The 71415-nt window shown below is 48.3% G+C and overlaps 1 protein-coding gene, 1 long non-coding RNA gene and 1 pseudogene across 2 annotated transcripts; 1 reads left to right on the top strand and 2 right to left on the bottom strand.

Annotated features, from left to right (window-relative positions):
- Positions 1-15332: 15332 nt before the first annotated feature.
- On the bottom strand, positions 15333-47403 carry LOC118615981. The gene is made up of 3 exons (XR_004956513.1): positions 47129-47403; positions 16173-16422; positions 15333-15492 (listed from the first exon to the last, which is right to left on the bottom strand). It is a non-coding gene; the product is annotated as an uncharacterized LOC118615981 (long non-coding RNA).
- Positions 26408-28361, top strand: CSF2 (colony stimulating factor 2). Its single transcript, XM_036241297.1, has 4 exons — positions 26408-26566; positions 26676-26717; positions 27373-27498; positions 28254-28361. Exons 1-4 carry the CDS (start codon positions 26408-26410, stop codon positions 28359-28361), a joined length of 435 nt encoding a protein of 144 aa, XP_036097190.1.
- A 9589-nt stretch (positions 47404-56992) lies between the features above and the next one.
- Positions 56993-59047, bottom strand: LOC118643749 (annotated as a pseudogene).
- Positions 59048-71415: the final 12368 nt, after the last annotated feature.

Below are 71415 nucleotides of genomic sequence, written 5' to 3'. Positions count from 1 at the left end.
ATAACCATTTTCTTCTTTTTCTTTTCCTCCTCCTCCTTCTTCAAAAAGACTGTTGAACATTTCTTATAATATTGGTTTGGTGGTAATGAAGTTCTTTAACTTTATCTTTTCTGGGAAGCTCTTTGTTTCTCCTTCAATTTTAAATGATAGCCTTGATGGGTAAAGTAGTCTTGGTTGTAGGTCCTTGCTTTTCATCACTTTGAATATTTTGAGACAATCCCTTCGGATCTGAAATGTTTCTGTTGAGAAATCAACTGACAGTCCTGGTGCTCCCTTGTAGGTAACTAACTGCTTTTCTCTTGCTGATTTTATGTTCTCTCTTTGTCTTTAACCTTTGTCATTTTAATTATTAGGTGTGAACCTGTTTTGGTTCCTCTTGTTTGAGACTCTCTGGATTTCCTGAACTTATGTGCCTTTTTTCTTCACCAAATGAGGAATGTTTTTAGCCATTATTTGTTCAAATAGGTTCTCAATCCCTTGCTGTCTCTATTCTCCTTCTGGTACCCCAATGATGCAGATGTTGTTATGCTTCATGTTATCCAAAAGGTCCAATGTCCTCATCTTTTAATTCCTTTTTTTTCTGTTCTGATTTGATGTTTCCTGCTACCTTGTCTTCTAAATTAGTGATTTGACCCTCTACTTTTTATAACCTACTGTTTATTTCTTCTAGTATATTCTTCATTTTTTATATTCTTCACTCCTGACTGGTTCCTTTTTATGGTTTATATGTTCTTTTTTATGCTGTTGAAGTTCTCACTAACTCCCTTGAGCATCCTTATAGTCATTGCTTTGAACTATATATCTGGTAGATTGCTTGCCTCCATTTCATTAATTTCTTTTTCTGGAGATTTTTCTTGTTCTTTCATTTGGGGTGTTTCTTTGTCTCCCCATTTTGACTACCTCTCTGTGTTTGTTCTGTGTATTAGGTAGATCTGTTATGTCTCCCAGTCGTGGTAAGTTGGCCTTATGTAGTAGGTGTTTTGTGGGACCCAGTGGCACATTCTGCCTGATCACCTGAGATGGATGCTCCAGGAATGTTTTTTATGTGGGTTATATGAGCCCTCCTGTTGTAATTGAATCTTGATCATTGTTAGTGTGTGCAGTGTTTGTCCCTCAGGCTGGCTGCTTGTGAGGATTGACCCTGAGGGTATGAGTTGCTGTGTGGGTGCTGACCACATGAAGAGGAATTCACCTCAGCATAGTCTGGTGCCTGCTGAGATCTCCCTTTGGGTGTGCCTCTTGTGGAGCTAATTGGATCCTGTCCTAATGTTGTCTGAAGGCCACCATTGGGTGTGTTGGTTCTGGGACCTCTTGGGAAGGGCTCTGGTGTAGATCAATGTCAGAGCTGCCTGTGACTGGCCCTGGGAAACCTGTTTGGAGCTACAAATGATTCACAGTTTGTAGTTGCCTCTGCTGGGCCTGGGTGTGTGTTGAAAGGGCCAAGCTATGCACCAAAACCAGTTTCCACCAGCACGGAGCCCAGGGAAGGTCAGCAGAAGTCCCAAGGTACCCCAATATCCATCTCCACCTGCAAACTGCCTAGTAGAGTCAGCCCCTGAAAGAGCCTCTGGTGCTATGGGAGTTGTGTGAAGTAGGTTTTCAGTGACTCACCAGGCAGAGGCAAGTGGTATTCACCAGACTGATATAGATTCAAACTCAATGACAGTGCTGGTTTTGATGCTGCTAAAGCAAAGTCCCAGGGTACATCAAGGCCAGCTACCACCCACCAGGTGCCTGCAGAACTTTGTGGTGGGGCAACGTCTCAGGGAGTTGTCAGGGGGAGGCCAGCAGAGTTCATCAGGCCTAAAGAGACCAATATTTGGCCATGTGAAGGGAAGGCTCTGCACCAGTTGGGTATGTGAGGGAAAAATGTTTCCCATTCTAGAGCCACACAACTCAGTCTGTCCAGGACTGTCTGGACCTTTTGGAGAGCCTGAACTTGGCAGGACTGGCCACCTGGAGTCAGGAGGTGGGGCTGGTAGATTTCCCATGGAAGGGTGGCACCAGTTAGGCTCATGGGAAGGTGGGTGAGGGTAATGACTCCCACCCCAGAGCCACAGAACTCAGTCTCTGTTATCCCTTGAGCACCTGGACCTCTACACCAGAAACCCAAGCAATTGACTACTCTGCCAGTTGTGAGCTCTACAGGGCAAGTAACAGGGAGTCAGGAGGGTAGGGCTATTGCATTCCTTAGGCTGATGCACTATGGAGTGGAGTGCACCACCTAAGAAAGATGGAGTCTGTGGTGTGGAAGATGGACTCAGCACAGGGACCTTGGTGGCTGTCTCTTTTGCTCTCTCCCCAGAGCCACACAACCCAGCCTCTCCTCACATGACTCTAGTGTACTATAAGTTGCCCTCCCTCCAACAGAGCCCAGGGCAAATGGCTGCAAAAGAGGTTCTTTGCTTTGGCCCTTTAGGAGAGCACATGGGTTTCTGGCCTATTCCCATCTCTCCCTGGTAGACAAGGATCCACACAGATTTTCACAGCCAGATGTTATACGGGCTCCTCTTCCAGGCTCTGGTGCTCTGGGCTGGGAGTGCTGCATGAAATTGAGACCCCCACGTTTCTCAGGGGGACTTTTGCAGCTGAGATATCCCTCCATATTCGCAGTTCTGCTTCTTCTGTAAATCCTTGGTTATAAGACTTCTCTTTAGCTAGTCTTCAGTTGATTATTCAGGTTGATTGTTCCATACTTTAGTTAGAGTTTCAGTTTGGTCTTGGAAGGAGGTGAGTATAACTTCCACCTATTCCATCACCATCTTTGATCTCAAGTCTCATTTTAACCATTTTTAAGTATACAGTTTAGTGGCATTAACTACATTCATATCATGTAGCCATCACAACCACCCATCTCCAGAACTTTTTCATTTTCCCAAACTGAAACTCTGTACCCATTAAACACTAATTCCTATTTCTCCCCTCCCATCAGCTTCCATAAACTACCATTCTACTTTCTTTCTCTATGAATTTTGTTACTCAAAGTACCTCATATAAGTGGAGTGCAATATTTGCCCTTTTGTGTCTGGCTTATTTCACTTAGCGCACTATCTTCAGGGTTCATTAATGTTGTAGCATGTGCCTGAATTTCCAACTTTTTTCTTTCTTTCTTTATTATTTTCAGAGAGAAGAAGGGAGAGGGAGAGAGAGACAGAAACATCAGTGAGAGAGAACATTGATTGGCCACCTCCTGCATGCCCCTACTGAGGATTTGGTCCACAACCTGTCCATATGCACTGACCGGGAATCAAACTGGCAACCTCTTGGTGCATGGGCCACGCTCAACCATTGAGTCACACCAGTAAGGCTCCTACCTTTTTAAGGTTGAATAGTAGTTCATTGTATGTATATATCATGTTTTGTTTATGCATTCATCTGTTGATGGATGCTTGGGTTGTTTCTACCTTTTGGCTATTGTGAATAATTCTGCTGCTATAGACTGAATGTTTCTATCTTTTCAAGATTCACTTGTTAAAATCTAATGCCCAATGTGATGGTATTTGAAGGTGAGGCCTTTGGAAGGTGGTTAGGTCATGAAAGTAGAGACTTCACAAATGAGATTAGTGTCTTTATAAAAGAGCCCCAGAGAACTCTTTAACTTCTTCTTTTATGTGAGGTTATAGCAAAAAGATGGCCATCTATGAGCCAGGAAATTGATCCCTCATCAGACAACAAATCTGCCAGCACTTGATCTGCAATTCTCAGCCTCCAGACTGTGAGAAATATTTTTTGTTACTTATTAGCTCCCCAGTCTATGATATTTTTTAAAAGCATTCCAAACTGACGAAGATAGCTGCTATGAACATTGGTGTAGATATACAGACTAGATGTTTCAAGTGAGGAACTAAGGCTATTTAATTTAAGAAAACAACCACAAGAGAGGCCAGTACAATTATAACTACCAAGACCAGAGAGTCCAATAGGCTTCAAATCCACTTTCTACCTGGTGTCTGTGACCTCAAGGCTCTGTTGACATAGACATCTAGGTAGACACAAAGTGTGGCATTCCTGGCCATGGGCCTTCTAAACTTACCGTAGGCTCATGGGATACTGGACAGTAGAATGATAAGAATATGATTCAGTAGCTAAATCTGAAGACATGTGAATTGAAAATGTCTACTGTAAACCTGTGAGACCAGTATACAAGAAAATGTTTGGAAAACATTAGTGCTCAACTGTCAAGCAAATGTCTCAACCTAAATTCCTGTGAATTTAAGATAAGTTACATAAGAAGCCAAATGCAGGGTCCTGTGTGAAGACGGAAGGAGAGAAGGTGTAGGACCCACCAACTGGGCATAGTACAGAGAGGGTAACAATCCAGAAGCTAAAGAGTTAAGTTCCCAAAAGGAGTGACCCAAAGGAAGATCTGTATGAGTCAGAGACAGCAGGAAAATGTACCCAGGCAGACTCTCCTCTCGGAGAACTTCTTCCACTTCTGCAGGAGTGGAATTTTATCCACATCTGACAAATCTGCTACAGAAGAGGCTACTTAAGGCATTTGAATTGAAAGGAAAATGCATGGAAATAATTAGCTTTGAGTGAAGGACATGAAGGGAACTTCAGCAGTGGCCATAGCAGGGCTTACAATGCTCTATAGCTGCAGGTATCTGTGGAATGATAGGACCATGGTGGGGACACACTCAAGAAACACCTCTTTCATTTTTTCCAATCACTGTGTTTAATTGTGTCCCTTCCTACCATTCATTCCTGAATCTGGTCAATTTCTTGGGCAGATTCCCAGCTCTTGAGTCACTTGCAATATAAAAGACGATCTAGCCCTGGCGGGTCTGGCTCAGCGGTTTGAGCATCGGCCCACGAACCAGAGAGTCCCGGGTTCGGTTCCTGATAAGCGCACGTACATTGGTTGCAGTTTATCCCTGGCCCCGGTTGGGGTCTTGTGGGTGGCAACCAGTCTATGTGTCTCTCTCACATCAATGTTTCTCTCTCTCTTCTCCCCTCTCTCCCTCCCACCCTATCTGAAGATAAATGCAAAAATGTCCTCGGGTGAGGATTAAAAAAAAAAAAAAGTAAAAGACGATCTAGTGCAGCTCAGAGCCAATTTGACACCCATAACTTTCCTTCCCCAGGGCTGGCCAGCTTTGGCCACTGAGAGCTGACATGGTGGGGATGGAGGAGGGCATGGCCTTATCTTCCTCTCCTCTCCTCCCTCTTCAGAGTTCTTTCTTTCCTGGAAAGAGATGTCTCTTACACGTCATCCTCTTATCTGTTGTAGATTTTCAGGCTGGGCCTGTCTGGCTGTGAAGATCTCTGTGATAGGTGCATTCCCCTGCAGCATGTGTCCACATCCTTCAGACTCCCTGTCGGAACAAGAAGGAACCTCTGGGCTTCACCGTTCTCCATCAAAGGAAAACTATTGGCTTGACCTCTTCTGAGCCCCCACTTCAGTCCCAGTGGTCATACTATAATTTCTTCCTCAAAGGTACCCTTGCCTGGCAGGTGGCCTTCTTCACTGGGGGTTTAAGCCCTTCTAATTTCCCAGTGTCCACTTAGGCCATAGGTACCACAGGAGGCGGATGTGAGCAGTGGGGAGAGGGATGAGAGGTGGGGCTGATGGTGGTGACTGAGCCAGGGAGAGGGAGCAGGGTCTGAGTGAGCCCACTCAGGGGACATGATAGAGAAATGCCAAGGAAACACTCAAAGACAGAATCCCAAAAGGAATCAAAACCACAGCATTAAAGAGATTAACTTTGGGGTGTGGAAATTGTGACCCAGACCCAAGTCTGATGTGAAAAACCTCTAGAAAAGCAGAAAGTGACTCCTTTTTATTTTATTTTTTTAAACTTTTTTATTTTTAAAAATATGTTTTTGTTGATTTTTTTTTAGAGAGAGAAGAAGGGAGAGAGATAGAAACATCGATGTGAGAGAGACACATTGATCGGCTGCCTCCTGCATGCCTCCTACTGGAGATTGAGCCTGCAACTTGGGCTTGTGCCCTGACTGGGAATCAAACCAGGATCTCTCAGTCCATGGACCACACTCAATCCACTGAGCCACACTGGCTGGGCAGAAAGTGACTCTATATAAAGTGTTTATTTTTTCTCAGAGGAGAAGGAACTCTTTTGAAATCTGATTTACACATAAGATTTCATACTTCCTCAGAGCTCTGCTCAGGGGCTCTGGGAGGGCTCCACAACAGGGTGGGTGATAAATAAACTGGAACCAAAGTTGAGCAGCCCAGTTCAAAAAACAGACATGCCACAGTTGAGATCTGTAACAGTGATGTGTTACCTGGAGAGGGGCTGGTGACCAGGACCTGAGCCCATCCAGCTCGGTGCCCTGGGAGTGGGAATGTCTGGACTAAGGGACTCTACATAAGGTTTTTTGAGAACTTGTGAGCAATTCAGTGTGGACTTCAGGGCATCCCCAGGATTCTCAGGAAGATACTGAACTTCCTGGAGATCTCGAAATCGCTTGCTAGGAGGTGCTCTTTTCCCTTTGAAGAAATCAGAGATTTGGGTCAGTTGGAGGCAAGATGGAAGGGGTATGGCAGGTGCCATGCTCAGTCTGGGCGATGGGTGTCCCAGCCCGATTGCCAGCTCACCTGGGATACAGGCGTGGGTATGGGTAAGGTGTGCAGGAGTTCTTATGGACCAAAGACAAGAGAAGCCAGTCAAACTTTTGGGGAAGCTAGGAAGGCAATGAGGTCTTGCTAGGAGCCACAGGGCCTTCACAGCTAAGTGCTGGGTGGTAGCTTTGCCCCTGCTCTGGGGGGTTGTCGGCAGAGGAGGGGGAGAAACTGGGAAATGGGTGGAAATGCTGCTCCTGTTTGGGAAAGGGCAAGACAGGGTCGTGCACTCTGAACTGGAGTGGGCTCTTCTGGTGACATGGAGACCCCAGTGTGAGAGGGACCCTCCTCGGCCTCACACACCTCAAGCTTCTCCAGATTTTTACTGGTGGTTAAAGGTCTGTTAGAGATGTTGACAAACTTCTCTAAGGTTCCCAAAGGCAGCAGCTCTGCGAGGACGAAGAGTGTGTGAGGTGTGGCTGGGGAGGGCCTTGTCTGCCATCCCTTCTGCCTCCTTTCTGGGGAGGCCCTCATAGCACCACCCACCACCTCCCCCAGTCCTTGGCTTCATCGCTTCTGTCCTGCCCTAGACCCAGGAATAACGGAGTTGCCCCAAGGACACAGCATCTGAAGTGGTCACAGCTCATTTGGGCAAAGCCCAGTCAAGGCAGGGCCTGTCCCAGCTTCTGGCTCCGGGTGGGCTTGGGAAGGGGCCTGGGTGAATGGGGTACTTTTTAAACCAGCTGCCAGAGAAGAACCCAAAGGGAAGGAGGCCAGCATTGACAAAATGAACTTTTAGAACTCGCAAACTTAGGGGAAAAAAACGTTTACCACACAACCCCCACAGGAGGGAAAGAACAGACTGATGGATGTATTTGCAGTTAAGATGTCAGATAAAGGATTAAGACTCAGATGTGGCCGTCCACGTGTGCTGACCCGAATGCACCCAAGCCCAAGGCAGTGACCTGCAGGGCGGCAGCGGGCCCTCAGGGCTGAGCTCTTACCTTCAGCATGTGCTGCAGGCGAAGAGAGAACCCATGAGTGCAGCTGACCTGAGGCTTGTGCCCGGCATGACCACAGGTACTCACAGTGGTGGTGGTAAGATTATTCTGAAAACCAGAGATGAGGTACCAGTAGCCACAGGCCTGAGGCTGGGTTCCAGGGATCCTTAAGTGCAGGGTGTTTAGGAAGCTGAGAGGAAGGAAGATGAGAAGTGGGGGGTTTGGGGGAGCAGAAGGATCTCCACATCTCTGACCTGCAGGAAGATGGTGGTCCTTCCTAAGCCTATGGACATCTGCAGTGGCCTGGCCTGCATCCTCTCTCATAGGCCCAGTGTGCGGGCAGGGTGGGGAATGAGGCGATGGTGAGGAGAATTTTTTAGTTTATTTGACTACAATCCCCAGAAAGTGAGATCTCAGATTCACCAGAGAAGGACAGCTTGTAGTTTCTTTTATGTACTTGAAGTTAAGGAGGGACCATAAGGAAGATGACTTGGAAGTGGGAGAAAGCAAGGTGGGGATTGAATTACAGGAGAGTTAACAAAAGTACTCTCTTGAGGGTGGTTACACTTATTTCAAAGGTGTGTTAACCTAGATGCACACAAAAAAATGGACAGGGCCACTTAAGGCAAAATCAACCTTTTACTAGAGGAGTTATATACCTGAGGCGACTACCCACCATGACCTGTCCAGTTAGGAATTTATGATCAGATCTCCCTGTGACATTACTTTCTGTAGCACCCCTTTTTTGTTCACAGAGCCTGCATGACAAACACACAAACTTACTCATTATTGTCTGGAACTCAAGATCAATAAAACTTGAAGAACATTCTCAAATGGTTGCATCTCACTTACCAAGGAAGATAAAAGCCTCTGCCCACCAGACAGAGTGGACACAGGCGAGAGGACAGCCTGACCCTGAGCTCAGCAGGGCCTGTCTGCCCTTCTGCCCCACGAGGATCTGGTCCTGCCATCCCCTGCACCGCTCTGACCCTCTGCCACCCACTTGCGGTGGCCTTCTCCTCCCTGTCTGAGAGGCAGACAAGATTATACCTGGCAACATCACCTACATGGCTAATAATCTGTGTGAAGTCTCAACCCCTTAGAAGAGTACTTCTTATGAGCCCAGAACACTATGTTACTACCATTTAAGTCCCAGCATTGTCACTTCACATTTTCAGGCAGCTTCTTTGCCTGTCCCTCCCCTGGCTCTTGGTTTTGTCTGGGATAAATACAATGAACACAGTAGGAATGCATGTCCCAAATCTTTGTATTCCAGGTGGGCATCAAGAGATTGACAGGCACCATATGCCCATACATTTGTTAATAACAATAAGAGCAACATGGCTGCTCCCAGTTACCACAGCACTGAAGCTGTGGCCAGCAGGCTGGAGAGCAAGAGAGAAAATTTGCATCCCAAAACCCAACTCTGCTGGGGAGCCCCTCCTCTGTGACATTCCTGGCTCCAGACCATCCTTCAAGTCTGAGCTGCCTTTCCTTCCAGGCTTCCTGGATAGGCCAGGCTGGGTGAGGCTGCTCCATTTCTGGGTTCCTCCGCTCCCTGGGGTTATGGTTCTAAACTGTTAGTCTCCTTCTGTCTTCTCTATTAGACTGGACTTGGGGAGGAGCTCCACTCTTCACAGATGGGCCCCAAGGATGCCACATTCCTGCAGCATGAGATAGAAAGCTGAGGGTGCAAAGGTCAGGGCTGTACAGGCCGTAGGAAGGACAGACTTGGATGGAACAGGAGGCCAGGCCTCTTCATATGGGCCACTAAGGTGGCTGTTTCCTGAGCCCTCTGCCTAGGTGCACCTGTGAAACCTGATGGCACTGTTTGGCTGGCTAGGAGCCCTAAGCTGCCTCTGTACTGACAAAACCAGGCAGTGTGGTCAGGGCCACCAGCGGAAGCGTGACTGAGATCATGGGCAGACTACATCTGACACATGATGCCCATGGAAAGGATGGCAGAGGAGCTCGTCATGATGACTGAGGCCTAGGTCCCTGCCAGTGGTAGGCAACCCAGAAAATTTTGCTAGGCCTGTGGGGAGAGCCTGCATAGACCCCTGATTGGATGGGCCCCAAGGGCCAGGACCTTGGATACTGTGTCCCACTCTGAGGGAATCTGGGCCACAGGTGGGACAGACCCAGGCCCACAAGGATCCATTGGGTGGGGTCCAGAGACTCACCCTAAAACCCACAGAGTCTCTTTCCTGCAGACCCCAGGCTGGCTTTCCTGCCTCAGCCCTAACTGGGCCTCTCTTGTGCCCCCCCCGCCGCCCCCGAGCCGAGCACCCTCAGTTCATTTCCCTTCTGATTGCAATCAGCCCAGCCTGCCGAGGAGGCTCCCTGGGCTGGGTTGACACAAACACCAAGGTGGTAAATCACTTTCATACAGAGGGCGAGGACTCTCCCAAGGGTTGGGAAAGTCTGTGGCCTGTGAGGGAGGGTTGAGAGAGGCTTCCTGTGATTTCACCTGAACCAGCTTCTTTAGAGTCAAGGCCAACCTCCAAGGATACTCCAGGGGGAGGCTCAGGCTCCGTTGGTCCCCTGAGAGGGCACGAAGGGGCTGTGGAAGGTACCTAGTTTTTTCCTCTAGAGGCAGCCACAGCTCCCTCTGAATCACATGTGCTTGATGGGATGTGACGGCTCCTCACACAGGAACAGGTGCTGGGTTGCATGCAGCGGACCTCTCCAGGGTGGCCGGGCTCCACCACCTCCTGCCTCCCTTGCCCTGGCCCTCCTTGCTCTCTTCCCTGCCCGTTGGGGCTCCTCCCACGGCCTCATCACCCTGCCTCAGGGGCTTTCCGTTCTACACTCCGGCCCACCTAGAGAAGCCCTGGATTCTCCCAACCTCCTCGCACTCTGACCCCAGGCTGCCAGCCCCTCAAGGCCATCCCCAGGCAGTCAGCTCACAGACTCCCAGTCATGCCATTCAACATGCCTCTAAACTCTCCTCCAAAGTCCTCAGAGGTGATTTTGCCTATTTCACTGGAAACAAAGAAGCCATTGTCCCTCCTGCCACCAAACCTGTGGACCCAACCCACTGTACCTTCCCTGCCAGGTGGCCTGGGCCCATTCAGGCAGCCTTTCCCTGAGCTCTTTGCTCAGGTGTGCAGGTGACACCTAACGGTGGGTGGGCCACCCTCCCTTGTGCATGTGCCCCTCAGGCACCTGCTGTGCTGACCTACCTTCCAGCTGTCTCACCCATTCCAGCTCATCTCCATCAGAGAGATAATCAAGCTCCCTGTCTGGAAAAACCCTTTCTGGCCCTTTGACTCCTCTAGTTGCCCCCATCTCTCTCTTTCCCTTCAGAATGAATCTTCTTTAGAGAGTCTTCTACCTTCTCTGTCTCACCCTCGCTTACTGCTCAGCCACTGCCAGCGGCTTCTGCCCCCACCACACACTAAACCTGCTCCCTCAGAGGCTCCAGGGGCCTTCCTGTCAATAATCCCAGGGACCATCTTATCCTTACCCTGCTGTCCCCCTCTCGCCACCCTGCATCACTCCCAATTCTGTCACTTCCCAGTGCTGTTGAGGTGGGGAGGGCTCAGACAGATCTGCTTGCAGTCAGTCCTGATGGCATCACTTCCTGGATGCATAAACTCAGCCTCCCTGAGACTCAGTTTTCTCCATCTGTAAAATGGGGATAATAATAGTACTTGCCTCATAGGCTCATTATGAGAATTAAACTAATTAACCCATGAAAAGAACTTAGTGCCTGGCATTTACTAAGTGCCACTCAGTAAAAGTGAACTATTAGTCTTTACCTTAATCCAGATTCTCCATCCCCACCAGAATCAACCTAGTTCAGCCTTTTCACCATCTATGGTCCAGAGAACTCCCCCATCCCTCCCCGGCCACTCTGCGTCCTGCCTCTTTCTGGCCTTTCCCCGCGCAGTAGCGAGGCTGGGCTTCCTGGACCCAAACCTTCAGTTTGGCTGTGTAGTCCTCCTCCTAGCCTGAAGCCTAAACTTCCTTCTCCTACAAACGTCAAGATCTACAGTAGCACTATACTGGATTTTCTCTGCTACAGTACAACACAAAGTCAGGACTTCTGGAGAAACACTTACAGGAATGTTCAGCCTTCATCACTTTAAAATTCACTGTGCTTTAAAATTCCCTCAAAAAGCCCATTTACTTGGAAAAAATAGAGGTCTGTCTCTTAAAGAAATCATACTTTTGGGGTGTACAGGTCCCCAAAACTTTTATACAGAATGTAACACCGAGCCACAGTTGAGTAGTCAAGAAGCCCTGGGTCTCTGAGTCCCAGAACCGCAACTGCCCAACAGGAGTTTTTTGATCAGAATGTCTTAAATGTCATGTGAATCACCTGAGGATCTTGTCAAAATGCAAGTTTTGATTCAGAAAGCCTGGGCTGAGACCTCAGGGTCTGCACGCAACCCATCCCCAGGTGACGTTGAAACTGCTGCCCCGAGGTCCCAGCTGAGAGTACCGAGGTTTTGGTCTGTCTCTCCCCACAAGACTGTTTCCTAAGCACAAGGCCATGTCCGTTTCTCTCTGTCTGCACACGGCAAGTACTTACATATGTTTGTTGAATGGATTGTGCCTTAGAGGGTACCTGGTCCTAAGTGGCCTCATTTCACTCGTGCCTTTGAGACACTCGCATTTTGCGGATGCTCTTGGTCCAGATCCTGGAGCCTGGGCCTGGCCCATGGCCGAACAGGAAGCCGTGTGTTTGGCTACAGGCATTATTTTCACAGCACTGCCCCATGTCACAGCCTCTTCACTTGCCTCCTCTGCAGCCACATCCTGATCCTTGTCTTACCAGATCAGCACCTGCTCAGAAGCCTGAAACACCCAAATTCCCCTGCCTCAGCACAGCCTGCCCCACACCGATGGCGTCACAACGCATCCTGACCCTGGCTTTTCCATCCTTTCTCTCTTCTTGTCCCCATCAGGTTTAGTCATCTCACAGAATTCTTCCCCACATCTCTGTCACCCTCACCCCTTTACCAAAACCCCTGCCCTGAACCTGTGTCAGGGCCTGACAGCCCCAAGGGGCAGGGGCCCCCACCCACCTGGTTTTCCTGCTTCCTCTCTGGCTGCTGTTTCTCTGGTCTTTGTAGCCTTCCCCAGGTCAGTTCTTGCCCTCTTCCCTGCTCTGCACTGGGCCTGCACTTGCCAAACCCAGGTTCCAGCACAGAGTGGGATCCAGACCCCGAAATGCCACTCTGTCCTCTGGTCTCTGGCTCCAAACACCGGTCTGAAACTAGGGAGTTGCCCTCTTCTCTTCCCTCCCCTCACCGCTCAGACCTTGCCAATTCCATCATCTAAACATCCTCAGGCCAGCCCTCTCCTCCTCTGACAGTTTCTTCAAGGATCCCTACCCCCAAGCCCTTGAACCCAGCTCCTCTGTGCTACCTGAGGGTCTGGCCAGCACCAGCAGCCAGCCCTCTACCAGGGCTAAGATCTCACAATACAGGGCAGAGTAGGGCTATGCTGGTATTGGACCAATGAAAGAATGGGCATCTGGTGCTTGAGTTCCATCTACCACCCACTGGGAATAGAAAGTGTCAAGGAGAAGCTGCCCAAAGCCAATGAGGCAAACCACTGGGGGCTTAACTCTAGTAACTCAGTGTTTGGAGGGGTATCAAGAGGTGTGCTTCTCAGGGGACAAGCTCACACGTGGATGGTTAGCTGTGTGACAGGCTGCTGGACAAACTCTTATCTGTTCCAGTGGGCCTTTACCTGGCCACCCATGCTGGACCAGGCCATGCCAGGTGGGTGGGCAGCAGAGGGTCAGGGCTGTCCACTGGATGGCAAGACCAGGTCTTACTGAGCAGGTCTGAGGGAGTTCAGAGTCGGATGGCCCCTCATCTGTCAGGGAGGTCTCCTCTCCCACCCCGACTCTTCCCAGTGGCCAGCCAATCTCATAGCCCCCTTGGCCAGATGAGGAGATTCATTCTCAGTAATTTATTTTCCAAGTTTCACTGCCCTCAAGTACTAGAAAGTGATGAATAAGTCTGCGGTTTGCTATGGAGGTTCCATGTAAGATAAAGAATCTTCCTATGACCGCCCCCTTCATCGTGGTTGTTGGCCTGTTGCTGCTGCACATAAAAGGCAGGAGGCTGCCTTGAACACTTCAGAGCACCACGAAGGACCAGGACAAGCAGAATGCACCTTGCTCGTCCAAGAATTAGCAGCCTCCCCGTCCTGCACCTTGTCCTGCTCCTGCTGGCACACCATATCACTCAGGCACAGGGGATGAACTTGCCTTACTTAAACTACATCAAGGAAATTGAGAAAATCCTGGAAGAGCCTGTGCCTTTACAAGTGAGTAGCTGGGATAAGGTTGGCATGGGGCCGGGAAGAGGTGGCAGGTGCTCAGGCCAACGGGACTCACGAGATCTCTCTCTCTCTCTCTCTGCTTCCACAGAATGACTTGAACTCACATGAGAAATTCGTCCTGAGGGTAAGAGCTCAGCCCTGCACTTGGGTGCACCTGGGTCCCAATCCACCTCCTGCCTGGGTGACCTCAGACATGTCACACCACTTTGCCTACCCTCAGTTTTTCACCTGTGAATAGGGTGAATCGCAGCTCCCTCAGTGGGGTTTCCGTGAGAGTTAAATGGCACAATGTGCTTATCCAGCAGGTTTCCCAGCCAGACCTATCACATGAAAATGTTTTGTTTTAATTATAAATGAAAAGGCAGCTCTAGATGAACAATTCCGAAGGCCTTAAGTTCAGTTTTGGGGGGCCAATCTCTGGACTGGCAGACTGAAATTTCCCCACGAACATGCCTGCTTCCTTCCTTCCCCTTAAAAAACTGAGTTATGTTTTTCACCTTGACTAACCCTGGGCATTATCATGGGGAATTATCTCATCTTGTGTGCACGGCATTTCTTGGGTCAAACAAGAGGTTGAATCTTGAGTTCAGCGGCTGTCTGTATTCTCCCTCTTAGGCACTCACAGTTCACCTGCCTCACCCAACTCCATGCTGGGATCCCTGGGATTTTCTTCTCCACTCCTAGGAGCCCTTAATTCAGACAAGGCATTAGCCCTTTAGCTGCAAGAATGTCCCTTGGCTAGCCCTTGTCTTTGGTAGAGTTTCTTTTGAAAACTGTTTTTCCCCTAAGTGCAGAAGGACCCACCTAGGCCCTTCAGGCAGCGCGTGGAGCCAGGGGCCACAGTGGGAGAGAGTAGGCCTTGCCTGGGTTGCGTCTATTCCTTTAGGCCTGTGCCCTTTGGAGCCATAACTTGGGCAAGAAGGGGATGAGAAGGGGCTTGTCCAAGGATGTCCCTGAAAGAATTCTTGGAAAACTGGGGGGATGACTTCAACCTGGCCACGGGAAGGACATGCCCCAACTTTCCCCTCTTACATGTATTCTTTGTCCCCTTAGAACGAAATCTTTCTGAAGGTAAACCTGGATACATTCTTGGAGGCTGCCAAAAATTTGACTGACAGGAGAAAGAAAATTGGGGAAAATCTTGAGGTGTGTGAAGCTGTCAGGGACTTTGGGATCTCTGCCTTGGCCCGTCCTTCCCCTGGGGAAGAGGACAGCGGGCCTGCTCCTTTTCGAGGTGAGGCTGACTGTCTGCTTTGGTCTCTTCCCACAGAAATTCAAGGCAGTGCTACCTAACGCCACGTCCACGGTAAGCTGCCCCCTGAGCTGCCCCTGTGGGTGGTGCTGTCAGCCATGACCTGATGACCCCCAGCCTGTCTTCTGCCTTCCCATCCAGCCTCATCTAACATCACCTTTCTGGTTTCTTCACAGAAACATCAAATCTATATCATGGAGGGTAACTGGGATGATTTCCGGAGGAAATTGAAAGCATATATGCAGGCCTTAAAGCGTTTTATTGGTTTCTAGAATGTTCGGTTCCACATTCAGATCCCTCTCTGCACCTTCTCACCGCGGAGCCTTGGGCCATTAGAAGCAGTAAAACTTCTGAAGACTGTGAGACGTCTCTTACACAGCCTAGGACTGGGACGATTTCATTTTCTCCTGTGAAGTCAGATGAATTGTTAATTATCTAATTTCTGAAATGTGCACCCCCTGTTTGTTCTCATATTTATCCTATTGAGGTTATTTATTTATGTATGTATTTATTAATTACCTTGTGCAATGTGAAATATATTTATTTTAGCAGAAGAGCCAAGAGGGGGACTGGGGACATAATATGTTCATTTGTACCTCAGGTTTTGAACTAGTTTCTATGCATTTGTGAAAATAAACCACACTGCGAACAACTGCTTTGCTGCCAGGTCTCAGTCTGACTCAGGTCTTAGTAACTCTCTGGCCTGATGCTTTAGCCACCTTCCCCACCCTCGCCCTGCCCCACCCCTCAGAATCACTGCCACCAGATGAGGCCCAGAACCCACACCCTGGTAAATTGTGTCTTCTTGGGAAGCCAGATTTAGAAAACGTAAATCTGACCAGGTTGGTCTGATTCTTAATTTTCCCATCCTCAGGGTCTGTGGACCTTGTCCTGATCCTCAGGAAAACACGGAAGGCCTGCTTCCGTACGAGCTTTCCTTCCCTTACTCCACAGCTACCCGTTCCCTCCACGCTCCAGCCCACAGAAGCACTGTGGCTTCCTAAATGAACCACACACCTGTTTCCTACCCACACTGTCACCTCTGCCTTGCACGCCCTGATCCCGACTCGGCATGGCCGGTTCCTACCTCAGAGACCAACTCGAACACTGCCTGCCTCTGGGCTGTCCACTACTCAGGTTGGATAGCACTACATTTCTTCCGTGACGTGAAATTCATGCATTCAGCAGACATTGGCTGAGCACCTGTATGTCAGGCCCTGTGCTGGACCCTGGGGATACGGCAGTAAAACTAAACAGATGGAAGGGGTCCAGAGAGGTTGCTTTCGATTGAGTGGTCTGGAAAGGCCTTTCTGAGGAGGTGACATAAATGTTGAAACCTGAAAGACAAGAAAGTGCCAGCCATGTGGCAATAAGGGAGAGTAGAGCTCTGGACAGAGGGAACAACAGCTGGTGCAAAGATCCAGAGACTGAGATAGGCTGAGAGCATTCATGGAGCAAAGGAAGACCCGTGGCAGGAGGGAACTCTGGGAGGGAGCCCACAACTCTCCCTCAGCCTCTCTCCCTTCCCCTCTCAGCTCCCAGCCCTGTCAGTGATGCTGACTGCAGGAGGTGGGCAGGTCTGACACAGACCTGGAGTGGGACTGTCAGAGGGTGAGGGAGAGATCAGCATAGGCAGGATCCGTGGCAGGAATGGGGGTGATGGTGGAGGTAACATGGGAGGCGCATGGGCCTTCTCAGATGTTCTGGGGCTCCCATTTCAGTAGTCCAGTCTGCTCCAGGTTGGACTGGGATGAACATGGACCTGGCCCACTAAGGCCCACCCCAAACCTCAGACCCCACCTCGGGCCAGCACAACCTGGCCCAAGCATAGCCCTGAACTGGGGCCTGGAACCAAGTGGTGTTCCATCCCCAGGCAGGTTGGGGCATCTCTACATCATGCTCAGCCACTTGTTGGGAGAGGGCTGATGACTCCCTGACTCATTGGGTGCTCACATCTCCCGCTTCAGGCCGGTTTATGTCTCTTCTCAGAGCCTGCACAGACAGTCCTTGAAGCCAGGTTTATAAGCCCAGTAGCCACAAGGGGGCGGCAAAGCCACATGGTCCGAAGGATGGCCACCTGAAGGCAGTGAACCACAGGGGGGCATAGGAGAGTCAAGTTCCCTCCTCTCACTTGCAAGGAGTCTCCAGCAGAGAGCTGGATTGCCTCAACCAGGAATTTTATTTTAGTTGTAAAAATATTATAATTTTTCCTTGCGAGGGAAATATGAGAGACCATATATGCTCTTTAACTGCAAAATTTGGAAATACAGAAAAATAGAGCAAAGAGAAATTGCCTGGAAAGCAAATGCCTAAGGAGAGGAGAAAACTGAGAGGCATGGCCAGCCTCATGCCACTGTGTGAATCATCCCGCTCCAGGAAGGGGCTCTGCCCTCTCACCCTGGCCTCAAATCCACACTGGACTCAGTTCAGCAAGTGCCTTGAGGACCTTCTGTGGTTTGCCCAGGCTGGGGCACTCCTGGCCTGTCCAGTTGGCCCAGCACAGTGTGGTGGTGGCTCTTATGGACAAGGCGATGGCTGGAGGTTGTGGATCTTGTCAGAGGTGCTCCCTACAGGAGGTGAGGTGCAGGAGCTTGAGAAAGGAATAGGAATCCATCAGACAGAGAGAGGTGCAGAGAAGGGTGCCAGGCAGATGGCACTGGGGGGAGGGTGTGGACGTCTGAGAGTTCTGGGTTAGCGGGGGGCAGAGGAGAGTCTTAGGCAGTTTATAAGGCCAGAGTGTGGGTCCTAGGTTGTCAGGTGGAGCAGCCCCCCAGAGCTCCCCAGGTCACTGCCTTTGCCCCTGGAACCAGGCCACGCTTTGGATTTCAGCGTGGTTCCTTCCCCCATTCCTCCCTCGCTGATCCTGCCTGGCCACGGTGGAAACAGCAAGACCGGACAGCCATGGCCTGCGGAGTGGTGGGTGCACCGCGGGGTGGAGGTGGGATGGGGCCAGATCGGGGATGGGATGGCTGCGCTGAAAGCTGACAGGAGGAGCCAGGGCAGAGGGAGAGAGATGCTGGAGGAAAGAGGGGCCAGCTGAGTAGAAGGGGAGCCCTGGGCCCACAGTGAGAGTGTGAGAGGGGCGGAGTTAATGTGGCATAGAGTGGAGGGTTGTGCGACTTGTCACCAGGGGCCAGGGCCTCAGTTTCCCCCTTGGAAATCTCAGGTTAGGCTAACGGAGGTGAAGATGAATCAGGCAAAGTTGCTGCTGCTCTGCTGCACTGAGCAGAGACTCAGGGAATCCACTTGATGGCCCGATGAAGTCTATTGTCACCTCCACTTTACATACAGAGAGACAGGCACAAAGAAACAAAGAAAATCCAGAGACTCTGCATCCTTAGCCACAGTGCTTTGGCCAGTGCCCACTGAGGCACAGGAGCCTTTTCATTCTGGCCCAGGACCCACCTGGTGCCTCTAGACTGGACCCAGGCCTCCAGAGGACCTGCTAGCTCCACAGACTCCTGATTCCAGCCCCAGGGACAAGCAGCCCGGCCTCGGTGCCTCGGCTCCGTCCTCCACTCACCAAACCACCGTATGTTCATTGTCAAAGTCCTCTACATGCCAGCTGTCCTTCCTCCCACCCAGCATGGTCCCCATACACACACACTGGGGCTTAGAGCCACAGCTTGGCACCTGCGTTCCTGTCCATGTGTGCCCCATCCCACACGGCATGGGGTTCTGAGAGAGGGATCACGGGCTCGCAGCCATCACCTGACTTGCCTACAGTCAGGGCCTCCTCCCTTCCACCCACCTCCTCAAAGGCCCCAGGCTCGACTTCCACCCCCAGCCTTGGCTCATGCTGTGACGCCTCTATTTCCCTCCCATGAGCACTCCTCCCCCCTCAGGGTCCATGGAATCCTAGTCTGAGGCCTCTCACTCCTGCAGACAGGTGCCCTCTACCCTGGCTGCCCCTGGGATTCTTTTAGCCGACACTGGGGAGTGCTTGGCTCTGCCCTGCCCGGGAGGGCACATGGGCTGTGCCAGAAACCACGCAGGTGCAGCCAAGAACAGCAGACTGTGACAATGAACATGTGCTCTGAGGGGGCTGTGTCCGGGGGCATGGGGAGGGAGGCCCCATGGAGGGAGAGAGAAGGCATGGTCAGGGCAGGTTCGAGGGACAGTCAGAGCTCAGAGTTGTAGGAGCACCTGGCAGTGTGGAGTGGGCTGCTGGGCTATGGACTCAGAACACAGGGAGTGAGAGCCCACACCGGGCGGTGGTGGTGGGTGTTCTTTCCTCCTCGTTCCACAGACTCTGCCTTGATCCCTGTGGGCCAGGCTGAGCCCTCGTGAGCTTGAGTAATGAAACAATGGACAGCCAATGCTGCCCCTCAGAAGGACTGTGAATCTTGGATCAGGGCCCATCCGCATCCGTGGGCAACTCCTTGCTCTCCTCAGGCTCAGGGCTGGACTCAATGGCACTAGTTTATAAGCCTGGGACTACCTCCTTCCAGCCAGGATGGGAGTCCCCTGGCTTGGTATTCTTAGTTGGCTCTTTCCAGGAAAATCCACGTGACTGAGTCATTTCCCAGTCAGTCGACCTTAGCTCATCCAGGCTGCCCAACAGGGTTTGCCTCCTGGGGTTGGGTGTGGGAGGTGTTGAGGCACTGGGGAGGGGTCGTCACAGGCAGCCCCCATCAGGGAAGCCTAAATCCACCCTCACTTCCAGGGCATGAGAAGGTTCTGGAGACTGATCCAGACCCCAGCAATCTCTTTCCTTCCTTCCTTCCTTCCTTCCTTCCTTCCTTCCTTCCTTCCTTCCTTCCTTCCTTCCTTCCTTCCTTCCTTCCTCCTCACCTGAATATATTGTTCCATTAATTTTTAGATAGAGTGGAAGGGATGAAGGGATAGAGAGAGAGAAACATTGATGTGAGAGAGACACATCAATTGGTTGCCTCCTGCACAATCCCAACTGGGGCTGGAGATCTAACCCACAACTGAGGTATGTGCCCTTGACTGGGAATCGAACCCGTGGCTCTTTGGTTTATCAGCTGACACTCGAACTGCTGAGCCAAACCAGCTAGAGCCACTCTCCTTTCTTATGGAAGGGAGACTGAGGCTGGGGTGGGTGGGTACAGTACCCAGTCAGTCAAAACAGAAAAGTCCCCTCCATGTGTCCCAGCACTCCCCAACAACTTACAAGGCCACCTCCGTGTGGAGATGAGAACACTGGAGCTCAAAGGTGGGAGTCACAGCCCCAGGTTCTGCAATGAGGAGTGGCCAAGCTTGAAGGCAGGCCTATCAGCCCCAACCCTGCATTCATCACAAAGGGAGATGCTGTGCCCCCAGGAGGCTACGCAGGGGACTGGGCACACCCCTACTGGGACAAGGCTGAGAGAGTGGGAATGAGTGTGTGTTAGGGAGAGAAAGTTATGAGTTGGTTGTCCTAGGGCTGGAAGGAGAAATTCCCAAGGGCCCCCTCCAGCCATTCAGAGACACGTTGTGGACCACCTCCCCCAGCAAACCCCTTTATCAGTCCTGCTGGGCCCTCAGCCTAAGTGGTAAGGGGTGACTGTCACCTCTGGAGGGGCTGGGGGCCCCTGGGGGAGATGCTGGAAGAAGGTGGGGCTCTGTCCAGAGGCAGAGGTACCTAACAGGGAGCAGAGGCAGCCTCTAGGCTCAAGGCCGCAGCCCTCTGAGACCCGAGGAACCAGAAGCCAGAGATGTGCCTACAGAACAGGGCCCGGGGGAGGCCAAGGGATCCTGGCACTTCAGAAAGTCCTGAAGGAAGCTCGTTCCAGAACCCCCGTCCTGCCCAGAATGTAACCCCCACATCTGCAACCTTAATCCTGGCCCATCCGCTCCAGAGGGAGCCAGGTGTAGGAGCTGAGCATGGGTCCCAGGCTCTCACCCAGCACCTTGGCCTGGACTCCGGTCTGACAGAGCGGGTGGGGGGGCACCCTCAAGATTTTGGGTTGTAAAGGCTTCTGGTCTAATGATTTCTCCCCCTTTAATTTTTTATGCAGCCCTCAATAGCAGACAAAGGTAGTGGCCCTTCTGGGTACCCGATGACAGTTATAGCTGGGGATGAGGGCAAGGTACAGAGACTCACAGGTGGGGGATGCATTTCCAGCCATGGAGGGAGTACTCGGGGAGGCAGGTGGGAGGCACAGGGCCTTGTGGTAGGCAGGCCTGCACCCATCCATGGGGTGTCATTGACTTGAGTGCAGTTGCTGGATTCTGGGAAAACAGCAAGGAAGCCCTAAGAACCAAGGAATAAAGTGAAAAAGGAGTACTTATCACCCTTGGCTCGGCTTTAAAAGTTGGCATCTCGGGGCGCTACCCAAGGCCTGAATCGTGTCCAGCCCTTTGGTGTTGGGAACTTGCTCTTCATCAATGACTTCCAAATGCCTGGGCCCTGACCTCTCCCTGGCCTCTGGGCCCATGTCCCACATCTGACAGAATCTTCCTGGAGGTCCTGGCTTCCCAAACTTGCCACATCCAGTCCAGTTTGGACTGACTTCCCCAACCTTCCTGCCACTTTGGGCCTCCCCCCTCGCAGCAAATGGCCTCACGGCCAGAGACTCCTTACACACGTCCTGCCTCGAGCCCACATCACCACCGCGTTCCCTCATGGCCTTCTCTGAACTTTGTTTACTCCATGACCACCCCATCCTGACTGTTCATTCTAGGTGCACATCTTGTTTGGTGTCCTTAACACCGTGCATATGAGTCGGGGCCTTGTCCTCCCTGTCCCCTATCTAAAGTGACCACCAGATGTGAGCTCTGAATGCAGGGTGCTGCGAGGTGGGACATACGTGGCGGGCCTTCCTGAAGGCTTGGCTATGTGGATGCATGGTTGGGAGTAAACCAGCCTCAGATCCTCCCAGACCAGTCAGGACTCACCAGTCCCAGGATCTGGGGACACTCAGTGGGCAGGACCAGAACTGGGGTTTGGCCTTATAGCCTGGCCTTTTGAAGTTGCACCTCTGGGGACCTGGACAGAGGAGATGCGGGAGGGGTCAGTCTGGAGCTGCTAGTATGAAGGCCAAATATGTTGCTTCATGTGTCTTGAGTGGCCTGGAGTGACCTGAGCCCCTCAGAGAAAGATGAGCCACTCATGGTGCTGTCCCTGCACTGGGATCTCATAAGAGTGATGAGGAACCCATGAGACCCAAATCTGACTGGAGGCGGGCTCTCCACCTCACCATGTCTAGAAAGGTACTATCTGGGGCGGGGGCTGGGGCTGGGCGAGGGGCAGCTGCCCCTGGACATTTCAGCAAGGCTGAGTCCTCTACCCGGTTTTGGCTTCAGACACCTCCCAACGTGGTGGTGAGAGGAGAGGAAAGGTCGAAGCACTGCCTCCGCCTTGGGAGGATTCCCCGCAAAGTTTCCTGGGACAGCCAAAAGTTTCCTCTGTGAGGCAATAATAATTAAACCCATTGTACAGATGAGGAAGTAGAGGATCAGGGAGGAGAAATTTTTTTAGGCTACTCAGGAATCAGTAGTGGAGAACCCAAGCCTGAGACAGAGAGAAGCCTGGGTAGCCCGCTCTGCTCTGGAAATTCTTCCTTTGGCCTCCAGGCTTCCTGGGGACAGTTACAGGCCACCGAGATTCCCTGCCAACACCTGGAGGAGTCTCCCTTTACAGCTGGACTGAGGGGGATTTCCCTCTGCCAGTCTAGCCAGGTCACTGGCACTTCCTGGCTTTCTGATCCCTGAGAGAGTAGAAGACATTGGGGAGGCAGGGATGGATGTGGGCTCAGGTACTCTCTCTTCATCACTGACTGCGTGGACTGGGTGGGCCACCAGTGCAAGAGCCCCCAGCAAAGGGTGGAAGGCTCCGGAAGAGTGAGGTCAGCTAGATGCCTGTGCAGATGTCCTGCGGGATGTGAGGCCCATTTCCTTCCCCCTTGTGATACCACTCTTTGTGATAAGGATCCTGGGGTGGCCACAAGACCCTGTTTTCTCTAGAGCCCGTGGGAGGGAAATTCACGGGAAACCCTTTCCATAGGTTTCCTTTTGGTCCTGTGGAAAGGGGGCCAAAGAGGAGTCATACTGCCCATCACGGTCCTGTCCCCACCCTCCCACAGTCCCCCGGGGCCCCTGAGTCAGCATACCCGCTAGATGATATCACTGCCACTTTCCATGCGGTGCAATCTAGGAATGCCTGCCCCTGTCATGGCCTCAGCCCTGATGTCATGTTTCCAGAAGAAAGATGTGTGGCTGCCCACGAACCTCATCGCCAAACCCATAGATTCTGTCCTTAATGTGCTGACTTCGGCGCCCGTTGAGCACGCTATTGGCACAGATCGCTGCTGTGGCTCCTGTGCCCCTCCTGTCCTGTCTCCCAGGGCCTTGGCCACTGGCAGCCTTTTGACCAGCTATCAGGCCCCTGCTCCTGTCCTACCTTCAGTCAGCCCTTCTTCCGAACAACCCTCTGTGGTCTTGTTGGTCACTTGGACACAGACTGTTCACAGGTCTGTTCTTGCACATGCAGCCTCTGAGTTGCTGGACCTTTTGTGGGCTGTTGGACAGTAGTTCTAGCTCGTCTTACTATATCCAGAGGCACCCTTTTGGTTAATCTTGCTCCTCCATTGATAGAGTCACAAAGTCCATAAAGGCAGGACCCTGTCTGTTTTCTACCATTCTTGGGTTCTTCTCCCCTGCTGGGAACATAGTAAGTGCTCAGTGAATACTAAATGAATGAATCCGTTACATCACCAAGTCCTGTCAAATTCTACCTTCTAAACCTCTCTGAAGCCTGCTTCGTCTTAACCACACATGTTCCCCAACCCTCTGCCTCTCTGTGCCTTGAGTGCCCGCTCCCCCTCCCACAACCCGACTTGCCCACCTACTCTACTTGCCCTTTGAGGATGGGCTGGGAGGCAGCATCTCCCAGGAAGCATTCTTGTGCCTGTAAACCCCCAAACCGGAAGAAGTGGTTTCCTTGGGATCCCTCAGCTCTGAACTCCCCCCATCCCAGCCTGTACCACACAGTGGGAGTGTCCACTGCTGCCTGTTCACCCCACCAGGCAGAGTCTCCAGGGCCAGATGTGAGGGACAGTGGGAAGTCCCCTTTCCCTCCTTCCCAGAACAGGGCCTGGTGCTGATTGGAGAAGTTTGTTGACTAACTATCAACTCATTTCCTGGAGAAAAGCGACCTTCCACCTCAGGGGGCCAGTTCTCTGCCTCCCTGGCCACTAGCTTAGTCGCTGACCGTGACCCCTACACCCACCACCGAGCCTCTAGGGCACTGTCAGACAAAGACCTCCGCTCTGTGTGGCATCGAGTGTCCTTGAGTGTCCTTGTGCCCCCTGACAGCTCCTTGGAAAGGGCCAAGCACAGTCCCATAGGAGGAAGGGCCAAGGCCTGGACATGCCATACGCTCACCCCCAACATGGCCTCTGGGAGTGTTCTGTCAGGCTCAGAAGGCAGGGCTGACCTCATGGTGTGCCCCAGATCCTGGTGGGAACCCCAGTGGGGTCAGCAGGACTAAGGCCTGGCTCTCCTGTGCAAGGGCAGCAGGGAAACTTTCCAGGGCTGGGGGCCTAGGCCACAGTACTCAGACCATGAGTTCTACCTGCTGTCGACGGCTGTTCACTGAGCCCAGCGGAATGCCCTGGCCTGTATCTGACCCCGTCAGGCTTGGCCAAATAAGCCTCTGGGGCCCAGAAACATCACACTCAGTGTGGGGAGCTTCACCCATATCAGAGTGGCACCTGCAGAGGCATGAGGGCTCACCCAGATGACCTCATGTCAAATATGCACCCTCAATGCACTGTACGTACAGGAACGTCCAACCACATGGGCACACAGATACTCAGAAGCGTATCCATGTGGAAGGACCCACACCCTGAGGCCATGAAACTCAGCATGGGTAGCAAATACAAGTGGGTGCTGTCCTGGGCGGTTGGGGGATGGGTGGAAAAGGTGAAGGGGAATAAGAAGTACAAATTTCCAGTTATAAAGTAAGCCATGGGATGTAATATACAGCATAGGGAACATAGTCAATAATATTGTAATCATTTCAGAAGGTGCCAGATAGGTACTAGACTTAGTGTGGTGATCACATCATAGGGCGTATAAATGTCCAATCACTATATATTGCACCTCTGAAACTAATACAATATTATATGCCAACTATACTTTAATTAAAAAAAAACTAACCTCGTGCTCTCCTCTCCAAACTCCATTGTGAAAATCAAACACTCGTCAGCCCCTCAAGAGCCTGTGGCTTTTCCAGAAGCAGTTCCTGTTCCACAGAGAAGCGCCCGGAGCTGGAGGTGGGCTGGGGCAGGGGTCATGTAGGAAATTAAGCCTGGGAAACCTTGTCAGAGAGGACACTCTTCCCTATACCTGGTGTGGATGCAGCCACAACCCGCAACCAGCTCCGGAAGCTCCTGGTGCCTGCCGGGGACAGTAGGTAGGAGGGTCCTGCCCACCTTACAGGGGTAGTCAGCCCTGCAGAGGGAGGTGAGGCTCACAGAGCTCAGAGGGAAGAGTCACTCAGCCAGGTGGTGCTGGAGTCAGGACTTGTACTGTACTCAGGGTCCCACCCCAGCTGAGAGCCCCGACTCACTCTGCAGCTTGGGGGTTGGATATGGCTGTGTAAACCAAGACTAGCTTTGGATGGGTCTCACCATGAAGGAACACTCTGCAATCTCGCTGGGCGGACAGGCACATGGTTGTCATTTCCTCTGCTCACAGGGTCTGTAGGGAAAAGGATCCTGGCTGAGCAGAGCTTGTCAACTGTGCTGGGTCCTTGGCTGGAGCTGAGGTGAGCTATTGCAGGACTATGCCATTTGGTTGGAATCTGCCTAGGTGGACAGTGGGGCAGTGACAGTCCTTCTTACCCTCAAATCTCTCACTGTGGCCAGAGGAGAGGGCTCTAGGGGAGAAGAAAGGGCTGAGGTTGGAATGGACACCAGGGTGGGTGCAGCCAGCCCAAAGGCCTCTTGGGATAACAGGCACAATGGGGAGCCTGGGAGCAGGAGCTCAATCTAGTGTCTCCCAGATACTGCTCTGGCCACTCTGGGCCGAGAAGTCTAAGCTGTGCCTGGAGGCCCCTCAGAGGGAGGGGAGCCTCAGCGGGCTATTAGACTGCCTCGGGTGGGCTAGAGCATTCTCAAGGAGGCAGGCAGGTGGGCTGCCAGTTCTTGGAAGGGCTTATTAATGAAAACCCCTGATGGTGACCATCTGGGGGAAAGGCTCACCTTTCCCATGTGTAGCTGATAAGGGCTAGGAGATTCCACAGTTCAGGTAGTTCCCCCACCTCCCTGGCGTTTTGTGGTCACCATTAATCATTTCCTCTAACTGTGTATATAAGAGCTCTTTTGCCAGTGAGCCCAGTATTCAGAGAGAAAGGCTAAAGTCCTCAGGAGGATGTGGCTGCAGAACCTGCTTCTCCTGAGCACTGTGGTTTACAGCATCCCTGCACCCACCCGCCCAGCCAGCCCTGTCACCCAGCCCTTTCTACGCGTGGAAGCCATTAAGGAAGCCCTGACCCTTCTGCAACAGTGTAATGACACTGCTGCTGCGATGGTGAGTGAGGGAAGGAGCGAGGCTTGTGCCTGGCACTCGCTGGCCCACCCCCTGGCCTGGACGAGCCCTGCCTGTCAGCTTCATAACACTGTGTTTTCCTTTTCTATAGACTGAAACAGTAGAAGTCGTCTCTGAAATGTTTGACCCCAAGGTAAGATGCTTTTCTCTGACACACCTTCCCAGAGACCTCTGCCTTTGGGAGGGGGGCTCCCTTTTAGATGGATTCTCACAAGGTTGTCCACTTCCTCTCCAGTCAGCTGGCTGCCAGAGGAGGTGTGCTCAGAGGCCACTGGCCTTGCCCCTGTGGCAGTCATGCAAGCTTCCTTATTATCTGAGCAGCCATGGACAGACCTAGCATTCAAGGGACCAGGGGTCACCAGGGACAGGTGGGTAAGCAGGGGAGAGTCATGAAGCAGGGGCTGTGGGCTTGGGGCACTCACTGTGATGCTGAAGAAGCAGCACAGACAGGTTCAGGCAATACCCTGTCCCCTTCTCCCTGAATGGTAGGGGGATAGTGATCTCCTTTCTTAGGGGCTGGGACCCTCTTGAGATACCAGGACAAGGGAGTATGGCTGTGCTGGCTGAGGGTAGCCTGAGCTGAGTGGTGAGGTATAGTCAGATTAGTGCCTGCAGTGGACAGGGGACAGGGGACAGGGCAGTATGCGTGACTGGACCTGCCTGAGACTAGTTGGGAATCAGTGTGTGCCCCTCCCAGGCTCTACTCTTGGGAAACAGGGAGGAAAACACGAAGTGGTGGGGAGGACACCTGGCCACTGCTTACCAAGGAATATGAACATTTCCTATAGGAGCCGACATGCCTGCAGACCCGCCTGGAGCTGTACATGAAGGGCCTGCGGGGCAACCTCACCAGGCTCAACGGCTCCTTGACCTTGATTGCCAGCCACTACAGGCAGCACTGCCCCCCCACCCTGGTGAGTGACGTGTCAGGTCCCCAAGCGGGAAGGTCTTGGTCTAGGAGGGTGGAAGAGACCTTTGTGTGTGCCTGGTCAGGACACTAAAGGGATTCTCCGTTAACAGATTTGTGTGATTAGAGCAGCCCAGCCTATTTCAGGCTCAAGGAGTTAAAGCCTGGAGCTCCGGAGCCGACAGCGCCCCCTAGTGGTAGCTGCTCTGTCTTGTTGTTCTTATCAATGAGGTCAGAGGAGGCAAACCCAAGGAAACTCAGAGCTGGCTAAAGACACAGAGGAATTTCTGGAGCCCAAGTGTCACCTCCTGACAGGACCTTCCCCTGGGCCCTTGTGGGGTTCCTGGATTGCATGGGAGCAAGGAGGGAAGCACACCCGGAATGTACAAAGCCCAAACACTCCTTTCCTGTGGGAACGGAATGATGTCTGTGGCCTTGATTCCTGACCTTTCTGGGCTTTGGGAGACAATCTCAGCCAAGCTGCTCTGTCCTGGCCTGGGGCCAAAGAACCAGTGGCCCAAATGCCCAGCAGACCAACCTCAGGCACTTTGTCAGGTTCCTGGCCCTAGCTGCCATTGGCAGAGCTGTATACCCTTTGGGTGACACACGGGTGGCAACATATTACCTGACCCAGGTCAGTGGGCAGGCCCCAGACGGGCCTTCTGACCTCTGAGTTTCAAGAGACACATGAACACGCTGGTGCTCCCCCCACATTACCCCCTTATGCCTGGACTCAAGTTTTCTTTCTTTTTTTTCTTTAAGGAAACTTCCTGTGAAACCCAGAATATCACTTTCAAAAATTTCAAAGAGAACCTGAATGAATTTCTACTTATAATCCCCTCTGAATGCTGGAAGCCAGTCCAGAAGTGAGACGGGCCAGTACGGGGCCAGCCCTGGGAGCTCAACTCCAGATCGCTGCCCTCCCATCCCCAAGGAACCAAGACTCAGGATCTTCCCCTTGGAGGGACCAACGGATGGGCCAGGGACGTGGGGCCACGGACTTGTTCTGAGCCACGTTGACTCTGATTTGGGTGTGGTAGGGGAGTGGAAGGTTTTTACACTGGCAGGGACAATTAATATTTATTTATGTATTTATGTATTTTAATATTTATTTATTTATTTAAGCTCCTACTTCATATTTATTGAAGATATTTTACCATAATAATAAATTATTAAGAGTCTGTTCTTATTTGTGCAGTTTTGCAGTTTGTTTGCACCATGAGCACATGTAATGGTGCTGCCCTCCCCCTCCCTGCAGGGTAGGCAGGGGCGGGGCGGGGGCGGGGCGGCCTGCAGCCCTGTGGGCGGAGCAGAGGCAGAAGCTGGGGCAGAGGCCGCCTGAGTGCAGCACACGCACAGTGGGACGTGCTTACCAGGGTGCGCAGGGGCTGCCCTCCCAGAGAGAGGTTTCCAGGTTCACTTAGAAATCCAAGGAATCCAGTCAGTGGAAAACTTGCCCCGGAGAAGGGGCATCATCCTTCCTGGGCAGACCTGAGGGTTGATCGGGCAATCACCGACTGGACAGGCACCCCTAGTGTCAGGCAGAACACCTGTGCCCCTCAGAGGCCACACCCTGCCCCTCACGCAGGGCTTGAACACTCCTAAGGTGAACCAGCAGACAGTCTAGCTGTTCTGGGAAAAGAACCAAACCACAGGGATCAGAGCTCAGCATATTTACCAAACTTTCCCCCAAATGGGTGATCTTAATCTTTGAGAGTCAGAATGTTAAGTCATAATTTGTTGGTACATGGCTCTAGTGTGGCATTTTTCTGAGCAGGTTTTTGTTTTTACATGAAGTTTTGTATGCAGTCAGGTGCTTTCTCCTAAAATCCATGGCCTTCCGAATTAGAACATAGCAGCTCTCGTCTCTTCCCTTGCTTTGCCAGCAGGGCTGGAGGACTTGCGCCTGCACCTGTCTCCCTGTGTCCCTCCTGGTGGCTGTGAGAAAGTGCGTGTGTACCCTGGTGTCAGGTGGGAGTGGGGCCAGCCTGTTCCCTGACAGGTGGGCTTGGGGAAGCTGGCTTGGTGTAGCTTTAGCCCTTGTTGGCTCTCTCTCCACCCTACCTGCTCTCTCTGCTCTGGTCAACACCTGCAGATAGCCAAAGACCTGTCCCCAACACAGGCAGAAGGGTCATGACTCAAAATGTGAGTATGAATAAAATTTCTTGGGCCAAATCTGAATTTCAATGAAGACAAGAATCCATGCAGTGTGCTGTGGTCATATAAAATGCATGAAAAGCACATCTTGCCCAGCGATAAGGTCCTCTCTATCTTCCACGTAAGTCAGTGATGACTGATAAGAGATTTAGCATTTCCTTAGACCTACATATATAGGTACCCCTCTCCACAGAAATGCTGCCAAGCCAGGGCTCGGATCGGCTTGGAGCCACTCTTAAGTTATACCATGTACCTGTACGTGATCCTGGCCTGTGTGCTCTGGGACTTGCAAAGCCATTGCACCCCAATGAAGATAACCAGTGAGCCTCTCCACGACAATCACACAGAGGTCTGTGCTGAGATTCAGCAGGACCTTTCGGCTGACAATACTACATACAGCGTAAGTCTGGGTCTTCATCAAACATCACTTGGCTCTCAGTAGCCCTTTGTGTTTCTAATCAACTTTTCCTGCTTCCAGGATTATTTCAAAAGTCCCCAGAACACCAGCGAGGTAAGGAGCAGCTACCATATGGAACTTTCTGACCATATTTCAAAGGGATCACTTTAGTCGGCACCTAGACCAGAGATAAAAACAAAAGATGTTGGAGAGAGAAATCTGGGGAGAAGGCTGAGGGTCTGAGGATGGAGCCTCCAGCCCAGCCAACAGATGAAGCAATGGCCATGGGCTTTGCTGGGCTCTTTGATCACCATCCAGATAAGCCCTGGGCCTGGGAGAGACCAGACACCCACTGCACAGCTAGCAGTGTGGGAGACTCAAGGCAGGACCTGAATCTGAGCCCAGGGCTCCTCTGGCCAGGGTGACAAGGGGTGGATGAGGTTAGGGGTCAGCTGGTGCTCTGCTGTGCACCATCTCCATCCCGGTGCCCCAACCCTGTTTCAGGAGTCCTGCTATGGGGAATTTATAAAGGACTTTGCCTCCACCCTGAAGAAACTCATTGTGAAAGATGACAAGAATGATCGCCTACAAAAGGTTTATGACAACATGAAACAACTTATCCGAATCTGCACAAAGCTGCAGGTAAGTTACTGTTTGCTCTTGGGGAAACCTGAGGCATAATTTCTCTTGTTAGCACAGCCAGGGGCCCAGCAGGCAAAGGGCTTCTTGTGGCCCCCACTGGCCGCTTGTGAGGCCGCCGGCACTACTCTCCAATCCAAAAGAAGCCCACTCACTGATGGGCCGGGGCTTGAGGGAGTGGGCACTCGGCTTGTTCTGGAGGTTTGTCATGCTCTCTGCCAAGCCCCAAGTACAGGTCTGAGACCGGTCTGGTCATGGACTCATCCTGGGGCGAGGAAAGGGCCACTCAGTGTCAACCCTGGTTGGGTGGGATTTGGAGTGTGGTTTTGTGGGGAAATGACTGAGGTGCTCTCCTCTCCTTATCCACTGCTTGCATAGTCCCCTACTCGTCCTTGTTCCTGTCCCAGGCAGCCATGGGACCTGCCCACACCCTGCTGACTCTTTCCCCAAGGCCCTGGGCTCCACAATCACAAAATGGGCCCCGATGCCTTCCCTAAGATAGATGGGGAGGGCCTGCTAAGTTATCTGCTAGTGGATGGGGGGCCTACCTTGAGGCTCTTTTAGTTGGGAGAACAGAGTTCGCTTTTACTTTTTTCTGGTTAGTTGAGTTAATATATATATATTTATAATTTTTTTTTAGCCGACAGGATCACCCAAGAACTGTACTTCTGAGTTGACCGATTTCACACAGTTCAAGGAAGCCTTAAAGAGTGTTGTCCTGTATATAGAAGTATGGAAGTCATGTAAGAGGACTGAGGACAGCCTCTGAGACCCCCAGACCCTCTCACAAGAGCCTGGTACATGTGGTTACAGCTGCAGAAAATGGGATTGGAGGAGCGCCGAGAGCCGCCGACAACCGGGATGGGGTAGGGGTTTACTGACCCTGGGCTGGCGGATGAGGCGGAGGGTGGACAATGAGGAACTATGCCTGAAGAAATATTTCTATAACTGATGCATCAGCAACTGCTGCTCTAATAAAGATGGGGTGTGGAAATGCTGGTGAGTGAGAGTCATGATAGAGCACAGTCTCCCCAGGGCCTTGATAGACTGGAAGGGGCATGGGGCTGGGGTTGGTGACACCATAACTAGGCCTCCTGACCTGGGGGCCCAGAGGTCTCCCAGGGGGAGAGGACCCCAAGGGTGCATGGGAGCCCCACCCCATGGCCCCAGTGGTCACATAGTGGGAGCTCCATCAATATCTGTGCAGCTTGTTACTGCCCCCCACTTCTCTCTGTGTCCATCAGAACTCAAATCAGATCTTTGCCCTGACCCCCCTCCCAGACCCTCCTACCCAGCCTTAGTCAACACCCATCATCCACCCTGGATCGAAGGCCAAGACTCAAAATTCAAGGCCCTCCCTCCTTTGGTCTCTACTACAGCTCCTGGAGAGCTTGACATTTAATTCACCCACCGCCCTGAGGGCTCAGTGTGGCCACGTAAGAGTCAGCCCTGGTGAGTGGCTGGAGGGAACTGGGGCTTCCTGGCTACCCACAGAGGACTGAACACAGTGGGGGACCTGGACCCGGTGGGGGGGTCCACAAGGACCAGGACATCTCCAAACCCTCAGCTTCTTCTAGACCAGCAAAGAGCTACTGGGCTTCAAAGGAAAGCCCCTCCCCTGGCCTGCAAGGCCCCTCGCACATGCTCCAGAGTCTCCTTGGCACAACAGCCCCTCCCCGACTGCGAATGCCCTACCACCCCCAGAGCACAGGGCCCTGCCTGTGGTGAACCCACAGGCACTCGGGCCTGATGTGCTTCCACGTTCTGACCCTCTACCCTCAATTCTAACCCTAACCCTAATCATTTGAACGGTTTCTTGGAGGTGAGTGCAATTACCCCACAATCAAATAGCTTCCTAAAATTTACACCTCTCAGACTACGAGGTCTTTTACCAAACTAGGAAAGATAAAGGTTGATTGTTCTGGAATATGGTTAAGTATCAAGCTGTAACCACAACTTGGCCCAGGCCAGACCTGCAGAGAGTCTGCAGCGTCCACCCATTGACAGACCTTGCCACGCTGCACAGCTTCGGACCGTGCCTGCAGCTAGCGCGCAGGCCGCCACAGCCGGGCCCTCCCCTCCCTTGCCCTAGGATTCCTGGGCCACTTCACCTCTAGGGGCCACATGAGGCTGGAGGTCAGCAGGTGTGATGAAACAAAGTTGCCAAATTATCTCAGAACATGGGGGGAGGCCCTGTGACTCAGGTTTGGTGTCAGGGTTGGTATGGAGCTAAGGGTCAAGGGTGGTTTTAGCCCTGAGAAAGCCCACAGTCCAGTCCCCAGGGGCTGCGAGCTCCTGTCCCTTGGGCACATCACGCTGGTGCTCAGGGTTCTACATACCACTCCTCTGTGACAGGCAGCAGAATCTGGGGGTGCATGGCAGGATGGTTGCTGCAACACAATGGCAGGAAGACCCACCACTTCACTGACTCAGCCTCCTCTTAGCCTGAGGCACCTAATGGTAGAAGGCTGGAGGCTTGTGTATACATCCTTGTCATCTCGCTGCTGTGTTTGGGACAGCAGGGTGTTCAAGAGCCTTGCCTGCCACTAGCTTGCTGTGTGACCTTGGTCCTCAGTCTCTCGGCCAAAGTCCACAAAGGTGGGTGGACTCTAGCCCCAGAGGCCAGACCACAGCCTAGGTTCAGGGTCTTTGTCAAGAGGGCCTCAAGGCACCTGGCTCAACTCTGGGGAATCTGAGGTGGACAGAGATCCTCTGGCGCCTCTCCTGGGACACAGGAGAGTTGGGAAGTGACGGGCAGGAAGATGGCTGTACCACACAGGGAAACTGCATTCATCTCCTTGACAACCTTAAGTCCTGGCCAAGGCCCCCAAACAGCCAGCCCTGTAGAGACCGTACAGTGAGGGCCACTCTGTGTTCCTTTGTTTACCCTTCAACCAGGCTCGGATCTGGACAGTGGTAGTGGGGACCCTGCTGGGGCTGGAACCAGGTGGTAGGGCCATGTGGGTACAGCTCTGGAGCCCCGGGCAGGCCTGAGCTCACAGTTTCCGTGGAGCCTACTGGTATTACTGCCTCAGGGTCTGAGAAGAGGCTGGCGCTGTGGAGGCCTGGAACACTGGGCTGCAAACCTGGGCACAGAGGCGAGGCCCTGAGCCCCAGCTGGTAGGGATTGACCCTGGACACCCTGTTTTCCTAGAATGACAGAAAACATGTCCAAAGTATATCCCTCCATGGGAGATAACCATGAGCAGGCCTGGGGGAGGTCCACCTGTCCCTGAGGACACACTCCTAACTTCGCCAAGCCCATCTCTAGACCGAGAGGGGGAGGAGGACAGGGCCACCCAAGGAGACAGGCCGATTGACACATCAAAATCTCCCAGGACAGTAGAACAGTCACCCCCACTCTCTTCACAGAGGCCTCTCCAGGAAGAACCTCAGCTCTCTATCTCCTCTGCCAGCTAGAGGCCCACAGCCCCTCAGAAAGCAGCAGAGTTGAGGGCAGAACCAGGAATCTAAGGCATATGCTCTAAGGCGGCAGGGCAGCCCCCCCCCCCCCCCCCCCGCCCCATACGCTAGACCTTGAGAAGTGGAACAGCCCTCTGTCAGCCACACGACAGTCTCTGCCATGGACCATAATGAGGCCACACCCTTTGACCCAATGTTCACATCCATGGGGATCACACAGAAGGAGAGAAGCTTTATTCACAAAAATAGCCAATCTGTCAGTCCATGGAAATAATAGACATGAAGCTAACAGGGCAACATGAAAGGTCCAGAATGGTCCTGATGCTGGTTTGACCCTGTGTGACCCCAGGGTTGGAAGGGAAAGAGGATGATGAATTGGGTGGTGGGATGGCAGGTGAGTTTTCTTCTGGATTCCCTGCAATGGCTGTAAACGGCCATGGCATGATCTGAGGAGAGAGGCTGAGTGCCCAGGTCAGTGGCACCACATAGTTGGTCCCCTTGCTTATAGAGAATTTGCATCCTCAGTGTCCCCAGCTAAGTGATGGTCCTCCCGGACCAACTGCACCAACCAATTCCTCAAGTTGGTCGTCCAGTCAAGATGCTGGTGATTAGCTAACAATAGGGGCTTCTCACCTTGAAGGCCAGAGCACTGGTACCCTCTTTCTGAGCTAGCATGGACAGCTGAAGAGGCCTGTCTGCTCTTTCTCAGTGACGGTAAGGTTGCAAGGTGCTATCCAGGCATCCTCAACTAACCTCACAACTGTCTTTGTGTGTGGAGTCACAGAAAGGGCTACATATTGGCCTGCATCACACAGCCCCAAGTGGGCAGGCCTGGACCTGAACCTGCATGTGCCATGCTCCTGAGCGCTTACTCTTCTTGCTTTCTGGCTGTCTGCACATGCATGTGCTTGGGAACTTGGGGTCTTTATGACTGGAAGTGGAGGGCAGGGACTGCATGGACCAGGCACTTACCATGCCAGCCTGGGCTTCTGAGCAAGCGCTGTTTGTGTAGAAGGCCCATGGCTGGTCACTCTGGAACCTCCGAGCTCATTACACGGGCTTCACAAATAACAAACCTGGCATGCAGGCCTCTTCTGGGTATCAGTTTTTAAAATCTGTGAAGTGGGGTTGTGGCAGGAACAAAGAGGCCCCAGCCCCAGGCCAGCCTGCCCTGACACAAGGACGCCTAAGGGGAGAGCCAGGACAAAGTGTTTCTGCTGGGAGTGCCCTGATTTCTCTGTCCCTCTGAGGAGAGGGGAGGCTGGATGCTCATGGCATCCAGATCCGCAGGGCAGGTCAGAGCAGAGCAAGCCCCCAAGATGGAGCTGGGATATAAGGGGGTCATCTCACCTTCTCTCAGTGTGGGAAGCTCCCCACCCTCAGGCCCAGAGAGTCCTGGGACATTCACAGGACCACACAGGTGGGAGGCTAGACAGAATGCCCACAGAAGCCCCCCTTTTGGGCCCTCAGATGAGCTGCTGGGTACAGTCCTCACTCTCGGAAAAAGCTGACCAATTTCCCTCCTGTGAGGAGATGCTGAGCTATGGCTGCCAGGAAAGATGCAACTTCACAGGTTATTTTAACTGTGGTTTGAGATCGGAGCAGCAGTTTCATGTTGCCACTGATGTTATCTCTGGCCTAGACCTGCTCTTTCAACCTGAGAGATGATTCATTGAAAAACCTTTCTCCCTTTTTTTTTTCTCAGCTTCAAGGGAAGAGGGGCACAAACTCCCTGGTTCTACCCTCAAACACATCTCCTGGGCCCTCACCCAAGGGGAAGGTCGGCCTGTCCTTCAAGACCCTGCAGTTCTTCTAGAGGCGGGGAAAAATGTTTTTAAAAATTGCTATTTTTAATAAAATTATTATCCAATAAAGTACACAACTCTTAAGTGTACAGTTCAGGGAATTTTTACGTATGTTTGAACTGATTCCGCTAGCACTCGGAGGAGATACAGCGCCTGTCCCGGCGACACCCAGAAGCTTCCTGTGCTTCGCTCTCCCAGGCAGCAGCCACCTTTCCATCCTCTGTCACGGAACTCTTTTTACCCATTTCTGAACTTCATTTAAGTGGAATCACAGGTTGGGCTGTCTTTCTGTTTGACTTCCTTGCTCCACGTCATGTCTGTCCAGCTCTTTCCAATCGTCCCATGAAGCCGCAGTCTGTTCTTTCTGTTTCTGGGCACTGGTCCATCTCCCACGATGCATTTCCTCTCTCCACGGCCAATATTTTGGCTGCTTCTGATTTTTGGCTGAGATAAATAAAGCTACTCTAAACATTCTTGTACTCACATTTTGGTGAATATACACATGCATTTCTGTTGAAAATGCTGAGAATAATGTGGAATTACTGGGTCATAGGATATACATGTTCTAGCTTTAGTAAGTACTAAACATTTTTCCAAGAAAAAGTCTTTTATAAATAATGATGCTGTTGCTTTTCCTGCCTTTTGTAGACATTGCTTATCCATCAGACACTAGGTCTCTGCTCTCCTTTCACGTGATCTGAAGCTGCCTCCCAAATGTCCTCATCATTCTTGGAAATTCTTCTCTACATTGTTCAGTCTTACCTAACTGTCCAAATTCTGACAAGGCAAATGCTCGGAAACAAAACCCAAATCCAACTAAGCCTGGGTGGAGGTCAGACTGCTCACAGGGCTGCAGGCCTGCCCTTGGGGAGCGTGGCTGGGGCTGCAGTGAAGTTTGCTCACCCCTAAGAAGTCAGCTGGTTCATTCCTTGCCAGTTCCCCGTGCTCCCCGGCTGCGGAGGGGCTGCCTCACGTCCAGCGTCCTCTCCTGGGGGAGTTAGCTAGAAGGGCCCAGTCTGACGTGTGGGTGGTGTGTTCCAGCACATTGTGGAGTGCAGTCCCCGTCCACAAGTCTCTGGCCCCAGAGCTTCTTGGAGTCCCTGAGGAAACAGATATGCTGCATCCTAGTGGAGAGACCAGGTCGAGGGGCTCAGCCCTGGGTAGTGACCTGGGTTGCCCCTGGGGTTTCAGTGCCCTAGTCAGTACCCCACTGTATGCTAGTGCTTTCATCTTCCTGGAGTCCTCTCTGTGCTACAGCCCTGCCGCCCCCCCCCCCCCCCCGCAGGTGAGTACCTCCAATGCCAGGCACTCATCTCCAGACAGACCCTTCCTGCTTCTCTCTCCACAGCAGCGGAGGGATTCATGCACCCATTAATTCATTCAACAAATATTTACCGAGTGACTGTGAAGTAGCAGTCTGTGCCAGGGTCAATGGGAAACCCAACCCTTGAAGTGCTTACATTTTAGGCAGTTAGTCTGGCTGTGTCCCATATAGGCTGCCTGTTGGTTTAGTGTGAACTCCAAGCCCTTTGGTTTGGCCTAAGACCCTGTCCTGTCACTGTGGCCCCCATGGCCCCTGCAGACCCCCCAGCTTCATTGCTCACAGCCCTTTGTCTCCCTCACAGCAGCTCTGGGCCCTAGGGACACAAACAAGCCGCAGTTCTCCCAGCATCCACTGCCCCTGGGCCTGGAACGCATCCCAGCCCAGTGGCTGACATCTGGCCCTGCAGTGGGGTAGAACAGTGTCCAGAGGGAAGTGGACATGTCCTCTACAGGGGCATCCTCCTCAACACTCATTCTGGGGCTTGCCTGCCCATGGACCTCTGGGGTGCTGTGAGGTGTCTGCTCTGAACTACTGCTCTGTCCCCTAGGTCTAGGGAGGACCCTTCACTGCATCCATGCCAACAGTGGCTAGGTCCCGAGCTGATGAAATTGAGTCACTTCTCACTTTTTAGGAAAAGAAAAAGATACAGGTTTCATGGGAATCAGGATAGAAAGGCAGCATGAATTTCCCAAAGTTTAGAGAATGTTCTATGGAACAAAAATAAACACCAGACTATAAATTACTCACTACATAGCCAAGGGTGTGATCATTAGCTTTCTCAACAACACCATCGGACAGCTGAGCCAGGATAACCTTGGGCCACCCAAGCCAGGGGAGCTGAGAACCCAACAGTAGCAAAGCCGCCTGCTTCCTTTTCTACTTAACTAATTTTAGGAACTATCTCAAAGGAAGCAGAAGGAAGGAAGCCCAGCTCCTGGGGATGTGTCACACTTCCTCCAGCCCACAGCCTGGGGCAGCCCCAAGCTCTCCTGGTGGAGGCCCTGGCTCCCGCCCAGGCCTCTGCTGCCTGGGGGCTGGATGAGGGCATGGCCATTTCATGTGCTGCGAAACAGCAGCCACTGCTGGAGCCACAGCTTGAGTCAGGAAGTACTCGATAATTCAGCTTCCCCTTGCCCCTATAGTCCCGAAGCTCTCCCTGACTGACCCTCACAGGCCTCGGGCACCTTCTCCCATCAGAATCTCTCTGGGGCAGTTGCTGAGGGCTCCCCCCACCCCCACCCCAGGTCCTCAAGCCAAACAGAAGCTCTAGCCCTTCTCAGGGCTGGGGGATAAGGGGGCAGGGCTACACTCAGCCTAGAGTCACAGAAGGGGTGTGACTCGGACCCTAACCCTTTCTCTCACCAGTCCAGCCTCTGGAACTGCACACAAACCAGTGTCAGAACCCAAGCAGAAATCCGAGGAAGGTGCAAGAGCCTCAGGCCATGCCCCTGGGCCACAGTCACACCAAAGGCTCCTGTGCCTAAGAAACTCACGGATAGACACACACATGGAGACCTTGGGCTTCATGACCAAATAGAAACACCAGGCATGGCCATGGCCTGAGTCCTCGAGTTATCATGAACTCCCACAGTAGGAAGGAGCATCTTTCCTTTGAGTCAGCCACTCCAAAGGTCCACAAGTCACAGGCAGACAGAGTTGGCCCATGACAGTGATAGACAGACACAGCATAACAGACAGACACTGCCAGAGTCCCTGACACTGACATACATTCAGACAGAGGTGGGAAGGGGTAGACGAAGCAACCAGCTGTGGACAGCGGCAGCGACAGATTGAGAGACAGAGAGGCAGATGGACAAACAGACTTGGAGTCCCTGGCAGGGACAAAGACATAGCTGTTGCTGTGGTCAGGGTGAAAAGAGGCAGCTCTGTTCTGGGCTCAGTCCCAGATACTTCTGGAGTTTCTCTCTCTCAGCACTGTGACCAGAGGCTTTAGAGGGGCTCTTTCTAGGGCAACAATCCCCCCTACCTCCTATCCCTAAAGCCAGGCTCAAAACTCAGTTCATTCCTCTCTCCTCGCTTCCCCTTCCCAGCCTTGCAGGGTAGGGAGAAAGGCTGCCCCATATCTCTCCTGGGGCCACCTACTCACAGCATGGACCTGCTTGTCCTGGAAAAGGTCTTCTTAGGGGCCACTGGGAGTCCAGACTCAGTGGGCACAATGTGGACAGTGCCAGGTTGAGGCTGCAGTCCTGTGCTCCTGTGGGTATCAGAGGATGCTTAGCCCCAATTGGCTAGCTTTTCTCTTAACCCCCATGACCACCAGGGCCCAGAGACCTAAGGGTCTAAAAGGTCCTGGCCAAGGGGAGAGACTCCAGGCCAGGAGAGGATGGGTGTTTAGCTCCTTTTGTAGGTAGGGAGACTAAGGCCGACTTGGACACACACACTCAGCTCTGAGTCCAAGAGCCCCTTGGGAAGCGGTGAGATTTTCCTATCTTGGTGCTGAAATCATGACTAGAATGCCTTCCTCAAGTTGGGCTCCTGGGGCAGAGATTTTGAGACAAAGATTAGCATGCAGGATTCCTTGTGGAAAGGGAGGAAAGGAAGCAGGACTGACCAGAGGGAGAAGCTGGATTCAACGCAGTCACAACAAAATCTCAGCTGACCCAAAGGAGAGTGCTGGAGCTGAGATGGTCCTTCAGAGTCTTCCTAAACCGGCAGCCTGTATGCCTTCATGTTGATCAGATGTAGGCTGTCTCTGGAAGGAGCCATGACAAATATTTTCAGCGTGGCAAATATTTTTAGCCAAGAAAATCCCCAAAGAGAGGGATGTCCACTGAGAGCTGTGTTCCAGCAGCACTCCGAAGCTGGAAGAATAATCCTTGACTAGGAAGAAACTTAATAGAAAATGGCTAGAGAGATGCACTGCAGTCCCTGCTGTTGTAGCTGATCTCAGGGCCACAACTGGCACACACCTTCTCCTCTACTATGCAACCCAGAGTCCCCGCTGCCCTTGGTTAACAAATATTCTCATCCTGGTGGCTTTCTTGGGGGCACAATCCAGTCCCTGAGGGGTCTGTTTCCTGGTCTGATTCCACTGTAGCTTGGGTTTGCTGCACTTGTCCCCTTACTGTCAAAGTTGGGGGAGGGAGTACTAACGAGGCAGCCAGGTGGATCTCACTGTGCAGCACTGAGGAATAGTAGCTGTACCTCCTCCTGGTGTCAAGCTCAGGTGCCCCTGCTAAGATGGTGACTACCCTTCTTTCCAGATGGTCCCTGCCAAGGAGGTCAAAGTGCCCTGGAACCAGCCTCGGTTTATAGTTTAATAGAACTCTTGCACAAATTCCTAAAGTGGGTCACTGGGGACCATAGTAAAAGGGGTCATTCTTGCTTCTGTTTCTTGGTTCTCAGACCTTCATATTATACCAACTGGGGCATGGTTCCACATAAGAGTCTTTAACTTACAGTGAGAATTGTGTTCTGGATGATGGCTCATTATCCTTGTAAAGTACCATTCCCAAGATGACACTTCAACTATGCCTTCAACAAGATGTTGAAGATTGGCAGCTCTGAATAGTGCAGTATGTGACATGACCAGTCATGGACCTACTCCTCCATATTCTTTGCTGTAAAGTAGATCCTTGGTTTGACAAAATATTATATAATATCTCATGCTGGTGAATCCAAAATTCTGGAAGCTCTTGATTAGTAGTTTGGCTGAGGCTCTGTAGATACAAAAGGCAACTTCATACCTGAAATGTGTATTTGTTTGTTTATTTATTCATTTTTCTGTATTGATTTTTTAGAGAGAGAAAAAAGGAGAGGGAGAGAGAGATAGAAACATCAATGAGTAAGAACATCAACTGGCTGCCTCCTGCATGCCCCCCATTGGAGATCGGCCCATAACCTGGGCATGTATGTGTCCTGACCAGGATTTGAACTGGTGACCTCTTGTAGCATGGGTCGACACTCAACTACTGAGCCACACCGGCCGGACTGAAATGTGTATTTATTTTTATCAAAATGAATCACTGGCCCTTTCAGAATACAAGAGAGCCAGTGGAGTCAATTGGCAATCAAGTGACCTGGCAATCCCTTGAGGCACAATATTATTTCTGGAGCTCAACACAATATTGGTCTCTGTGGCTGGAAGTCTAGACATTTGGGTGGCAGTAGCTAGATCAACTGTGGTAAGAGTCCATGGTATTGGGTTTACAAAGCCTCCATCATTGTTCTTATAACTACTATATTCATGTACCCATTGAGCCAGCACTTGGGTACAATGACAAGCTAGATAGTATCAACTGGAAGAGTCATTACATCTACCCAATTATCATACCTCTTCCCTTGCAGTATGCTTCCTGGTGGGCATTAGCATGCAATATGACACTTTTCAAACTTCATGCCACTAACATTTTTCCTTCACATGCCTCTATCTTATACTTTTTTCCCCCAGGTCTTTCAGTCATTCTCCTTTCAGGTCCCTAATCAGCTAAGCCATTTGCCACTGCCCATGAGTCCAGATGCATTTTAACTTCAGACTACCTTTCCATATGAAGTCAATGGCCAGGTATACCTCCTGAAGATCTAGCCTGTTGGATTTTTCCTTACCTTCCAGGTCACTCCTCAGTGGGGCTGTAGTATAGCTACTAACCATTTTTGGCTTGACCCACATATTGATCTGACGTACTTGTGAACCAAGTTTGGGTTTTACCTCCTCCATCAGCTGGTCCTTAAGGATCACCCGTGTAACCATTGTGTGTGAGGAGCTCCGGTGCCTTGGAAGTGACATGGGTTCTGGGTTATCTGTTTGTGCAGTTTACCTGTGCCCTCCAATCTTGTTCACGCTTGATTCCAGATGTACCACTACCATCTTTTAGTAGGTTGTTGCTAAGCCACCTGACCTAATGGCTTAGTAGGTCTGACAGAAACCAGCCCATCACAGGTAGTTCTAGCGGCATGGTCACTCAGTCAGGCCCTCCAGTTCCACTAGCATTCAGTAGTATAACAGGAGCTGTTTTTCAAATGGCATGTATAATTCCTGAACGTAAATTCCATGGCCTTGCTTCAGAACGCTAGGGATACAACCTATTTTCCCACTACTGATACCTTGAAAAATGACTTACATGGCTCAAATGGCAGAGTTACTTATACCACAGCCTGATCTATAGAGGACAGCCATGACTTTACTTCTTAGTGATGCTGGTGCCCTTCTTTCCAGCACATTCTTTATTGTTTTGGTATCTTCTGGGTCCTTGAGTGGGTTTTCCAACCTTGCTTAAATATCTACTTCTGTACACCCACTTCCTCCACAGACTGCCACAACAGTTCTGGCACATCTCACTTATTTGTCCATAATTCTAGGAGCCACTCTAATGGTGTATTTGCACCATCTTCTGGGTCCTTGCCATAGTTTAAAACACTATGACCTTGGAGAGTGATCCCATACCCATAAACTCTTTCATCCAAATTTCTGTTCTACCCTCTTGATCCAGAATCCAGTTCCATATATATTTTCCCAACTCCTGCTCATACTTGCTGGCTAACTCCTGCATTCCTGAGGTATAGATCTTTTTCTCCCAAGCAGGTCCAGCACATCTGTAGCCAGGTTAACTTTAGTTGTTGGCCTAGAGGCCAAGAGTGGAGGTGGGAGCAGATCCTGGGAAGAAGAGAGAATATGTTTTGCAGGACAGAGGACTTTGCATCATCTTTAGGTAGGCAGGAGCTAGAGTCCCCAACTCTTAATAGGGATGAATGGGCCACTTAGGTGGGCACAGAGGGTTCAGGGATATCTGAAGATTCAAGATTTCCAGGTGCAACAAAGACTCCATGTATTAGAATCTCATTCTTTCCCAACCAGGTCTCTGACCTTGGCACAGAAGTCTGTCTTGGCTGGGAGTTTAATCTTCTTTGGAGTTTCACTACTTTGACTTTGGTTCTCAACTTTATTCTTCTCCTCCAATGCAAGAGATGAGAGAGCTCTTTATATGAACCAGGGTGGCCTAGGGTTTTCACACTTAGCTTTTAATTGCCGATTAAACACTCTAATCTTTTCATTATCTTTTTCTGAGAGTCAGTCAGGCTTAGCAATAAGTACCCAATTCCATTGTCTTTAGTGCACTTATTCCCCCACATTCCTCAGACATCTGATAAACTGTACCATTTAGTGCATTTTCTTCCAACAGGAGTGAAAGTTCTAACTGCACTACTACCTTGAGCCAGAGGCTGCCTGTGCTTCACCTGTCATCTGGGAAGGCCTGGTTCCTCACTGGGAGCCAGACAGGTAGTCCAGCTTCAGAATTTTATCTTAGCATCACCTTAAAAAAAAAATCACTCCTGGAACCAATCACCATAAATTAGGTGCTGTGAGAAGCAGACTCTGAGTCAAAGATCAATACAGGACCTTTATTAGGGAGAGCTCTTGGGATTGGCACGTGTGGAATAAAGCCTGGAAGCAGGATTAGAGAGGGAGGTTGAGCTGCTGTACAGTTCCAACAAAGGTTCTCATGGAGCCCAAAAAGCTCCCCTGCAATGGTTCTTCAGAGTTTTACCAAGATGGAGAAGGGAGCCATGCCTTTTATGCCCTCACACTTACCAGTGACTAGATGTGAGCTCCCTAGATGGGAGCAGGTGTGACCTTACATAAGGCAATCTTCTTCAGAAGGGGCAAGCCCCAAAGAGGGCTGACAACTGAGGCTGTCTTCTGGTAGCCCTCCCAGCAGCTGGTGGAATAAAATGCCATGCACAAAACCAGCTCCTGGGCACATGGGTCATAAGCCTGATGCATAGCAATCCCCCATTAAGATTTTATTGCTTTAAGCTTAAGCCTCTTTCCTATTGGGATATATAAGCCCAGAAAAGGGCCTCCCTCTGCTGTTCTCAGGTACCCAGCTGCTTGGGATAAACAGCTTCAGGGTGCGTGGAAGAGGCCTGGATAGTTCAGGCACCGTGGCTAGTGTCTTTGGACAGGCTGGCTGTTGAGCAGGATTCAGGTGAGCAGCCCTTGGCCAGCAGATCACTCCAGCTTTCTCCAGAGCCTCACTGGGGCAGGGTGGACTGAAACTATGCTCAGGTCCAGGTGCCAGCTCATGCCTGGGTTTCCCCAGGGGGCGGGTCCAACTGTTCCACCCTCTGTTCTGGCAATTCCAAGCTCTTCTCCAGCAGGGCCACATCCAGCTGTTTTGAGGGCTTTACAGAGACCTATAATGCTTCTGTCCCATAGGACTACAGGGAAACCCCAGCTTTGACCCCCACCCCTTGACTAAGGCCTCCAGAATCTGGGCCAGAGGCCAGGGTGGGGCAAGCCACTGAGTCAGGACAGCGGTTTTCTGGCTTCCTTCGCTTGTGTCCACTGATCTGTACCATCCCCACCCAAAGTGGCCCTGGCGGGAGTAGGGGCTGAAGCCCATAGAGTCATGGAATGACTTAATTTCTTCAATCCTCATGACAGTCATGGAGAGAAAGATCATGAGCCTCTCTTTCACAGATGGTGTAATTGGAGCTACAAGCAGAGAACGTGTCCAGCCTCACAGCCAGAGTGGCAGAGATAGGACTGAAGCCTCATCTCAAGACTCCTTGCCAGGTGCTCTTCCATTACCCTCCTTGCCACTTGGCATGAACAAGTCAGGATACAATACTGAGAGGCATGCCAGGTCTTTGTTACTCAGCATCAGGAGGCTGGCTGGATCTGGGGCCTCTAAGCGTGTGTTTCATGTCTGCCTCAGAGCTGCAGTTTGAGCCTTGCCTGGCTTAGCCTCCACCCCGTGCCTGCCTCTCATACCTCATATCTCAGCCTTCCGGAGCCTCACTCCTCCTCGAGCCTTCGGCCCCCAGTTTCCACTGAGTCCCTCCTCTCAGATGTCTGACTCTTCACAACCACCAGTGTGGTAGAACCATGTTACCAACAGAGAGACTAAGACACAGAGGAGCAGAGGAAGCCCGGGCAGAGAGCACACAGGTCCGAAACCTGCTCTAGGGCAGGGCCCAAGTGTCCATGAATAGCAGATAGGGACAGCAGCCACTCATTGAGGTCAAGAGTGAGGTCCCTGGGGCAGCCCCAGTTCCAGGGCCTTCACCGAGGGGATCTCCTCTCCGTGTTCCCCACAGGAAGCATGTGGTGCTGCCTGGCCAGCCACAGAGGCCTGGGCATCCCCACGGAGCAGCCTTACCTCTCTACCCTCTGGCCTTCTCTCCACCTTTATCACACTGGCAGGCCTGCTTCTTATCTCAGAGCCTAGCTTCCTGCTGCTTTTAAAGAGACATGGCCCACTGGCTTGTTGCACCCTGCCAAGAGGCCATTGCCCCATCTCTCCTGGTCATAGTAGGCTCACACCTTGCTCACCACCAACGAGAGGCTCTCTCCTTCCCACTCAGCACTCAGGTCAGTCTAAGACCACCAAGCAGCCCAGTGAGCTCTTGTGAAGGATGGACAGATGGACGAATAGATGGATTCAAGACATATTCTCTGCCCTCTTGGTGCTTACTTTCTAGTGGGAGGGACAGTAAAACAGTAAACAAAAGGATTCCCCAGACAATATCAGGGATAAAAGCCATGGAGATAACAGATGAGGGCATGAAGACTCGGGAGTGATCAATGGGAACCTTTCTGAGGACATTTGGCTGAGATCTGACTGACCAGAAGGAGCTGGATTTACATTTTTAAAGTATGACTTAGGCTACAGTGCTAGACAAAGCTGTCAGTAGGGGATCAGTGAGAAGGTTATTATAATTGTCTTGCCAAGATGATGGTCTGAACTGGGCAGTGGGGTCCCCGGGAATAGAGGACAGAGGACGGAGCACAGGAGAAAGATAGGCGGAGGCTCTCTGCCTGACTTTCCCATGCTGTGCTCCTCAGGTGATGTGAGGTCTCGGAGGGTTCTGCCAAATGCCCTTGGACAGAGTGGGAAGTGTCCAGGAAAGAAGCAGGGACAGATGGAGAGGGAACCCTGGGGTCTGATCCAGCTGGGCTCTGTCCTCACTCCCAGGGTTCCCTGATTCTAGCCTGAGGAATTAGACACAGAAAGTACCCTTCTCCTGATGTTCCAGAACCTGGAAATGCCAGAGATTTGAGAGGTGAATGCCATAGCTGCTTGCCCAACCTTTGTGCCTTAACCTGACCCTGATCCAGGCTGACACCCAGAGGGTAATGCCCACTGGGGCTGTAGCATGTTGGTCGTCAGGCGCCCAAACCAGCACCCTCTTTGTCTGGAGCAGATTCTGAGCTCCTGGCCACGTGAGAACAGAGAGGAGAGTTAGACAGAGGTTAGCAACACAGGACCAGGGGTGGGGAGAAGGCTGCCAGGAGGAGTCAGTAGTGAGCAGAGGCTCACTGCTCACCACCCACTCACACCACTGCTCATGGCCGAAGAGCACTCTCCTCCCCACTCAGCATCCAACCCTCAAGACACCAAAACAGGAGGGCTGGGGATCAAAATGAAGGGGGCAGAAAGAGGCAAGGACAGTTGCTGCATAAATGGCAGTATCAGGCACTATAGGGACGTTCAGTGTTGGGGCAAAAGTGGTTCGTTGCCAAAAGTCTCTTTCATCCACACACCTCAGTGCCTTGGGGGACAAGAGGGTTTTCTGTGGCCCATCGAGTGCTATTCCCCCTAGCCAGCTTAGCACCCTGCAGTGGGACGCTAAGGGTCAGAGAGTATGAGAATGTATCATTTTTCAAGAATTGAACTGCTCTGGGCTCTTAAGAATGAGTCCACGGGAACATAGTTGGATCAGGACAACACCAGGGCTCCTGATCTAGAGGACCCCAAGGACCAAATGCTCTGCTTCTGCAGTTTGATAGCTTTCTTGAGAGACCATGTGGAAACTTAAGCCTTTCTCCTGACCTATATTTCACAGACCAATGAAGCCTGTGCATTTGGGATTCATTTGCTAATACCCACACTGGCAAGTGCCCATGAGCCAAAGCTCCAGAACTTACCCAGAATAAAGATGAGATCACTGTTCTCAACGTGCCAGTCCTATAGGCAGCCCTAAAGTAGAACTTCTGGAAGAGATTTTGTTATTCTGGCGCTGTCAATGATGTCGCATACCTATCCGGAGCCCTCACACCGTCGATCAGTATATACATGCATGATGAAAAAGAGTTTTCCTACATTTCTGTCCGGAGCAAAGGCTCTGTCTGAGAGTGAGCGCCCTGACAGCAGCGGAGTGAGAGTGAGCACCACTCCGGGTCTGGGCAGCCAGCAACTTCAGTGGAAGAGGGACGTTTGGGCACTTCTGAGGGAGGTTATCTATTTTCCTAAGCTGTCACCCTCTCACGTGCCCCTGCTTGGCCTGTCTCATTGTGGTTACAGCAGGGCCAGGCTGTCCCTCAGATGAAGCAATGTAACCACGGAAAACATCTCATGAGAAAGCCGATCCATCACATGAGCCCCACACAAATTTTACTCGAACATTTCGGAGCCTTCTTAGCAATTATTCTATAGTCTGAAGAATGATGTTTATTGTTAAAAATCCAAATGAGTAAAGTACAAATCATCCCATATACAGAGAGTGCACTTTGGTTAGCATCTTCAGGCACCTCTTTCCTTCTCTGTGGAGTCAAGTATACATTTATACCCTTTGTGAAAAAAGTTCTGACTAAACCTATTATAACCTTGTTTTGTTTTGTTCATCCACCAATTGCAACGTGCCACGTGTCAGTAATTTTACTGAGTCAAATGATTCAAGGAGCTAAGAGGAAGTTGTGACCTAATATCATATCAGCTATCTTTTTAAAAATTTTCTTTAAGCAATATTTATTGAGTTCCTTCTGTGTATCACATGCTGTTACAGGCACTGGGAATACAGCTCCCCACAGGGCTGACATTCTTGTGGAGGTGACCTCATGCCTGGTCCCATGAGTTATGCCTTTTAATCCTCAAGCAGTGCTGTGATGTACACATCCTGTTATAGCCTCCATTCAACAAGGGAATCAGAAAGTTTAAGTGACTTACCTAATGTGTCATAGCTAGAGAGTGGTGTGGAGCTAGAACCAGAGCTCCCTAGAATTTTATGACCAGTCCAGTTCATCAGACACCCCATTAGTGACCATAAATGCATTGTTGAGGGATCAGCTAACTATCTTTTGCTAATAAAAAGTGTAGCTTGGGGAGAAACTCCTTCCCTTAATCTCTGTTCATTGTTATGCGAATTCCTGCCTCCAGCCTCCTGCTCCTCTGACATCTGCAGAATGACTTCCATGAAAGGGTGACACACAGATGAGAGGCTACCTGGGCCTGAGGTGCCACTAATGCAGAAAATCATCACACCAGTGTGTCAACATCACCTAGAAACCTTTCACAAATCGAAAGACCCTTCTAAAAGCAGTGAAAGTTCTCTGAAGGGTGAGAAAACCTCCTGAGAGGAAATTGTTTTGGCATCTGATTGGTTTATTATTTCTACAGAAAGACAATTAGTCAAACTGGCTTGGATGACTCCCAGTCGCTCACACTTCACCCACCTGTGTGAGAGAGGAAAAGGGAAAGTGACACTTAGTGAGTGCTGGCTTGTGCCCATTCTAAGCATGTTCCTGTTATCTGATTTAATTCTCACCTTAGTCCTGGAAAGTGGATATTTTTACCCCATTTTACATCTCCAAAGTGGACTCCCGATCTTCCGCTTCAAACCGGCCCATCGGCAGTAGTTTTCCTTATCTCAGGCGATGTCAGGTCCTCCCTTCCAGCTGCCCAGAGCAAGCCCGGGAGTGATCATTGCCACTGCTCTTTTTCTCATGCTCCACACTGAACCCACCAGCAAATCCTGATAGCTCTGCTTTTAAAACAGCCAGAATCCAGCATTTCTCAGCATCCTCCACGGCATGCACGGTGATTCAAACCACTCTTATCTTCTGTCTAGAAGACACCTCAGTGGACATCTAGCTAATTTCCCTGTTTCTACCTGTGCCCTGCTTTATGATCTATTCTCAACTCAGCAACCAGAGTGATCCTGTTACCATCTAGGTGAACTCATGCAACTCCATTCAAAACTCTCCAGTGGCTCTGAATTTCACCAGAGTGAAATGGCCTATGGTGGCCTACGAGGCTCCACGCCATCTGCCCCTTCATCTTCCCATCACCCCTCTGACTTCTTCCTGTGCCTCTCCCCACTCACTCATGCTGCTCCAATCATGCCAGCCCCCTTGCTGTTCCTTGAACATACCAGCCTCGGGGCCTTTGCATTGGCTCTTCCCTCTGCCTGGAACAGTCTAAGTCCTTTACCATTTCAAGGCTCTGCTCAGATATTATTTTCTCAAAGAGATCTGCCCTGTCCAGCCTATTTAAAACTGTAGCCCCTACTACGACCACTCTCAGCATCCTAAATCCCCCTTATCTGGTTCTATTTTTTTTTCTATAGTACTGATCACCTTCTAACCTTATCAGGCATGTTGTTTATTTTGTGCCTCTCATGCTATGATAGACATTTCTGAAAGAAAAAATACTTCTGTTTCCTCTACTGATGACTCCCAAGTACCTAAACTAGTACATGAAAGATGCTCAAGAAATGTATGTTCAGTCAATGAATGAATGAACAAACTAGTGAATAAAACAGGGGTAAAATGAAGACTTAGGAAACTGTCTAAAGTCTTACAACTAGTAGGCGGCAGAGTCAGGAATGGAAGCCAAGTCTCTTGGACTTCAAAGACCAGTCTATTTCTACCAAATGCCTCTCAGAAAGAATGAGGCAAAGGATCCAAAAGCAGATTGACTTGTGGGATCTTTGCCAAAATGATAATCTGGGGACTCTGGGATTTGGTGCCCATTCAGGGCTGGTCCTTCCCACAGCTGTAGCTGCATCTTTGCTTAGATGCCACGCACAAGTGCCAACCTGAGCAGTGGCCTGGAGTCATCTCCAAAGGCATCAACTGTGGTCAGCACCATTACTTAAGGAGGGGAGAAGTATGTGAAACATTGTGAAAGGTTACTGTAATGTCAGGGGCTTGTCCACCTGTTGTTTAAAAGAGTCACTTCCCTGTGAACTCATACTCCCGTTTTTCTAAGGGCAGAGTGGTCACCTCATTCCTACCCTGCTGTTTTATTTCTTCTCATAGTTTGACCATGAACCACCACTCACCTGACAAGCCTCCCTCTAACCCTGCCCTGGATGCAGTGCCTGCTCGTTGGCTCCTCCCCCTTCCCCATGTGCAGCAAGCCACACTCTTCTGACTTTTATACCCCAAGAAGACTGTTTTCCCTGAGAAGACAGTCCAAAGCTTAGAGGCTAAGTTATTTCTCAAATCCTTCCTCTGGCCCACAATAAGCACAAGGGGCCTGGGCAGGGTGGATGAGTGGATAGTGTTACTTCATAGACATGAAAAGGGCCCTTGGTGGCATCACATCTGAAACATTGGACCAATCCTTGGTCCCTCCACAATCAAGGCAGCGCCCACGTCTTCAGAAAAAGAGGGGTTTCTTTCACACAAACAAACATGCCATCCCCTGTGGCCACATTAAGCCTGTTTCTGCTAGGAATAAGACCAGGAGCCCTGGCTGATTTTGCTCAGTGGTTAGAGTATTGGCCAGTGGACCAAAGGAATAAGAACAGGAAAAGTCCAGCTCCTCCAGCCCCATCCCATTCTGCTCTGTGGGCTTGTCCACTACACAGGTGCCCCGACTGAGAGATCATCACAGAGGCCAAGCCGGAGATAGCTATAGGCTCAGGGAGGAGAGGCTCCTTCCATTTAGGTAAATGCCACCAGCTGGCAACTGAGATGCATGGCTGTCCCCCATGGCTTTGGGGGCAGACCCCAGGGCCAGCTCTCCTTAGCCCTGCGCCTGGCAGTGCTCTGTCAACCCCAGGATCAGGCATGCTCCTCAGGGGCACTCCATTGAGCCCAGGAGCTGGAGTTTGGAAGAAGGGCTAACTAGGCAAAATTCCCACAGAGGGGTGGGCCGCACCTCACTGTGTCTCCCTCAGTAAGCCCACCCTGGGGACCCAGGTGTGAACACCACACAGCCCCAACTTTCTAATTAGTGAGGAGCTTTGCGCCCTGCTGGTTTCCCGAAAATGCTTCTATTAATGTATTCCTTTGGCTTAAGACTTTTGCTTACCTTAAAATAAAAATGACCTGAAAAGGTCATAGACTGATACCATAGAGCACATGGTTTTACCTTGAGTGGATTTTCTGGGAGCTACTCTCCTCCTACAACCCTTCATTAAAATCTTAAGGGATTTCTTGCCCGAACTCGACCTCCTGGGACAACAAAGCACTGAATCTCGGGGCTCCGAGGCTCCACAAGCATGGCAGGCACACAGAGGGCCCAGCCTCAGCATCCAGATCTTCCAGGGCCTGCTGCTGCCGCGGCCGGTGCCACACTGACTGCCTGTCAGCACAGGAACCAGGAGCTGGGGGCAGGGATCATTCTGGTGACTAATAACCTAATTGTGGAAAATGACAACTTCCTGAGCTGGGTCTATCAGAGGTGGCCACAAAACTCTTTATGATGTGGCCAAAAATTCCTCCTGCCACCACAGCCCTTGAAAATAGGTCAAAGACACCTTCCATGGAACTCTCAAAGCAGGACTTAGCTCACACCATCTAACTCTATGTCATTAGGCTGAAAACACTGGAGCTTTTGTGAGAATGCTCTCCTCCTCTCTGGGTATGAGTCCAGTCTTGGTTCCCAGCTGGCCATTAGTCTTGCCCTGCTTGGTCCTCCTCAGTATACATCTCATCCTACAGCAGGGCAAGACGTACAGTCGGCACTGGCAGAGACCTCAATTATGTATGTTTTCCCCAGCTTTCCAGAGGCCCCAAGTTTATGGCAGCAGCTCATGACTGGCTCCTGCCTGGGTCAGATATACAGAGCTTCTTCCTTGAATACTGGGCATCTCATCAGTAGTATGGGGCCAGCAGATAGCCTGGTTCTGATGCTGCCTATACTAACTGTAACCCTGGGCCATCTCTCTTAGTGGGGCAAGGCCCAGCTTCTTCTTTGAGATTGAGGGCAGCATTCTCTGCTGCAGGGTTTGCTATGGAAGCCCTAGGGAAGAGGATAGCAGATGGAAATGGGCTTTGTAGACCCTTGTGGAGGTGAGCAGGGAGCCCCAGTCTTCAACGTCCAGTGTTCAGGCCTTGGCAGAGATAGAAACCATTCAGCTCTAAGGATGCCAACCAGTGGGGCTTTGGCCGCAGGAGGACAGGACTCTGAAAGTTCTGTGCCTATTTCTCTGCTTCTTTTGTGTCTGCTGCTACCAGCAGAAGCCCCAGCCTCCAGGGGTGAAGCAGTGATGGGATCTCCTGCACTCAGAGTATGTCTGAGCACCTTTCCTTCTAAGAGGCTTGGGAAGAGGCTGACCTGGAGAAGACACCTCACCTAAGTGCCTGCCATCTAAGATAATATTTACCTTGGCCCAGAAGCCTCATCTTGTCTCTGGCCTAGGCATCAGCCTACGTGGAGGTAGATGGCTCTGTCCTTGGAGCCTCTCAGCAGTCCTTGCCCGGGATAAGAGGCCCTGTGCCAGCCTGGTGTACAGCCAGCCTGTGTTGAGTCACAAGAGTCTGCCTGGAACTCAAGGCCAAAAACAATGACTTAAGCAGCCTGGAATCCGAAGAAAACAAGCCCTGGCTTTCCACTCGAGAACTCTGCCCAGATGGGCATGAGCTCACCCAGCTAGGCAGTGACAATGACAATGGGAAATTGCCCGTCTCTTGTAGTGAGAGGAGCAGGGGGTTGAGCCATGAGCCCTAAACCACCCCTGAAACATTCTTTGAAAACCCCATATCAACTCATCTAAAATTAGCTTTCAGCATCTAAATCACTTCCTGTTAAGAAAACCACAGGTTTGATGCTTTCAGTCATCACCTACTGTGACTCTGGGGCTGGGAGCAAGTGATATAAGGGTGCTGCACACAGAAAACTATGATAATCCAAAAGAAACACGGCAGTCATGAACCCCTGTCCCCCAAATGCAGAAAGGACAACTAAGCGGGGACCAGGACTAGCTTGGGCACATGGGCACTCACACACACACGGACACACTTCCCCACATGCGCTTGTGCAGCCAGGCCAGAGACTTCTCCTTTGCTGCAGAGAGTCTATCACATGTCCAGCCCGAGCACATCTCCGCCATGCCTCTTCCAAGCATGGGACTAACCAAGAGAGGAAGGCGGGTGTCTGGCCTGCTTGGAGTCCTACAGCCCTGTCTGTTTCTCGGTGGCTCTGTATCTTATGCCTCATGAGCTGTGAGCAAGTCGGCCTTGTGCGTAGTGCTCAGCCTTCACTCGTTTCAGCAAGCTCTTTGTACCAGGAAGCATCCATAAAAAATCAAAGATAATGCCAAAAATCTATAGCAAATCTATTTTAATAGTGAAACATTAGCGAAACTCCGTTAAAGTCAGAAACAAAGACAATGATACTTGTTAATACTGTATTGAAGTCCTAATAGCTATGTGGATTGAAAAACAAGATAAACTTTTTCTTAGGGTTGTGTGTAATTTGTAAATTGATGATGATGATGATTGTTACTATTGCTTACTTTATGAAATGCTTTACCTATCTTAACTCATTTACTCTACCTTATGAGGTAGGTATTTGTATCAAACCCATTTTTCCAGGTGAGGGAACTACATAATAGATATTAAGGTACTTGGCTAGTAAATGGCAGAGCCAGAATTTATACTCAGGCAGCCTGACTTCAGACTCTGTGCTCTTAATTATACTACACTATACTACATTACCTCTTGATGTGAAACCAGAAGATGAATGACGTGGCCAGATATAAGATCAACAAACAAAAAATCAGCAGCTTCCCCAAATACCACAAAAATTAATTCTCCTCCAATGAGTCAATAAATTCTACCCCAATTCTATCAAAATCAAAACCCCTACAGAACTTCTCATGGACACTGAGAGATGGATTCTAAAATTCACATGAAAGACTACTATTTTTATTTATTTATTTTTTGTACGTGCCCCTAGCGGGAACCGAAACCGGGACTCTCTGGTACACAGGGCGACGTTCCAACTTCTGAGTCAAACCAGTCAGGGCCAAGATTTTTTTTTAAATCCTCACCTGAGGATATTTTTTTCCCATTTATCTTCAGACAGAGTGGGAGGGAGAGAGAGAGAGAGATGTGATAAAGACACATCGATTGATTGCCTCCCACATGATCCTTACCAGGACTGGTGACCCAACCACAACCGAGGTACATGCCCTTGACCAGAATCAAACCCGTGATTCTTTGGTCCATTGGCTCCACGGAACCAAACTGGCCAGGGCTCAAGATGTTTTTGAAAAAGAATATGGTGGAAGATTTGCCCTACATAATATCAAAACATGTTATAAAACAGGCCCTCCCTGGCCAGTGTGGCTCATTAGAGCATTGGCCCAAGCACCGAGGGGTAGTGAGTTTGATTTCAGGTCAAGGGCACATACCTGGATTGCACGTTCGATACCTGACCCCAGTCAGGGTACATGCGAGAGGCAACCAATTAATGTGTCTCTCTCACACAGATTTTTTCTCTTTCAATGGAAAAAAAAAAAATCCTCGCCCTGGCCAGTTTGGCTCAGCGGTTGGAGCGTCGGCCTGCGGTCCGGAGAGACCCGGGTTCGGTTCCCGCTAAGGGCACGTACTTCGGTTGCAGTTTGTCCCCGGCCCTGGTTGGTCGTGCGGGTGGCAGCCACTCGATGTGTCCCTTCACGTCGATGTTTCTCTCTCTCTCTCTCCTTTCCTCTCTCTCCCTCCCACTCTATCTGTACAAAAAATGGAAAAATATCCTCGGGTGAGGATAAAAAAAAAAAAAAAATCCTCAAGTGAGGATTAACAAATACAAACAAATAAACAAAAAATGGTTGCCAGTTTGATTCTGGTCAGGGCACACACCCAAGTTGCAGGTTTGATTCCTGTTTGGGTGGGTGTGGAAGTCAATTGATTGATGTTTCTCTCTCATCAATGTTACTCTCTCTCTCTTCCCCTAAAATCAATAAAAACATATTTTAAAAAAGTTATAAAACAATAGAAATTAAGACAGTGTGGTACTAGTACATAAATGAACAAATAAATCAATAAGCCAGACAAAAAGTCCCCAAACAGACTCACATATACTTATGGGAGATATGGAATGAAATAAAGTCTAGATTTAGGGACAGGTGATGATACTGACTTGGACTCTCATCAAGGTTACTTTTATTTTGATTTACTTCTGAGGTAGTTAATAATTAGGATACAAAGGATATTTGTGAGATGAGGTTGCATATGGGTTTGTGGCTTCCCATTGCCTTTCTTGCTTTTTCACAAAGGCAACCCCAAGTTTAATAGTCTTGGCAGTCTGCATAGAATTAGTTGGCTACTAGGTCAGAAGAGCCCAGAAAAGCACTCACTGCCTTTTACAATCTTGCCCATGTCAACCCCAGAAACAAATGACCAAATAAAACAATTCTGCTCTTCAGTAAGCTGTATCACACATACCTAATATGTATATTCTAGGCATTGGACTTTCTTGTATTTTGGGCAACCTATCCTTACCTAGCTGTAGAGTCTTGGAGCATTCTGTTCAGGTTTATTCTGGGTCTTTCAGTGAGCAGGCTGAACCTACTGCAAGTGGTGCTTCATATCAGCGTGAAACAGATGCATCTTTCAACAAACAGCATTAAGATAATTGTTATTAAATTGATTAGAAATACTTTTAGTCTTAAGTAAAAAGAAACTCAACTCAATCATACAGCAAATGTATTGGTTCATGTCAAAGAAGTGTAGGTTAGATTTTAGAGCAGGATCGATCCCCAGATCAGTGATGTCAGCAAAAACCTGATTTCTTTTGCTCTCTCTTTGCTTTCCACTGCACTGGTTCATCCTAGAACTAGGCTCCCTTGTGGGAGTAAGATGATTTGTAAGTGGCAACTGAGACATTAGTAAAAATCAAAACAAACAAACAAACAAGTCTACCCAAAAACCTCTTTCTCAGAAGCTCCCAACAAACATTATTTCATGTATCATTGCCCCAAAGGGTTATTTACCTATCTGAACCATCCATGCCCTATAGCCAGAGGATGGGGTGAATGAACTGTCTTAAGCCAAGTAGAATACACTTTAAGAAGTGAGGGTAAGAGCAATCCCATACAAACCACACAACTGGGAAATTCAGAATACTGTTAGCAAGGGAGAAGCAAAAAATAGGTACTGGGGAGATGATCAACAGAATTTCCATACAGTTAACACTTAAGAAGAAAAATAAACCTAGATCTCGCCTTATACCTTTCACAAAAATAAATTCAGATATATTAAAGCTCTAAATATAAATAATAAATATAGCAGAAAATATAGAGTAATGTGTTTCTGACCTTGGGGGAGATTGGAAGTCTTTTTATTTTCATTTTACTTTTTTTCACATGTAACTTTATTTATCATTGTCATTTAAAGCTTGATAGTTCTGTTTCACTGGAATTTAAACAGTAGAAATAGCAGTAGCTTTGTAGGTATAAATTATATACATTAAATTCAAATAATTGGAGATTATTTTTCAGTATGGAAACTATACAAATGAAATAATTTTCAAAAGGACCATAGCAATATTTTGTGATTGTGGATTATCAATTACTTTAGGACCTAAACAAATATTCTGAATATTCAGACTTCTTTTGCTGTGTTTTATATTTACCTGTATTCTGAGTCAAGCTACTTAACTAAAAGGTCTGATTTAGGAAGGCATTCAATTTTGTAGCAGAAAATTTTCCACCTTTGAAGGAATTGACAATACAGTGCTGAGGTAATCTGCAGGTTCCCTTCTGAACAGTGTGCAAAAAATTATGTCAACCTCATGAAAAGTCAAGCGGGACCAAAAAATGGAACAATAAGCACAGTTCAGTGGAGCATAATGTTAACTTTTCCCCATATAAAAATTAACCAATTAAATAAAACGTGAACTATAGTTGACTTGGTTTCAGGAAACACATTTGAGAACTTCATTATGGTTCTTGTCTCATCCCCAGTCATGGACAGGAATTTGCAGGCAACCATGCTGTTCACTTTGTGGATTGTAGCAGTGAAGGAATGCAGATGCACTTGCCCACCGTGGTAATGAATTGCGGTCCTGACTCTTCCCACTTTTCAGGTACAAACGAATCTTTGTCTGTATAGATCAGCAGATCAAATGAACAGGAAACTTCCAACAGTGCCAGAAATGTCACTGTAGCCATGACGTATCTGATCACTGAGCGGATTTCATCTTGAACAGCTTTCTGAGACTCTTCTGTAAGTGTACTGTCATCTTTGGCAGTCTTGTCACACTTGATATCAAATTGCCATCTTTCAAGGACTTCACTACTTTCAGTACTCGAGATGACTACCACCAGTTTCTGAACTGAACACTTGTACAACCAGTCTTTTAGTTGTTCCACCACATTATTTAGGTATTTCATGATCAGGATCAGCGGTTATAAACAAGGCGAGTCCATATTTTTGCACTCAAGTAAACATTTCAGAGGGCCAATGCCACACTGATATAAAATGCTGTTGATGCTGAATGAGAACTCAGCCACGATTCCAGCGCGCCTGCGCAGGATGATGCCGTGCTCCTGGGAGAGCTGCCACGCCCTGGCCGGCCCACGGCTGCAGGGCGCGCCCACCGCGCACGGAAACTGCAGGGCTCACAGGGACTCCCTGCCAAAAAATTAAGTTATTTAAAAATTTGATTATTTGTAAAAATAATAATTTTATTCCATAAAAATAAAAAACTTTGGTACAATAAAAGATACTATAAAAGACAAGTGAGACACTAGGAGAAAACATTTGTAATAGACAAAGAATATCCTAAGTATAAGGAGTATTAAAAAATTAACAAGTAAAACCTTAACAACTTGAAGAAAAGGATATGAGCAAGTAATTAACAGAAGAAAAAATAAAAATCCCCAATAACTATATAAAAACATGTTTAGCATAACTAAGGAACTTGAGAAATGCAATAGTCAGAAATTCTGTTTGCAACATTTGATCATATCAAGACAGTGGTTTCAGCAGGCTGTTGGTGGGTGTGCAATAATATTAGTGGCTGTTAGTGGGTCCAATTTCTCTCTACAGATCAAGTTGACAGTCTCCACTAAATGTAAATATATATACTCTATGAATCTATAATTTCTTATGTTGTATCTACCCATGAAAGATCCTTGCTCATGTTCTTAATGAAGTATATGCAAGAATATTCATTGTAGCCTATTTGCAATAGTGAAATTTGGGAGATAAAATGTTCATCAACCAGAGACGAATAAATGAACTGAGGTATATTCATGCTAGAGGATATTATGTAGCAACTTCAAGATGCACATGGTTCCTCTGAACCCATATAGAGAGATCTCTAAGAGATGTCACTATTGATAACTGAGAGTGATTAGTATATCTTTATGAAAAAGAAAAACTGAAAAGCACAAAACAATCTTATCTATTTTCTGTAGATATATTGAGTCAATAGGTAAAGGTATAGAAAAAGGTCTAGAAGGTTATAAACCTAGTTGAGAACTGTGGTAACTTGTGGAACTGAGACAAGGGATTGGGATCAGGTGAGGCAGTTAAAGGGCACTTAGCTTTAGGATTTCACAATATAACAACTAAATAACTTTCTTTTCTTTCTTTTTTTTTTTTTTTAATACGAAGAGCATATTCTTGTAAGATGTTATAAAAAGAGAATGTAAGACATTACAAGAGAGAATGTATTTACGTATCACTTGGGTAATAAAAATTTTTTAAATAAAATCATTAGGAGCTGGCTAAGAAAAGGCTGAAGTTTGGAGCCTGCTCCTTCTGCAGGGGGCCCTCTGGACCACAGGTGACTTGACTCCAGATGTTTTTGCTCACTTGCCATGTCTCTGCCCAGGTCTTGCTGGCATACTCATGGACCTCTCTGGCCCCTGATAGTGGGTGCATGGGCCATCTCTCTCTTGTAGCACAGCTCATGGCCAAAACAAATAGGGGATGGAGGGCAGGCAGAAGGTTCTGGGTAGCCAAGGGGTCAGACGATAAGGGCTCCTCTGTTGAAAGAAGTTCAAAGACAGAAAGGAAAGACGGCCATGCATGGACGGTCCAGTGCTGGCAGACAGGTACCTGCATTCAGAGAGCCTATGTACTTCTCCCTATGTTCTCACCTTGCTTCTCAGCAGCACTTCTACCCACTAGGCTCTTTGCCAACTTTGAGAGACTGCTCCCCTCAACAAAACTTGAGTCTGGGATAGTGGCTAGAAGAGGTGCAGGGTGAGGGTTAGAAGAATGGACTGGGCTAGCATCGGGGTCAGAAAAAGGGGTGAGTAGAAATCAAAACAAAATAGGAGCTGGAAAAGGACTAGGGGTAGAGGGAGCAGTCTGTATCAGAGCAGTGTTCTATTCACATCCATGGGTAGTAGAGGCAGATGAAACCATTACCTACCTCTTTCTACAACATTGAGCAAAATGCCTTTTTCCCACAATGGTAATAATCCTAATTCCCACTTCAGTTAATCAAGTAAGAGAGGAAAGAGCCTGCCCACCAGGTTTCCACTGGAGAGGTACAAAAGGACCTCAAGGCAGAGGGCAGGGCCCCTCCAAAGCACCGTCCAAAGGCCTAGGCTGAGATGGCTAGAGGTGCTGACGCCTCATCTACAGGAAATGGAATCCTGGGGGTGGTGTGGTAAAGAAAAAAACAGTATGGTTTTAATAGATCTACTCCTAAGGTCACCCAAAAAGTTCAGACCAAAGTATCACCCTCACCTCCTTCTACCCACTCTACAACAATTTCAGAATTATAGGAACTAAAGTGCTCCATCCCAGGAAAAGGGATTTCCTTTGAGGTAAGGTGTGAAATGACAAAGACTACAACATCTAAGAAGGCCTTCCCAACTCTGAGACTTCCTGCCTCTACCTCCAGAGCCTCAGCAACGACTGGAGAGGTGGCAACTCCATCAGGTTCTCAGAAGGGATAGATAAGAAAAGCTTCTATTGTATCCTTTCAGAGCTGAGTGATTTACCATTAAATGAGAGATGTTTAGAAGTGGGTTTATATTCTTTTTATGACAGGCCCAAAGGGGCATGATTTTTTTTTCTTTTTTTATCCTCACCTGAGGACATTTTTGCATTTATCTTCAGATAGAGCAGGAGGGAGAGAAGGGGGAAGAGAGAGAGAAACATTGATGTGAGAGAGACACATCGACTGGATGCCATCCACACACAACCCCAAAGGGGCAGGGACAAACTGCAGCTGAGGTATGTGCCCTTAGTGGAAACTGATCCCGGTCCACAGGCCAGCACTCTAACCACTGGGCCAAACCGGCCAGGGCAAAGGGGCACAATTGAAAGAAGGAGACTTCTTTACATAATACTGTGTTGTGTTATGTATGTTTGTCTAATATAATAGTTACCAGATGAATGCAACTGAAATAATAAAGGGATATATCTGCTTCACATAGTGGCAATGAAGAACTGAAACTTGCCTCGGAGTACCTACATCCATACACCTGACAGTGCTACTGGAATTTGGTGGTATTACTGTAGACCAGCATTTGCAATACAACTTTCTGTGATGATGGCAATGTGATATATCTGTGCTGTCTAATATAGAAGCCACTAGCCGCATGTGGCTTTGAGCACTTGAAATATGAAGGTAATTAAAATTTTTAAATTAAATTAAATTTTAATTAGTCATATTTAATTAAACAGCCATGTATGGTTAGTGGATATTGCATTAGATAGCTTAGTTCTAGGTTGAATCTATCCTGTTTTATTTTATTTTATTTTTTATCAGAGTTTGCCAAAGAGTAGGAAAAGATGCATGATGCAGATGCTGATAGCAGAAAACACTACCAAACACATGAGAAAAAAAGCCCTCATGACAGATAAAGCTAGGAGCAAGCACCATGGTAGCATAAAACACCTTGGCATCTCAAATCTTTTTAAGCATCTGCTGCACACACAAAATCTTTGTACAAATGATAGTTTCAGAAAAGTCCAAGGACAGAAGGTATATTAATGAAATTGAGTGTTGCAGAACAGGTATTGCAAACTCTTAATAGTAGAACAGTATAATCCTGATGATTTCTGGATAAAAGCTTCATCTCCATTCCCATCACCGAGAAGCCCCACTTTAAAGTGTTTGAAGGAAGCACCAGATTGTGTACAGTGTTGGAACTGGACTTCCCTGTTTTCCATAGTCAGGAGAAGACAAGCACTTCATAAGGCTCTTAAAAGGAATAGATAAAAAAAAAAAAAGGAGGCAGAGTGGTGGGTTGAGGGAGCCCTTAACTTTCTAACCATTAGACCAAGATGTTTTGGGCCTTTTAGGCAAAGTGGTTCTTCATATGGTGCAAAAAATATCTTAGAAATTTAGACAATCGGTGAGTCCAATACTCGCTTCTTGTCATCTATCCCCAAGGCATGAAGTGACAATATAATCTTCCTTCTACCTGACATTTCTTTTATTAATGCCAATTTTCACAAGCCATATGATGGCAATATGACATCCATCTTTATCCCCAGGTCTGAGTTCAGGATACAGAACTCCTCTTTGGGAAAACTCTAATGACTCTGCCACATCTTGCATACTAGCCAAGGTCCAGGTTGGAGTAGCTACTAGCAAGTAAAGTGTGTGCTATTGACCTTGTTACTGCTTTGGGAATGGTAGGGATCAGAAGCCACTCCAGGAAATACCTCAGGAAATTGATCCAGGTTGAGGAAGGAAAGAAACAAAGAGAGATGGGTGAAGGGAGAAAAACACAAGAGGAGACATCTTGCATCCTATCTATCTCCTATCTACAGAAATATACCGATGGAGCCTCCTGAAGCAGTTCTAACCACAGCTGTTTCTTCTTGGCTCAAAGGACTCCAAAAACTTCTTTCAACCACAAGGTAAAGGCTAAAATTCTACATTTAGCAATCAAGGCCAAGGCCCACTGAGTCAGGGGCTACCTATTCTATACCACACATGCCTTGTCTATTCCAAACAAACCGATCCTTTTATTTCTCCCACACACGTCATGCTGACTAGGGCTTCAACACCATCTTTGTGTCAGCTACTCCTACCACCTAGGTCACACTAACCACATCCTTCCTTTTTCCAACCACTTCTTCAAGACCCAGCAAATATTGTCCCCTTCTGGAAGACTTCTCCAACCAACAAGTTCTGAGGGAGCTCTCCCTTCTTTTAGCACAACTAGATTTCTTGAGAAATTTCTTCTTTTGTTATTTAACTCTTTAAATAGATACTACACCCTCCCAGATGGAGCCCACTGCAGGAATGGGATGTGCTTTTATCATGTCTCAATTTCCCATAGAACCCAACCCAGAGCCAGGCACATAGCAGTCACTCAGTGTGCTTTGGTTCATTTTAATATACAATCTTAGTATTAACTGTGGGCCAGGAACCATGCCAAGTGTTCCTGCCAGAGTTGATGCAGATAACTGAGAGGTAGCTCTGGTTTATTAGTACATTTATCCCATATTCAGACACAACTGGACCAGCAGCCCTCAATTCCTCTGATTCTTCAAGCCTGGAGAATCTCCCTTTGATAAACAAGACTACTCCCTATATGAGACCCGACTTTCCTTACCACAACCTCACTCCCCATAATGCTCTTCCATATCTCAGAAGTCTGAAAGCATTCAAGCAGGATAGATCTAATCTATGGCTCAAAACACCTCAACTCCTGCTACTGGACAAACTCAGGTCTCCCTCTGTAATAAGCAAACAAATAAATAAAAATGTGAGACCACCTCTCTTTCTTTTCCTGTTTTCTTGCAGAAAAAAAAAAAAAAGTGAGACAAGCCAAAACATTTAGCTGTTCGCCCTGGCCAGTTTGGCTCAGTGGTACAGCATAGGCTCACAGACCAATGAGTTTTGGGTTTGATTCCGGTCAAGGGCATGTACCTCAGTTGCAGTTCAGTTCATCCCTGGCCCTGGTCAGGGTACTGCAGGAGGCAACTATTCAATGTGTTCATCTCACATTGATGTTGCTCTCCCTTTCCATTTCTCTCCCTCTCTCTCCTTCCCACTCTATTTTCAGATAAATGGAAAAATATCCTTGGGTGAGGATTAAAAAACAAACAAACAAAAATAAAAACAGTTAGCTGTTCAAAAGAAGTGACTCAACCTGAGAAACATTTTTCCAACATAATTCCAAAGGACACTTGTGTCAAGAGGAACAATATAATCAGAAAAAAAAAAAAAAGTGTGAAGAAGAAAAAAAAAAACATGATTGGAAAATTGCAGACTTAAAATCCCAATATAAGAAGAAAACAGAAAACTATATTCTATACAAAACAGAATCAATGAATTAGTGAACAAATGAGAGAAATTGAAGGAAAAACATAAAAAAAAGAGATTCTAAAATGGCAGCAGAGTAAATGGAAACTACACAGACCATCTCCTAGGACCAAACTGGAATTGCAAGTAAAATAAAGACAAATCATCGGGAAAAAGCAACAGAAAAGCAGCTTGCGAGGACCATAAAACCAGGGACACTGAATTGATCCTGGTAGGATTGCAGAGGTGTGAGAGGGGGGCTGGGAGCCCATGGACTGCAGCAGTTTTAGCTTTGAGCAGTACCCTCAGGATTAAAATCCCAGGCTGGCTCTACAGCGCATAGGGTGGGGACAGAGTGTTAAATTAGCCACAGCCACTCACCGTGGGCTCTGGCAGAGGAAGGGTGGACTGGACTGGAACCGTGTGGGGACACTCAGGATCTGGAGGGCACTCAGAGAGCTTTTGCTGAGTTGCGACCACACAGGACGGTGGCCATCATACTCCTTCCCAGGGCTCTGGGAAAAGGTGGCAGCCCCTCCCTTGAAGATTCAAACCCACCTAGGTCAGCCAAAAAATGCAAATCGAGCCCTGGCCAGTTTGGCTCAGCGGTTAGAGCATTGCCCTGCAGACCAGAGAGTCCCGGGTTTGGGACTCTAAGGGAACGTACCTTGGTTACAGTTTGTCCCTGGCCCAGGTTGGGGTCCTGTGGGTGAGAACCACTAGATGTTTCTTGTTTACATCAATGTTTTTTTTTTCTCTCTCTCCCTCTCTCCCTCCTGCTCTATCTGCAGATAAATGCAAAAAATGTCCTCGGGTGAGGATGAAAAAAATGCAAATTGAGGCTTATTAACAACCACCATCTGCCCCACCAATGGGAAATCCTCTTATGCTGAACACCCGAGGGAGTTTTTCATTCAATTGAGAACCCAAGGCGCTTCAATTAACCACTATTGATAGCCTCCAGGCAAAAAGCTAGAAGATAACTGAACCTTTCCTGGGCTTGCAAATCTACCTTGGAAAGTAAGACTTGACAGTGGTGTTTAAAGTGGGTCCTCCCATGCTCATCTAAACCCAGTAGAGGGAGCCACAAACAGCAGAACACCAACACCCACAGGGAAAATTTGGCAGGCTCCCAAACCCACTGAGATAGCCAAAATGGTGAAACAAAGAAACAAATTCCAAATGAAAGAACAAGAGAACCCTACCAAAAATGAGATAAATAAAATTCACTTAAGCAAGTTATCAGAGGTAGAGTTCAGAGCCATAATCTTGAGGAAGCTCAACAGCATGAGTAAGGACATCAACACCATGAGTAAAGATATAGAAGCATTGGAAACCAACCAAGTGAAAATGAAGAATGAGATAGCAGAAACCAACCAAGTGAAAATGAAGAATGAGATAGCAGAAATAAAGTCCTTTTGGAAGGACTAAACACCAGAGTAGAAGAAGCTGAGGTCTGGATCAGTGAATTAGAAGACAGGGTAGAAAAAAATCAAACAATCAGAAAAACAAAAGGAAAAAACAATTGAAAAACAGGAAGACAGCTTAAAAGAACTGTGGGACAACTGGAAACGTAATAACATTCGCATCATTGGAGTACCAGAAGAGAAAGAAAATGGGCAAGAGTTAAAGAATATATTTGAAGGAATAGCGATGGAAAACTTTCCTAATTTGGTGACGGAAGAAGGCACTCAAGGTCAAGAAGCACAGAGAGCCCCAAGTAAGAAGAACCTGAACAGGTCCACATCAAGACACATGGTAATTAAAATGCCAAAATTTAAAGAGAAAGAGAGAATCCTAAAGGTAGCAAGACGTAAGCAACAGGTTACCTACAAAGGAACCCTAATAAGGCTATCAGCTGAATTCTCAACAGAAGCACTACAGGCCAGAAGAGAATGGCATGAAGTAATCAAGGTCATAAAAAATAAGGATCTGAATCCAAGACTACTCTATCCAGCAGGGCTAGCATTCAAAATAGAAGGTCAAATAAAGAGCTTCCTAGACAAAAAAGGCTAATACATTAGCACCAAATCAGCACTACAAGAAATGTTAAAAGGACTGCTGTAATGAATAGAACAAATAGGAAGACAAATATAACCACATAAACAAAAATGGCAATAAATAAGTACATATCAATAATTACCTTAAATGTAAATGGATTGAATGCTCTGATCAAAAGACAGATTAGCTGATTCGATAAGAAAGCATGACTCATATATATATACAAGAGACCCACCTCACAACAAAAGACTCACATAGGCTGAAAGCAAAGGGATAGAAAAAAATCTTCCAAGCAAACAGAAAGAAAAAAAAGCTGGGGTAGCAATACTCATATCTGATAAATTAAATTTCAAAATGAAGGCCATAACTAGAGACAAAGAAGGTCACTACATAATATTCAAAGGATCTATCCAACAGGAAGATATAACCTTGGTAAACATATATGCATCCAATATAGGAGCACCAAAATCTATTAAAAATCTTCTGGAGAACTTCAAAGGATAAATCAACAGCAATACAATCATAGCAGGGGACTTCAACACCCTGCTGACATCACTGGATAGATGCTCTAGACAAAAAAAATTAACAGGGAAACAGAGACTCTAAATGAAGCACTAGACCAAATGGATTTCATAGATATCTACAGAGAATTACACCCCAAAACTACAGAATTCACATTCTTCTCAAGTGCACATGTGATATTCTCAAAGATAGGCCACATGTTAGGGCACAAACGATGTCTCTCCAAACTCGAGAAGACTGAAATTATATCAAGCATCTTCTCAGATAGCAATGGCGTGAAACTAGACATCAATTGCAACAAGAACAAAAGACATTTGAACATATGAAGGTTAAATAGCATGTTATTAAACAATGAATGAGTTACAGAGGAGATCAAGGAAGAAATTAAAAACTTCCTGGAAACCAATGAAAATGAACACAAAACACAAAATCTATGGAATGCAGCGAAAGCAGTTCTGAGAGGAAAGTTCATAGCACTACAGGCCTATCTCAAGAAACAAGAAAAATTTCTAATAGGCTATCTAACCTCACAAATTAAAGAACTAGAATGCAAACAAAAAGAAAACACCAGAGCAAGTAGAAGGAAGGAAGATCAGAGCAGAAATCAATGACATGGAGATAAAAAACAACAACAAAAAAACAATTCAAAGGATCAATGAAACAAAGAGCTGGTTTTTCATAAAGATAAACAAGATTGATGGACCCTTAGCTAGACTCACCAAGAAACAAAGAGAGAGAACCCAAATACACAATATCAGAAATGAAAAAGAAGTAACAACTGACACCACAGAAATACAAAGGATTGTTAACAAATACTATGAACAGTTATATGGCAACAAATTCGACAACCTAAGCAAAATAGAAAAATTTCTAGAAACACATAGTCTCCCAAAACTGCACTGGGAAGAGATAGAAAACTTGAACAGACCAATAACAACTAAGGAAATTGAAGAAGTAATCAAGACTCTCCCAGCAAACAAAAGCCCAGGCCCAGATGGCTTCACAGGGGTGTTTTACTGATCATTCAAAGAAGAACTAACACCCATTCTCCTCAAATTATTTCAAAAAACTCAAGAAGAAGGAAAACTTCCAAACTTGTTTTATGAGGCCAGCATAATTCTAATTCCAAAACCAGAAAAAGACACTACAAAGAAAGAAAACTACAGACCAACATCCCTGATGAACATAGATGCTAAAGTCCTGAACAAAATACTAGAAAATCGAATTCAGCAATACATCAAAAAAAATTATTCACCATGACCAAGTGGGATTCATCCCAGGGATGCAAGACTGGTACAATATTTGCAAATCAATAAACGTGATATACCACGTAAACAAAATGAAGGATAAAAACCATATGATCATAGCAATAGACACTAAAAAAGCATTCGACAAAATTCCGCACCCATTTCTGATAAAAATGCTCAGCAATGTGGGAATAGAGGGATATCTCGACATAATAAAGGCCAAATGTAAAAGACATATAGCCAAGATCATACTCAATGGGCAAAAACTAAAAGCATTTTTCTTAAAAACAGGAACAAGACAGGGATGCCCACTTTTGCCACTCTTATTTAACATAGTACTGGAAATCTTAGTTACAGCAATCAGACATGAAGAAAGAATAAAAGATATCCAAATTGGAAAGGAGGAAGTGAACTGTCATTATTTGCAGATGGCATGATACTATACATAGAAAACCCTAAAGACTCCATAAAAAATCTACTAGACTTAAAAAATGAATTTGGTAAAGTAGGAGGATACAAAATTAATGTCAAGAAATCTATGGCATTTATACATCAATAATGAACTCACAGAAAGAGAATTTAAACAAACAATCCCATTTACCATTGTGGCAAAAAAATTAAGATACCTAGGAATAAACTTAACCAAAGAAGCAAAGGACCTATTTGCCGAAAACTACAGGACATTGAAAACAGAAATAGAGGAGGATATAAAAAAGTGAAAGCACGTACCTTGTTCATGGATTGGAAGAATTAACATCATTAAAAAATCCATATTACCCAAAGCAATCTACAGATTCAATGCAATCCCCATCAAAATACCAACAACATATTTCACAGAACTAGAACAAATACTTCAAAAGTTCATATAGAACCAAAAAAGACCCCGAATAGCCACAGCAATCTTGAAAAAGAAGGACAAAACAGGTGGGATCACAATACTGGATACCAGGTTATACTACAAAGCTACTGTAATCATAGCAGCCTGGCACTGGCACAAGAACAGGCATATAGTCCAGTGGAACAGAACAGAGAACCCGGAAATTAACCCAAGACATTATGCTCAATTAATATTCGACAAAGGTGGCAAGAGCATACAACGAAGTAAAGACAGCCTCTTTAAAAATGGTGTTGAAAAAATTGGATAGCTACATTCAAAAAAATCAAACTAGACCATCAACTTACACCATACATAAGAATAAACTCAAAATGGATAGAAGACTGAAATGTGACTCATGATTTCATAAAAACCCCAGAAGCAAATGTAGGCAACACAATTTCAGAAATTATACACAGCAGAATTTTCACTGATACATCACCTAAGGTAACAGAAACAAAGGAAAAAATGAACACATGGAACTACATCAAACTCAAAAGCTTCTGCACAGCAAAAGAAACAACCATCGAAATGGAAAGGCAACCCAATGTATAGGAGAGCATCATTGCCAATGATACATCAGATAAGGGGTTAATTTCTAAAATATATAAATTGCTCATACAACTCAATGAAAGGAAGACAAAGAACCTAATTAAAAAATGGGCAGAGGACCTAAATAGACACCTCTCAAAACAATACATACAAATGGCCAAGAGACATATGAAGAAATGCTCAATATCACTAATCATCAGAGACATGCAATTTAAACAACCATGAAGTATCACCTCACACCTGTCAGAATGGCTGCCATCAACAAAGAATCAAATAACAAGTGTTGGTGAGGATGTGGAGCAAAGGGGACTCTAGTACATTGCTGGTGGGAATGCAGACTGGTGCAGCCACTATGGAAAACCATATGGTGTTACCTCAAAAAATTAAAAATGAATTGTCATTTGACCCAGTGATCTCACTTCTAGGAATATATCCTAAGAAGCCTGAAACACCCATCAGAAAGAATATATGTACCCCCATGTTCATAGCAGCACTATTTTTAGTAGATAAGATCTGGAAACAGACCAAGTATCCCTCAGTAGACGAATGGATAAAAAAGCCATAGTACATATACACAATGGAATACTATGCAGCTTTAAGAAAGAAAGATATTTTATCTTTTGAGATGACATAGAGGGACCTGGAGAGTATGATCCTAAGTGAAAGAAGCTAAGCAGAGAAGGAGAAATATCACATGATCTCCCTTGTTTGTGGAATACAATGAACATAACAGTCTGAGGAACAGGGTAGACCCTGAGACATGGAATTCGGTTACCGACTGACAACCCTTAGAAGAGGGGGTTGGGGGGATGAGATAAACCCCAGAACTTATATGCATGTACACATGACTAATGGACATGGACAACAAAGCTTGGGACAAAGTGATGGGGATATGGAGAAGTGTGTCAATGGGGAAAAAAGGAGAAACATCTGTAACAAAAATAAATTAATTAAAAAGAAAAGAAAACATGCAAAGAAGAAAATTATGAGATCTGGGACAAAATGTCAGATAAGGTAAAGTGAGTATAAAAGAAATTTTAAAAGATAACTGATTGGATAAAGATTTAATGATAAAAAAAAAATAGCTGAAGAAAAACTTCCCTGAGATGTGTAGGGTTACAGATGCTAGGAACACAGCACTCAACAACTCATACAAGGTACTTGTTGTCACTGAGTACACAAAAACATAATCAAGAATATTTCAGCTGTGGCCTGTTTGGCTTAGCTGTTAGATCATCGGCCCGCTGACCAAAGGGTCACAATTTCCATCCCTGACCCTGGTTGGGTTCATGTGGGAGGCAACCAGTTGATGTGTCTGTCTCACACTGATGTTTCTCTCTCCAGGTCTCTCCCTCCCTCTCACTCTAAAAATCAATGGAAAAGTATCCTTGGGTGAGGATTAACAACAACAAAAAATAGTATTTCAGATATTAGTAAATGCTTTTAAAAAACATTCTCATCCGAGGACATGTTTTAACTGATTCTAGAGAGAGAGAGAGAAAAAAAAAAAAGAGAGAGAGAGAAAGAGAGGAAGGAAAGGGGAGAGAGAGAATGAGAAACATCAGTGTGAGAGAGAAATATCCATCGGTTACCTGTTATATGCTCCCTAACTAGGGATTGAACTTGGGTAGGTGTTCTAATTGGGAATCCAACCTGCAACACTTTGGTGCACTGGGTGATGCTCAACCAACTGAGCCAGTAAGTGCGTTAAAGAAAAAATAGAATAACAATAGAAAGACTCAGTGGTAAAAGGTTACATTAGATTGGGTAGTCAGGGAAGAATTCTCTGAGGTGACAAATGCACTTAGTCCTGAATGAAAAGAAGGCATTAATCATGAGAAGAAGCCTTCTAGGTAGAGGGACTACATAGTGCAAAGCCCTCAGGTGAATGTAAGGCATAATTAAGAAACGAAATAAGGCCAGCATTGCTAGAGCACAGTGAGCAAAGGGCAGAGTGGTACGAGATGAGGTTGGAGAGGAAGGTTGGGGTGATTAAATAATATAAGGTATGGTAAGAAGTATAAGTGTGAGAACAGCCATGGGAGAGCTTTCAGGTGGAAAATGCTCACCTAGGCTGATGAGTGGAGAATGGATTGTAGAAAGTAAAAGCAGAAACAAGGAGAGCAGTTAGTAACCTATTTCAGTACAGTTGTCCCTCACCCTTCCTGCTTCGACTTTTGCAGCTTCACTCTATCACGTTTTTTTCAAATATATTCATTAAAAAGTTGATCGAGACAGTGAAAATGATACAGTGTGTGCTCGGTTGTTTGAGTCAATTATACACCCCTGAATTACAATTAAAATTAAAATTACTGTACGTATGGACTGTAGGCCTATGTATTCGAGCATCCCTGCAAATCCTTCAACGCCAGGTGCAACTGCTCGATCACTCCTTGTGTGTAGGCAATAACTTGTTTTCCAAAAAATTGGGTGTAGTGAAACCAAGCCAATCAGAGCGAGCTGTTCACTGATTGGCTATCCTATCCTCTTCCTATCCTGGCCACTGATTGGCTCAGCCTCATGCAAGTTTGTTTCTCTCATACACACTTCTACATCGCTACACATTGGAAGCATCTTTACTCTTGTAAGTGTTTGTAATTTCTGAGAACTTTTATCTAAGCCCCACGATGGCTCCTAAACAACAACTTCTTCTTTTTCTCCTTCTCCTTCTCCTCCTCCTCCTCCTTCTTCTTCTTCTTCTTCTTCTTCTTCTTCTTCTTCTTCTTCTTCTTCTTCTTCTTCTTCTTCTTCTTCTTCTTCTTCTTCTCCTCCTCCTCCTCCTCCTCCTCCTCCTCCTCCTCCTTCTTCTTCGCCTTCTGATGATGAAACTAAG

The sequence above is a fragment of the Molossus molossus genome, unplaced genomic scaffold (assembly GCF_014108415.1).
Source record: "Molossus molossus isolate mMolMol1 unplaced genomic scaffold, mMolMol1.p scaffold_m16_p_4, whole genome shotgun sequence".
NCBI classification, from domain to species: domain Eukaryota; kingdom Metazoa; phylum Chordata; class Mammalia; order Chiroptera; family Molossidae; genus Molossus; species Molossus molossus.
This window is presented reverse-complemented; position numbering and strand designations above follow the sequence as displayed.

What these genes read in the sequence shown, in the direction of transcription:
- CSF2 (XM_036241297.1), top strand. Translation starts at nt 26,408, where the DNA reads ATGTGGCTGCAGAACCTGCTTCTCCTGAGCACTGTGGTTTACAGCATC. An exon ending in CTGAAATGTTTGACCCCAAG is followed by an intron (nt 26,718 to 27,372) that starts GTAAGATGCTTT and finishes CATTTCCTATAG; the next exon opens with GAGCCGACATGCCTGCAGAC. An exon ending in AGCACTGCCCCCCCACCCTG is followed by an intron (nt 27,499 to 28,253) that starts GTGAGTGACGTG and finishes TTTTTCTTTAAG; the next exon opens with GAAACTTCCTGTGAAACCCA.